This window comes from Caretta caretta, chromosome 11 (assembly GCF_965140235.1).
Source record: "Caretta caretta isolate rCarCar2 chromosome 11, rCarCar1.hap1, whole genome shotgun sequence".
NCBI classification, from domain to species: domain Eukaryota; kingdom Metazoa; phylum Chordata; order Testudines; family Cheloniidae; genus Caretta; species Caretta caretta.
In genome coordinates this window covers 57,955,075-58,027,163 of record NC_134216.1, presented here as the reverse complement: position 1 = coordinate 58,027,163, position 72,089 = coordinate 57,955,075, and the positions used below count along the sequence as shown (strand labels likewise).

The 72,089-nt window shown below is 42.8% G+C and overlaps 1 protein-coding gene across 3 annotated transcripts; it reads right to left on the bottom strand.

The window, feature by feature from the left end:
- Window positions 1-58,478: 58,478 nt before the first annotated feature.
- On the bottom strand, window positions 58,479-69,025 carry LOC142068572 (SUN domain-containing protein 2-like). Of its 3 annotated transcripts, XM_075118050.1 has the most exons (6): window positions 67,621-69,025; window positions 65,480-65,561; window positions 65,088-65,191; window positions 61,230-61,397; window positions 60,936-61,031; window positions 58,479-59,923 (listed from the first exon to the last, which is right to left on the bottom strand). In XM_075118050.1, the coding sequence occupies exons 3-6, from the start codon at window positions 65,136-65,138 to the stop codon at window positions 59,810-59,812; spliced, it is 429 nt and encodes a 142-aa protein (XP_074974151.1). In that variant the 5' UTR covers window positions 65,139-65,191; window positions 65,480-65,561; window positions 67,621-69,025; the 3' UTR covers window positions 58,479-59,809. The 3 variants fall into 3 exon arrangements, with proteins under 3 accessions (XP_074974151.1, XP_074974152.1, XP_074974150.1); XM_075118051.1 differs by lacking the exon at window positions 65,480-65,561; XM_075118049.1 differs by lacking the exon at window positions 67,621-69,025 and having other exon boundaries at window positions 65,480-65,916.
- Between the last annotated feature and the right edge of the window lie 3,064 nt (window positions 69,026-72,089).

Sequence of the window (72,089 nt, the reverse complement as noted above, 5' to 3'; positions counted from 1 at the left end):
CCCTTCTTGTTACTCTTAACATCTCTTGCTAGCTGCAACTCCAGGTGTGATTTGGCCTTCCTGATTTCACTCCTGCATCCCCGAGCAATATTTTTATACTCTTCCCTGGTCATTTGTCCAATCTTCCATTTCTTGTAAGCTTCTTTTTTTGTGTTCAAGATCAGCAAGGATTTCACTGTTAAGCCAAGCTGGTCGCCTGCCGTATTTACTATTCTATTGGCCTAGCTCCACTGACTTCAGCAGAGTTACACCCATGTGAGGATGTATCCAATACCTTTTTTGGTAAATGAAAACTTAGGTCTTTAATCTGTTGACACTTTTTAAAACATCTGTAATCTCAGGGGTCATACTCTATGACCAGAGAATTGCTATATAGTTCTTATTTTTAAGAAAGGGAAAAAAGTGATCCAGGAAACTACAGGTCTGTCAGTTTGACCTCAAAAGTATACAAGATCTTGAAATAAATTTTGAAAAAGAAAGTGGTTACAAATATAGTGGTTTAATGGTTATTGGGATAAAATACGACATGGTTTTATAAAAGGTAGATCGTGCCAGACCAACCTGATCTCCTTCTTTGAAAAGCTATCTGATTTCTTAGACAAAGGAAATGCAGTAAATCTAATCTACCTGGATTTCAGTAAAGCATTTGATGCAGATCCATAAAAGAAGTTATTAGTTAAATTGCAAAAGATGGGAATTAATATGAAATTTGAACGGTGGATAAGGAACTGGTTAAAGGGGAGACAACAACAGCACATACTGAAAGGAGAACTGTCAGGCTGGAGGGAGGCTAATAGTGGAGTTCCTCAGGGATTGGTCTTGGAACCAATCTTATTTATCACTTTTATTACTGACCTTGGCACAAAAAGTGGGAGTGTGCTAATAAAATTTGTGGATGACACAAACTTAGGAGGTATTGCCAATATGGAGGAGGACCAGAATAACATACAAGATGATCTGAACGACCTTGTAAACTGGAGTAATAGAAATGGGATGAAATTTAATAGTGCAAAGTGCAAGGTCATGCATTTAGGAACTAACAACAAGATTTATGCAGCATGGGGCATGGGTCACTTGCACTTTTAAAGTAGTGTAAATGGTTAATTCTCTGTAATTTGAAGTATTTAAATCATGATTTGAGGACTTCAGTAACTCAGCCAGAGGTTATGGGTCTATTACAGAAGTGGGTGGGTGAGGTTTTGTGGCCTGCAATGTGCAGGAGGTCAAACTAGATGATCATTACGGTCCCTTCTGATCTTAAAGTCTATGGGACATCCTGCATTAAACAGGCTACAGTCTGATGTGCCATAGGAACATTATTAAAGAAAACATCAGTAATTTTGGTAAGATGATTTTAATCTGATACAATTTCGTCCCAACACTATGTTTCTGCTGAGAGAATCCAACAAAGTAAGCTTCATCTCTCTACTTCTTTCCATATGTCTCCTACAAAATAGCAACAAAAAAAATTGAGACCTAAATTTGGAATTTTGTTTAGCAGCTCTGTTTTTAGGCTATCCCAATTAGCCATCCCCTTGTCATATTCACTTAAAAATTTAAAGAAGATTTAATCAAATCTACCAAGTTTAGGTCCAATATGACTTGTTGCGGGTGGTGGGGGTGGGAAATCAGGCTTGTCATGAAAATTCAGATGCAGTCTTTGAGATGGAAAGACTACCGAAACCCCGCAAATAATAATAGTAATCCCCAGCAACTATGCTATTGTACTAATGGAGGTAGTATTACATTTTGTATGGAGAATTGCCAAGTTATTTCTGCTCAAGAACAATTCTGACAAAATTTAGAATGAAATAGGGGCAAAATACTGCCAGAGACTTAATAAATGAGCTGTAGACAAACAGATCAACCAGCCAGAGAGAAATAAGAGTAAGACATTAATAAGCCATGTGGAATAACAGGTAAAGTGTTCATTTCAAAGGCTGTCTCACTGTTGAAACTTGTAGCTTGACTCAGGTGCAAGCAAAGGGCTTCATCTCAAGAATGTACTGCTGTCTGTCAAAGTTATTTTATAAAAAATGACACGTTTTCTTTTGGCAGATGGGAACAAGACTTGGAGAACAAATTTTCAGAGGCAGATAAATTGGTTGCTTGGAAATATGGGTACAGAGAGAGACCGAGAACCTGTTGACTACCTTCATCTGCTAGTAGAAAGCAAAGTGAAACCACTGTACAGCCAGCACCTTTCCTCAGGTACATTCACTCCAATCTAGCTCCCTAGGCTACCTCTACTGGGTAAGAGCCAAACAACAATTCTCACCTAAGATTTATTTTAGATACCATTGAAATTGTGTTGTCTCCATCTTATAAAATTTCCCTGGCAGCTGTTTTTCCAGCCATGGGATGTTACCAAAATGGAGGCCTTCACCTCTTTCCTCCTGACTGCTAAAAATTCACTTGCCTGCAAGTGGAAATGATAATGACACTGCAGCCTCCAAGTGATCAAAATCCTAATGTTCTTTACAAAGATGGCCAAATATAATTCTCTCTCGTGTTACAGACGGTAAAATTGAAGTGCAGAGCGGTTAAGTGATTTGCCCAAGGTCACAGATCTCCTCACCTCTAAGTCAGTGCTCTATCCACTGGACAATGTTGCACTCCTTTAGAGCCCTAGTTATTCCTGGTCTGGGTGATGAAGAAAATGCTAGACTCCAGACTCATTTGTGCAGCCAGTTTGGGATTCTAGCCCTGTCAACTCCCGTTCACCCTCAGTCCTCCCTCTCTTCCCCACTCAGAGTAGGCGTGGGACTAGCTAACGATGCACAGTGTGGCATGTAGCACAGTTACTGACACGCTGGAAGGTAAGTGTAACTGCGCCACAAAAACACATTTCCCATGTATTGCTGAAAATCAGTCAGAAATCAAAAGTTGGCAATACGGTTTGACATGGGACATTTTTCACACAGCGCTAGCAGAACATCGTCTCAGAGATCGTGCCCCATTACCTTCACTACTGAAACCGTCAATCGGGGATGAAAAGCAGCAAAACAGTCACTTGCTCCCTTTTATGCCATGCATCAGTTCAGGTCTAGGTCTTGTTATAATTCCAAAGGAGCTGTGAAGCAACACGACACAAAGCGTATTTCCCTGAACTTGTACAAGGGTCCCTGATATCTGCTGTGCGATACATTTTAAAATCCTAGGGTGGTTAACAGCAACTTACAGAAATACGGAGTGGAAGATCTCCTGATACAGGAGTGCTCTGTAGATAACATGTCTGTCTATATACATAAATAGATAAGCTGCCAAGAGACGGAGCTTAAGAATATGTAACATAGTTCCTGGGTTTTGTAGGACCAAAGGCTTCTTGTGCACTGGAAATGTCATCAGCTTTACGTGGAGTTCTTAACACCTTCCTTCATTGTCAAACTAAAGTATCGAACACAAAAATTCTTTATCCTGTCTCCTTTTTTCTCTTAGAATTTTACTTGAGAAATGTCTTCCATTTTTCTTTGCATAAAGAAAGAACATTAATTATAAATATTTTTGAAAAGTCATAGAAAATGAAAGACAAGTGTTAGAAAATATTTGTATGACAGGTTAATATGCCCAAGCTCTCAAATTCCTAATTATGAGTTTGATATAATATTTGCCCTAATTGGAAAATGATAACTGGCAGTATTCCAAAACAAACCTCTAAGAATGGAGCAACGAAACAGGGAAAATGCTAGCGCCGCGTTTAACGAGAGAGGAGACAAAGAGAGAACTGCCACCTGGGATAATAAAGAGTTAACCACAAACCCTTTTTTCTATTAAGCACAAAAAACTCTATTAAAATAACTTAACCCCCTTAAATATTTAAAGAGTTGTATCATGTTTGAGCTATGCCGCTTCCATATGTGTCATTTGAAATCACACTGCTAAAGTCCATTGTAGTCAGCCTTCCAAAATATACCCTGTAATGTAAGAATGTCCCAGCTGGGCTGAGAGTCACAAAGCTTGTCCACTCACAAGCCCTGCAGCAACCACGTATATACATTATTTTACCTGCATAAGTGCAAAGTCCTTTCTTGCGCTGTCAAATTGTGTTGGAAAAGGAAGCAGACACTAGCATGGTCCTGCTCACAGATGAGCATGGAAGGCTTCCCTCTGAATACTCGATGGCCTCAAAGAGGCAAGGTCTGTTTTGGCAAAAACATTTTGAGCACGTATTTCTGCTGCAGTTGGCAGCAAGTGCTAGAGGGTGCTCACCTATCTGTGCTACATACTTGTAATGTGTCTTTCACCACAGTCTCCAGGTGCCATGCCTTTTTTTGTTTTGCTTTGTAGCCCAGCTGGAAAGTGTGTCACACCTCAACCCCCGCAGGAGCCATCCTCCCACACAGCAGTTCTGCTCACCTCCACCCCAGTGTAGCACACAAATGCAAAGGACCTACCTGCCCCCAATTTCACTTTGGAACTGAAAGCCTCACCACGATGGTGTCTGATTGCTCTGACTTGCCAGCTGGAGGAATGTAAAGGAAAAGCTAGCATGCTGAATAGCCAGAGGGTTTGATCTGACACTCACTGAGGTCAGTGGCAAAACTCCCATGACTCTGCTGGTGCGGGATCAGGCCTAAGAGAGTTGGAGTCCCTCCTTTGCAAAACAACCTAAAAAATTAAAGGAAAGTCCTGGCAATTCTCCAGGGGCTGATTTTCAGAGGGGCTGAGTGCCAACAACTTCATTTGAAGTCAGTGGTAGATGCAGGTGATCCCCACTTCTGTAAATTAGGCCTACCGAATCTGAAAAACCACCCAAAGGGTGGGGTGTGTGTAGCATGAGCTAAGGCCCCCGTGTCAAGCTGTTGGTAAGACTGGATGTAAAAATAGGTTTTTGATGAAAACTAATAGTTAACAAACCATTTTCCCCGTATATACAAAGTGCTTTTCCTTCTGTGATGATGTGTAAATAGCTCAACTTTGTTTCTATAAAACCCTGTGGGAATCCTGCACATAGTTAGCCCATAAAGTCTTACATTAGCCCTAAGAATCAATTTATTTTGTAATTTTCTCTTACCTTGTGCCTGCAGTTCAAGCCAATAGGAGGGCAAGAAAGAGCCTAACCGTACTACATAGCATTATAGGGAGATTATCGAGACACATATACACAGGAAATATGGGTTATTTGGTGACAATGTAATTTATTATTTTTCCCTCTAAAAAAGTAAAATACCTAATTTTCCTTTTATGGATAGCTTGTAGGGCTGCAGGAGCTAGTTATGATGTTACACCCCAAATGACTTTCATAAGACAAGAAATTCAGAACACTCTGCCCTCAACTCATCTTCTGAGCCTAGGTATTGCAAGCAATATATATGTGTATGTGTGTGTGTGTGTGTATATATATATATATATTGCTTGCAATACCTAGGCTCCCAAGATTGTTTTGTAAAACAAGCTATTGTTTGTAAAGCATTTTTTTAGAAGCATACTAGGGCTGTTAAGTGATTAAAAAAATTAATCGTGATTAATCGTGCTGTTAAACATAATAGAATACCATTTATTTAAATATTTTTGGATGTTTTCTACATTTTCAAATATATTGATTTCAATTACAACACAGAATACAACGTGTACAGTGCTCACTTTATATTTTTTTTATTACAAATATTTGCACTGTAAAAAACAAAAGAAATAGTATTTTTCAATTCACCTCATACAAGTACTGTAGTGCAATCTCTTTATCATGAACTTACAAATGTAGAATTATGTACAAAAAAACCCCTGCATTCAAAAATAAAACAATGTAAAACTTTAGCGCCTACAAGTCCCATCAGTCCTACTTCTTGTTCAGCCAATCACTCAGACAAACAAGTTGTTTACATTTGCAGGAGATAATGCTGCCTGCTTCTTGTTCACAATATCATCTGAAAGTAAGAACAGGCATTTGCATGGCACTGTTGTAGCTGGTGTCGCAAGATATTTACATGCCAGATGTGCTAAAGATTCATATGTCCCTTGATGCTTCAACCACCAATCCAAAGGACAGGCATCCATGCTGATGACGGGTTCTGCTCGATAATGATCCAAAGCAGTGCAGACCGACACAAGTTCATTTTCATCATTTGAGTCAGATGCCACCAGCAGAAACTTGATTTTCTTTTCTGGTGGTTTGGGGTCTGCAGTTTCTGTACAGAATGTTGCTCTTTTAAGACTTCTGAAAGCGTGCTCCACACCTCGTTCCTCTCAGTTTTTGGAAGGCACTTCAGATTCTTAAATCTCGGGTTGAGTGCTGTAGCTATCTTTAGAAATCTCACATTGGTACCTTCTTTGCATTTTGTCAAATTTGCAGTGAAAGTGTTCTTAAAACGAACAACATGTGCTGGGTCATCATCCGAGACTGCTATAACATGAAATATATGCAGAATGCAAGTAAAACAGAGGAGGAGACATACAATTCTCCCGCAAGGTTGTCAGTCACAAATTTAATTAACACTTTTTTTTAAATGAGTGTCATCAGCATGGAAGCATGTCCTCTAGAATGATGGCGAAAGCATGAAGAGGCATATGAATTTTTAGCGCATCTGACATGTAAATAACTTGCGACACCGACTACAACAGTGCCATGTCTGTTCTCACTTTCAAGTGACATTGTAATTAAGAAATGGGCAGCCTTATCTCCCATAAATGTAAACAAACTTGTTTCTCTTAGCGATTGGCTGAACAAGAAATAGGACTGAGTGGACTTGTAGGCTCTAAAGTTTTACATTGTTTTGGTTTTGAGTGCAGTTATGTAAGAAAAAAACTACATTTGTAAGTTGCACTTTCATGATCAAGAGATTGCCCTACATTACTTGTATGAGGTGAATTGAAAAATACTATTTCTTTTGTTTATCATTTTTACAGCACAAATATTTGCAATAAAAATGATAATATAAAGTGAGCACTGTACACTTTGTACTCTGTGTTGTAATTGAAATCAATATATTTGAAAATGTAGAAAACCTCCAAAAATATTTAATAAATTTCCATTGGCATTCTATTGTTTAACAGTGCAATTAATCATGATTACTTTTTTAAATCATGATTAACCTTTTTGAGCCCATCGTGCGAGTTAACTGTGATTAATTGACAGCCCTAAAACATACATATAAAAAAACCTGTGCTGAGGTGTTTGTTAATATTGTGTGAAATAAAGATCACTCGACTGTGTTGCTTCTTACAATTTTGCAGTCTGTGAGCTATAAAATACATGGAACGGGGTTAATTATTTACATTCGGTTTTATTATGTTTTGTTTTTTATTTTGAAGTTCTAAATTTATATACATAGACACATACAATTTTGTGCATGGTCAAATCATTAAATTCTAAATTTTTATATTGATGTTTATAAGAGCGAAAGAGAGAGTATCATACTGTAATGATGCATTTACTGTAGTTATGTCCTGGTAGCTCAGAGAAGCCTTCTGTTATTTTCCTAATTTATGTTTTGAAATATACCAATGAACACGTTTTTTTAAACCCGGCATTGAAATAGCGGCACATCTGCCCCAACATTTGTAATCTCTACTGCATTCAAGGCAATACTGCTTCAGGTGCAAAGTACGGTCAGAATGGATTCCAGGCTGCCATGAACCTCAGTAGATGATGACATCTACCATATCAATGCATCCTTGGTGATAGTTATCCATGAATCACTGACACAATAAACTGCAAGGCTCTTGGAACCATAACATCTCCTTTGTTATTTCCCATACAGGGAATTAAAGGAACAGAAACTGAATCCAAAGCTGCTGGGAGGGCGGGAACATGATGGGATTCAAAACACAAAACAGGAAGGTTATGGAATCAGGGGACACTTGATATATGCAGCATCAAGCAATGAGACTCTACAGGGATTGTACTGTAATCTTATTAGGAGTCATCAGGGGGTAATACTACAAGACAGTCTTACACATTCTGTTTAACTGAATGTATAGGCAGTTAGACCTTGGAGAAATTCTGGTTGTGAGTCGTGATGCACTTCTTTTGAGTGGATATATTTATCATTAGCGGAAGATTTTTCTCTCTCCCAAAGTTGTCCTGACTGCTATCAAAGTTCAAAGCGGCTACCCTTCAAGACAGGAAATAAAAACACTGCAGGTGTCAAACATATTTCTGAAGTTAATGCTAACTGTGAGGGATTAATTTTGTCTTCATGGCTGAAATAAAAGGTGGGTTTTTTTTACCACGGGATAACTAACATGTATTAGCTACCTTGCTATAAAGTCCTACTGGAGACAAGACATATTTTTTATCATGAGGTAAACTAGGTGAGATCAAGCAGAGGTGGAGGACACAGTGTTGACCTCACATAGCAATCTTCAGGTAAAAGCTACAGGTGCCTTGTCTCCACTGGGATCCTACACTGAGAGAACTTTGTACATTAGTCATCTCACTGTCTTCTTTAAGGCAGTGAATATTTGGACAACCTCTTGCTCTCTGCCATCAGAACATCGTCCATGGGAGAGTGGTAGAACTAGGCACACAAGCTACAGCTGGTACAAGAGTGCTGGTAGCGTGGCTCCCCCATGAACCATGTGGCCAAGGGACACAACGGATGCAGGAAGCTCCCCAGAGGATCTGGGCCCTCATGCAGAAGAACTTGTCTTTCAAGGATGCCTCAAGATCCACATGATTTTTACATGGATTAAAAGGATCAAGCCTTTTGCCCAATTTGTGTGTGACCAAACCCCATCCTCTGAGTTGCATGGTATAACAGAAACTCTGCAGCCTCTTGTACACTGATATTTTCACCTCAATTAAATTGCACATTTCACTATGGCAATGTAAAATCTAAAAAGGAAATCTTAATTCACCAATAGACTGACGTTGCTCCTTTTCTTTATGCCAGTGAGACATTAAATCATTTAAATATATTTAGAAGGCGTTCTGATCTAACTTTGTTCATTAGCACATAGGGAGACATTAATCATTTATACAGAGTAATAAAATGTAACAATTCCTTTGATACCTTCTTATTATCAAGACCTTTAATACTCAGTTTGACAAGATAAATGATAAGAGCTCTGAAGAATCTGTTCTAGGTTTTTGAGTCAGTGCTCATTTGTGAATTAGTAATTCCCAAAGTACCAATCAACATGCTAAACCAGAAAGGTGTCCATCTAGTAAGATAACATAGATATTTAATTTTAAACATGCAATTGTATTTACACATTAGGCCAATCAATCATGCTAATAAGAGCTTATTTTTAAAAATATTCAGTACTATATGTATAATACACTGAGCATGCCCTGTAAGCATGTGACTTATAAATCCTTATGAAAAAAAGCAACTGCAAGTGCAAGTCAGATATGGTACATTTTACACCTAAATTTCTCTGCCCTTTTCAACTTGTCTTAAACATTTTTGAAAATATATACAAAGGGACTCTACTCCACGATGTTATCAATTAACAGCCTGCAAAATCTTCCAGCTAAAATCAAAGCTGCTCTTTGAGCTATGCCAGTGTGAAATAGGTGCGTTAAACACCAGCACCTTTCCTGTGATCTAAATTGAAAAATGCCTGAGCAGAGTTAAACTAAATATTTATAGTTTAAAAAGAACTATTCCAGTGCAAGACCTTCTATGCCATGTACCAGCCCAGATCAATTTTTAAGATGAGTAAAAAAATAAGGATATTTTTAATAAACTATTGTAAGCTATAAGCCCATATCTTTGAAACATGTTGTGAGCAGAGGTAAACTTATATTTGGTTCACACACTCCTAAAACTGTAGTGTCATAAAAGGGGGAGGAGGGAAGCATTCTTCAGTAGGTAAGAATTATTAGTGTTCTAATAGTTATCTTCACATTTAAATCAAATTAAATCCCTGTTCCAGTCAGGTTTATTGCTGAATTATACATTCTGATTTGATTTATTAATCACAGTTTGCATGCATATTAGAAAATATTATTTTTCCCATTATTATTTAAAGTATCTCAAAATACTCTTAAATCTTATCATTCTTACTGATCTTTTCTTTATTATATTTTTGGCAGCAATTTCCCAGTATCATATTTTTCAAGACCTTGCTTCCTAACTGTTATCATGTGTCTCATTTTAGCTTAGAATTAGTACTAGTCTCACAGATGATCAGTAGAGTTGCCCTTGGACCACATAATCATCAAAATTATCCCCCGGGCAGCAATTGTTGTTCCACTGCTTTAGATTGTGCAGATACCTAGAGTAGTTTCCTAATCTGACTTTTTTGTACAGTTGAATGAGTAATTCCCAGTGAATAATTTGATTCATTTTGCAATATTTTTCTCTTCGTGACTTGTCCACAGACAGATCGTCCAGCTCTTGAATTTATGTAATGTCTAAAAATATTCTCAAATTTCTGATATAAATAATTCTTGACCTACGGACGTTTTGTGAAAAGTTAGTTGCAAACACATGCAATTCAAAATTCATGTTGTGTTGGCTAGTTATGCAAATCATCCAATCAGGAGACAAACAATACCACATGACTTGTATAACTAGCCAATGCACTGCAGATTGAAACTTTTTTTTTTTAAACAATGAAAGATATAATGTGGAATAGCTGCTGAGTGCAAACGTGCTTCTCTTGAGTATTTCCAGTCGTGAAGCTCATGTGGTTAAATGTTCAGCTAGATCCAGTTTCTTCACTGAATATGGTCATCAAGGTTTGTAGAACAGTGACAGCATAAGAGGGGAGAGCTGGTCAAAAAATTATTGAATGAATAAGCTGATCAGAAAGTTGATTGAACAAAATACGGTGGGGGGGGATCATATAATTAATATGATCAATAATATTTTACCAGCTCTAATTACAGTTACAAACAATGCTAGCCAGACTCCTCACTCAGTATTGCCAACTGAAACGTTTTCATGTCGACAACATACCAGCTGCAGCCATATTAGCTCTTTTCCCTCCAAACTTCCCATCATTGCTCCCACCCGTTCAGCTCCACTAGCAACTCTGAGAGCTACTGTACACAAGCTTCCTGCAGCTTCCAGCATTTTTACCACTGTGTTTTCTAACCCTTTTCAGAGCAGAACTAGGCAATATGAGAATCAAATCAACAGCAGCTCCCATTGGTGCAGCTGAACAGTTGTAGCAAGGTTAGAAAATTTGAGGGGAAGGGCTAGTGTCAAATCCTGGTCCCATTCAAGTTTTACCATTGATGTTAACAGGTTCAGGGTTTGACCCAGAGGAGGGTAAAAAGGCATGGAAGAGCAAAATGCCAGAGTAGAGGTGTAATCACTTAATGGCTGACTGCCCCTGCCTCTACTGATTCTGTAGAAGACCAGCCTTTAGAATCAGATGTATCAGTACATAAAGCTGCAATGTGTGTGTGTGTGTCATCCTATGCATACAATAGTATAAATGTTACACTAGCCCTGTGCTACCTGGGAAGGTGGGAGAAAAGGGTAAGTTTCCTTTTCTCACAAACACAATTACAGATGACAAAATTTAAATGCATTGAGAAATCAGTCTGTACAAAGAAGCAAAAGCACTGTAACAAGTAGTGTATGTTTCTTTTCGAAAAATGTTCTTTATCTCACAGACAGAATGAAATGTGTGGCATTCAGATGGTAAAATTTTTACACACTTGCATGAAATACTAAAGAGGAAAACGGGGGGGAAAAAGCCCATGTCACTTTTCAACTAGTTTGGTTATGGCTGCTTATGAGCTACCATAACATATGCACTTTCCCTTTTGAAAATGTATCAACGTTGTTATTTTGGAGGTGGGATAAACTCTTATTCATGCATATCTTATGTTTTAAAGCCAAGAATGCCTGAGATTCTACGCTGGATCTGCACATCAGATGCATAAGTGATTAGTGACAAGTGACACAGAAACAGAAAATGTTCTGTGTTATGATGAATAATAAACACATACAATTTATGCAGAAAGAGTCTGGAGATGGCATCATGCACTTTTTCCATCGAAAGCATGTGAATCTCTTCAAAATGACTCCAGGTTGAAAGGGGAGTTCTTGCAGTAAGCAGACTTTAGGAGTTACCAATTATTGGGTTGGGCTTATACTACTGATAAAACTACAAAGCCGAGCTGGGAGCTAATCAGTTATTTATAAACATTCTATCCACCGTTTGGTTCTCTCAGTTTTTGATAGGAAAAAAACTAGTCATGAATCTGCTCCTTTAGATTCAACTAAAACCAGCAGAAAATAGCAATGAGTAGATTGGGTCTGAATTTTTCATTTGAATTTTTTTCCTGACCAAAAGTGCCTATTTTCAAAATGAAAAAAATTACTGAGAATGTTCATTTCTTTCTAAATTTTCTGATGGCTTTGACAAGAAAAACATTTTTTTTAAATTATATTTGGTTTTGGTTTTTCCTTTGATAACTGAAAAATGTCTAGTAACACTTTTATTAAAATTGAAAATGTGTTTTTCAAATTTTTCACAGAAAATACTTACCATTTTCCAACCGGTGCTAATAATGAGATGACAGACATATTACACCAGAGTTCCATGAGCAAGCTCTTACATTTTTAACCCCTTTGGAAATGGTGCTCCTGAAATACCACACTGAGCCAGCCTCTAGCAACAATGGTTAGAGAGGCTCAGAACTTCATTTCCCGGATTGCCTAGGATCCATGACGGAGATAGAACTGGCTGGCAATGCTACCAGGACCAATCATAGCCAGAACTCCGAGACAAAGGGTATGGTTTTACTTTTGGTTTTGGAAGAGAGAGAAGTATCACAGCGAAGGAGGACCCTTCTATCCTCTACATTCCTGCCCAAGGGAAGAGTTTGAGTCATTTCGGGATTTCTGGGACATGGAACGGCGTCATCTCAGCATAGACCAGAAACCCAGGAGACTGAGGAGAGTCACAGTCAGGCTACCAAGAGCCAGTCAAACTGCACATTGGAATCCAGACCAGAAAGCCACAAGGATGAGCCTACCATCATGGTGTGGACACTTTGTAAGAACACCCATTTGTTTATTTTGCTATTTTGTTTTAACCCACTGACTTCAGCAATGCAACACCCATCAAAGACTGAGCCTAAACCCACTATTTGCCTGGGCAGGTGCTGGGAGGGAGCACAGGGTAGTTTGTACTGGCTACAAATGTTGAAAGGGGTAGAGTTCATGTATTGTTGTTTTTGTCCTACTCCCCTTTCCCACTGTCCTTTATCCTGAGTTGCCCATACCTAATAAAGCCCTGTTTGCTGTTTTATTACCTTGAAAATTGTGACAAGCTATTTTATTTCTGTGTGCTCTGACTGACACTCTGCTGTATGAGACTGTGTGATAAATATTTCCCCAAGGGACAAGCCCTCCATGTTCTCTGCACCAGGAGGATTTTCCCTGGGTGTAGGCACCAGGGGCCTTTATAGGTGAACCAGGACCCATAACCCTGAGGAGAAAATGGAGAAGGCTAAAGCCATGCCTCAGGGCTGGGGTTACATGTTTAAAGAACAAGCTTTTAGGCCCAGATCATCAAAGCTATTTCATGGTCCCTTCTGTGAGCAGGTCGTAGGGGAACAACCTCTTTCCCATGTTAGTGTTCTTCCGAGTTTTATTGTCTGAAGGGATTTTTCTAGCACAGACAACCCGCTCTCATTCCCCAGAGCTGAGGAGAAAGTTTTTCTGTGCCATATGCTTGTTATGAGAAATAAATTGATACTTTTGCAAATTCAGGACTAATGAAGCCTACTGAATCTCCCTGAGTCTCGAAGGGAAACTAGAGGTAGTTGCAGTGCTTCCAAATGTCTCTGGAAGCAAATGGCATTAAGGGGAAAGGGATAGCAACTAGTGGAGCCAATCAGGATCATGGTCCTAAGGAGAAAGGCCTGAGAAGAACTGAGGAAGTAGCTCAGAATTATGCTCTATTAAATATAATCTATGTAGCGAGTTTTATGTTGGTATATTAATTTTCCATAGATAATCCATTACGTTCAATGTAACAAATGTACTCTTAAAAAAAAGCCATGATTTAAGTTCAGTAAACTTCTGCACCTACCCCATTCTCCTGATTCTAAGCAATTTTTTCACCCATTTCTTACAGCACCTAGACTGTACGCAATTCAAAGAGAGGCATTTCAAGAAACCGACACATCTGAATAAAAGTTGAACTAAGAGAGAAAAATGCATATGCTGTAAAAAAGAGTTTGTGAAGTGTCTAAAAGATGGATGTATAAAACAACCAAACTCCTACTTTAAATCCTTCTCCAAGCTATATAACTTGTACTGTGACAATTACCGACAGCCACAAGATTAATAAACAATTACCATAGTAACTGCACCATCATTTGAAAACTGTGCTCATACATTTTTAAAGGATAAATGGAAATACAGGAGGATTGAAAAAGTCTCCTACTTGTTTTATTCCTAGAAGACAAGAGAGATAGATCCATTAAAGAATCCCTTGAAGTAATGTTTTTCCTTCACCAGTTTCCACAACTATACTTACAGTACATAATATATGTAAGTTGTCCAAACTAGTAAGGTCCATTATTTAAAGTGCGGTTCTACTGTAGAAAATATCTGTGCAAAAATCGCACCTTTTTACCCATCCGCTCTGCTGCCTGTGTGCATTCCGAGTCATACCACTTTACTGTTGTGACAATTTTTTCAACTCCTTTTTCTTCCAGCAAGCATTGCAGAGCCACAGTGAGTGAGAGTCTATCTCTTGAAGTGAGCTGTAGCTCACGAAAGCTTATGCTCAAATAAATTGGTTAGTAAACAGGTCTGTTGAGGATGCACAAGGAGATATAAAAAGAAAAGGAGGACTTGTGGCACCTTAGAAACTAAGTTCTAATTAGCTATACTGTGCAAACCCTTTGAAGACAATGTTGTGGGTGGAGAGGTACTGAATTTGGCTGGTAGACCATTTTTATTGGCCACAAGGTGTGAGAAAAGCCCCCCAGGATGCATTTACATGATTATCAGTTGGGGAGTTGGAGGAAGTCTTATTTGTGTTCTCGCTACATCTGAGAGCAAAAGTGGAACCCTATCATGCCATTTTAACTTGCCACAGTATTATTCTGAAAATTTTTACTTCAAAATGTACAGTAGATTCCTGTACTGCTAAAAAACATTACAGTTCACACTGCAACACATTTTCGACAAGCATTGACTTGGCTTTACCAATGAGTTCCCTTCAGGTATCTTCATGTCCTTTCCCTTTCCATTTTCCATAAACATTAAAGTGACGCACTTGTAGTTATACCAATGACCTCCCTTTCCAAGAGTCACTCGTGATTTTGGGTGACTTGTTTCTAGTAGGCCAACCTTAGACCCCCTTAAAAGGACCTGATTATCTGAAAGTACGGAGCACCTGCCCTCTAAAGATCAGGTTCCTTTAAAGTGGATCAGTGTGGACATCACAAGCATTAGTCATTTCTGCAAATCTGATTGTAAAGCAAATGTTAATTTCCAGCCTGCTTGAGTATTCACGCTAAACATGATGAAAGAGATGGGAAGTTGATTTAACCCAGGAGAGGGCAAAACCCTTTGGGCCCTGACACTGAGGTACTTAAGTGAGACAGACAAGGGTCTGGCTGCCTTTTTACAGCTAGGATGACACATGCCTATGCAGTTAGTGTTTGTCAACAGCTGTAGGGATGGCAACTATTAGTAAACAATCGATGCCCTTCATACATTCATAAACTGTAAATGCAGAAGGGACTAGTGTAATTATCTACGCTGACTTCCCACATCAGATTTCCCTGAATTATTTCCTGTTTGAGGTAGAGTATGTCTTTTAGAAAAACATCCAATCTTGATTTGAGAATTGATCACAACACTTGGTAAGTTGTTTTGATGGTTAATTATCCTCACTGCTGAAAGTCTGCACCTTATTTTGAGTCGTAAGCTTCTGCTTACCACAATTATATCTTATTATACCTTTGTCTGCTAAATTGAAGAGCCCTCTATTATCAAATTTTTGTTCCCCATGTAGATACTTACAGAGTTTGAGCAAGTCTCCCCTTAATCTTCTCTTTGTTAAGGTAAATAGATTGAGCTTATAAGGCATGTTTTCTAATCCTTTAATCGTTCTCATGGTTCTTCTCTGAACCTCCTCGATTTTTCAACATCCGTCTTTAATTCTGCACACCAGACTGGACACAGAATTCCAGTCACTGTTGCAATGCGTTTGGTGGGTTCTACATGCTCAGTTCAATTTGAATTTGCCAACTTCTTACGCTGACCTCCAACAACCTTGTCAGAAAAAAACAAGTTTCTTTAGTTATTCCCACAAAAGTGTACAGTGAACATAATCTTGGAGCAATATTTCTGTTCTGCACACCAAACTTATCTAGCCCATTCATGCGGTACATACCAAAACATGCCATTACTTGTTCTCAAAAGACATCATCTATTAAGTGTAATGTACAGAGATACACTCCAAACTCATCACACAAGAGATGGGAAACCTGTGCATTTCCTCCCTGCCTCCCGCCCAGTCACCATCAGCTCACATATTTTACTCTCGCGGTTGAAGATCTTGATTGAAAGCTGCAGCCTTAATTTTAAATCTTAATCTAGATCAGGACTGCATTTACCGCATCTTGCAATTGCTCCTAATTTAAAAAAAAAATCAAAATTCAAACAACTTTATTATATATCAACCTGTTGATAATTTTGACAAGAAAATTACTCAAAAAAGGCACAAAGTTAAAAAAATAAAGTAACATCTAATATTTGGGGCAATATTCTAAAACATCAGGTGAGCCCTCTAACTTTAAGTGGGAGCCACTAACTTTTAATAATTGTCATGATCTGAAGTAATATTCCCTCTTACACTGAAGCATTCCTTAAGCACTCTAATACTTAGGAAAGCCATTAAGTGCTTGTAGATTGAAGGTAGAAAAATAATGTTTTTGTATTTTAGATCTTGAATGATCTTTCTATACCAATTTTAGGGGGGAAAAACTATGAAGAATTCTGCAATTTTAATCTCCTCAGTAGATTCCTATTACTAGACAAGCAGAATGCCACGGTACAAATGTAGATGTTACATGTCATCTTGATCTGCTGCTTTTTTCTTTCATTAAAGCTTTAATGCAGCAATTATGGCTACGTTGCCCTATAAAAAAAGGAAGAGGCAGTTTACTTTAAAAAGTGAAATTGCATAGCCTACTATTTAATTATATACAAATGTAAATGGCCTATTTTTCCATAACTGGTTATTACAGCACTGTTTTACTTTCTGAGTTTTCACAATCTCTAAAACCTACAACGCTTCCTGCTATATAATTGTTTTGCTACATTATTGTTTTCATCTTATTTTTTCTTTTAATGTGAGTTCAGCGGGATAAATCTTGGTTTTAAGCCAGCCAGTACTTCATCTACTTAAGCTTTTATAGATGAAGATTGCTGTAATTATCAGAATACCCGCTTATTTCTGAAGTATTATCTTGGCAACCTGCTGGCATTTACAACCAATTAACAAGCTTTGCCCATTAGTTGCATAAGGGGTATCACAGAGTAAACCCATTGTGTGCTAATTTTCTATTTTAGATAATCAGTTTGGCCATCCAAAATGGAAAAGGGAAGAAAAGAAAGGTTGACACTCAGTGGCAGACATGTAGAAATTATTACATGCCTCTTAGAGACAAAGGTATCCAGCAACTGCATGATTGCTTCACTGTCATCACCACTGGGCCTTAAGTATTTATTCCTTTTGTCTCTTTGGAAAGATAAAATATGAAGTACAGCTTCAGCAAAGTAATCATGTCTTCTTTTTATTTTTTAAACAGACCAGCTTCTCCTCTTGTGCCTGTAATTTCACCAAATTGTACAAGTGTTACACATGATTAAAAAAAAAGAACACTGCCCACTAGTAGAAAAGGTAGCTTTCAATGACCTCCTTTTGTAATTAAAGGGAATTAATGGGCTGGGGCCCCTCAAAATGTAGCCCCTTTAAGTTATCCCATACATGCTGCGTTTGGTTAAAGGAATATGTTTTGTGGAGTTTTATTTTTCACGTCAGTATTTTTAACCGGTCTCTGATATTCATATATAGGTTTTCTGATTCTATTCTATTCTATTCTATTCAGGGTCTTAGGCCATGCCCATCACCATGATATATGATCACCTTCCAGAAGTGTCTTCAGTGATACAATTAGCATCTTTCACGTGTGGTTCTTTCCTTTCTCCAATCCTCATCCCAGGGGGAAAGTGTGAGAACAATATTGTTACAAATCCTGTATTGTATTTTATTTATTTATTGTATTTTATCTCAAGGTGGTTCGGAGTTTTCCATCAGCATTATTTTCCAATGGTAAATTTACTTTTTGTAAAATAAAAATTTTTGGTGGGAAAATTTCAACCTCCTGTTGGAAAATCACTTCCAGCTCAACAGCTCCACCACTCCACGGCAGTTGCTGGTGTTCTCAGGGCTCTACGACTCTTGGCAGCTCATAAATCCTGATACCCAGGCTTCTTGGCTCTCAGCAGCCCAGAAAACCTGACTCCTAGGCTACCTTTGCTGCCTGGTTCCCTGCCTGATGGCTACTGGGGCTCCAGGCAGCTTGGGGAGCCTTGTAGATGTTTTGAAAAGGTTGGTATGAAAATGTCATGACAACTTTTTCAGAATTCCCATTTGGTGGGAAAGATGGGGTGCATAGTGAGGAAGAAGGCTCCACAGAAGATAGCAGCATGCCTCAGGAAACACCAGGTGAGAAGGTTCTGACTCGTATTCTGTGGAATGATATTCTTTGTTCCAGAGATGATTCCCCAAGGAGAAGGGTGGATGCTCGGACAGCACAGAGAGAGGAGAGGTTTATGGTTTGCTGGTGGGACTCATGGGTGCTGCATGCCCTGGAGCTACAGGTGATGGCCTATGACAGGTGGATTCCAGGGATATTGCATACATTCTGAATGAGTCCCCAGGGTTATGGAAGCTGCTAGAGCTTTTCCTAGGTTTTGCCAACTATTGCTTCCACGGGCAGGCTCCAACCTGCCACCTACATGCACTGGTCTGGGTCCTAGGAATGGCTGCTCTAAAATAACCCTTTTTAGTTAACTAAATTTCCATTCCCTTTTATTGGGGGCAGAGGGAGAAAGTTACAACATTTTAGTCTCAGTCCACAATTAAGGAGGAAATATCTTACTGTGATATTACATGAAATGTTTCTGTTCCTTCATTTTCTGCCTTGGAATAGTCTCTTGTGCCAGATTTTCTTACATTGCTTACAAGACTATTCTTTTCTCAGAGCAGGGCAAGGGGTTGTGACAATACGTGTGTTATTTCCTTACTGCAAAAAATACTCAGAGCCTACACATTTGGCTTTATCAATTGCATGTCCATTCTTTCCCACTGTACCACCTCAAACATGTCCTTGGTGGCATAGCCCCCTGCACCACCCCAACTGATCACTCAGCACCCATTCACCGCAGTGACGGAATCCCTTCTTTAATCTCACTCCACCTCATCATCCACCCTGCCCCAAATAAGAGGGCATCACACAGCCATTCCTCTCCCCTTCTCAAACACAACCATCCACAGCTCCATCAGTATGGCCAAGTGGACAGGGCACCAGACAGGGAGTCAAGAGCCTTGTGACCTATTCTCTCCTCCAACAAGCTGCTGTGTGACCCTGCGTGAGTCACCTTGCCTCTCTTCCCACCTTTTTCTAGTTAGACTGTAAACTCTCTGTGCCACAGATGGTCTCTCGTGCATGGGTGTGTAGCGCTGAACAAAATGAGCACCTCTACATAAATAACAGCAAAATGATTGTGCCAGAAACAGCGGGGTTTGCAAACTTACATGTAAATAGAATTAGATGTTAGACCTGACTACACACTCCTCTGTTCTGTAATCTTGATAGAACCTAATCAGTTTAGGTTCAGACTTCAGCACAACCCTTAAAGCCTGGTTAGATCCCATCTATGCTACAGATTGGAATGGTTGAATGGTTCCAGCTGTAAAAGGATAGGAAATGTATTTTATACAATGTAGCAAACTGTACAATGACGTGTTTTATTTTCCTCCTGTGGTTTAGATTCATATTTTGCCTTAGCATAAATTAAACAAAATTAAGACTATGATTATTCTTATAGGATGCAGCCATTAAAGGAAAAGACAGAAAATGCTGAACTCCTTAAAGTCATAAAGAATTATCAACTGTGCAATTAGTAAAGACAGAGCATGCACACTGAAGTCTATTAAGTCATAAATGAAGGAGAAAAATGTTGTGCTTGGCAATTTGATGTGTATATTTGGGTTAATTATTTTAAATTAATTGCCATTGGCTACAATCATTAGAAAATTAAAGATTTAAGGTATGGCAATAAACACGCTCCTATAAAACAAATCTGATTGTACGGCCAAAGCATTTGTTTATTTATTTAGATTGAATACTAAAAAGGAAGACATAATAAGGGTTGCCTAGCCGAGCAGTTCCGGCGTGTGAAGACTGATCCAGCCACACTGTGGCTCCCTTGATTCAGAATCAGCGCTTGACTACTTTGAGGAATGTTAATTCTCTGCAGGGAACATTAGCCATATCAGAACAATTCTCAGTCCCACCAGGAAAACACTGGCAGGCTTGGAGGGCGCAAACTTTCCTTCAATAAACCCAGTGCAGTGCTGGGTACCTTAACTCCCATAGATTGCGAGGCATTGCTTCTCCCTTCTTCCCCCATTTCAAACTACACAAGTGGATCATTGTGCTATGGCATCAGTATTTATAATACATATTCAAGAACAAACAAAACATTTCCAGTGAAGCCCCCTCAATATAAGGCCCGTGGCTCCTTCCTTCATTATGGCTAGGAGAAAATTATTGTTGAAATGAGAAACCACATGATAAGATTCCTCAGTTCCTCACCCCTCCTGGGCAGCACCTGCGCCCTTGGGAGACAGTGTGTTATCAGAAGGAGAACATTTTTTTGTGAGAGTCCCTTATAAAGTATTGGCAGCTCACCAATGCATCTGTTCAACTAAGTGCTGGCCAGAGAGTTCTGTAAGTACCTGTGCACACAACGGCTGAAGCAGCCTGGGAAAACCTGCCCTCGCTCCTATTGCTATTGTAGACATCTTCGGGCCCTTAATTACTCTTTCTTCCTCTGTTTGGCTGACTTCTGGAATGGGGCTGCTTACTGCAGAAGATCAACATCATGCTGCATTAGGACATCTCTGAGCACGGACAGTGTGGTGCTTCCCAATGCTGTTACCAAAACCCTATTAGTGGTAACTGGAGTTGGGGCACAAAGAGTCTTTAATCTTGGGAGGAAAGCAGTGCAGGAGGGTCCATTACACATCCTACAGCTACTAAAGAGGAGACACTTTCCTCCAGGACTCTAAGCTCCATGACTATTATTATTGTTGTTATTAAATATTCACATATCCCATAATTTTGTTTGCCACTTTGCAGAGGATAAAAGACAATGTCCCTGCACCAAAAAAAAACAACCAAAAAACAAAAGCTTACAACCTGCATTCGACCAACAAAGAAATGCAAGATATCAGAGAGAAGGAAGGACCAAGGCTTAAAACATTTGTATATTGCTGACAATGCTGAAGCCCTGATAATATTGAAAATTGAGCATCAGGTAGGGCTAGAGCAGAACAAGGCTAGTGGGAAAACATTTCTGAAAGACCAGGCCTTCGATTTGCTGTAATGGTGTTTTAGCCACCCAACTGCCTTTCACAATCAGAATGTTCTTTTGTGCAAGTCCCCCTTCAACTTTCATCAAGTACAAAGGAAACAGCAGAGTAATGGATATTCCTTTGGGAAAAAAAAAGACTTTTTAAAAGAATCTGTTGCTGCAGGGACAATGCTAATACTGCACTTTTCCATACTAGACAGACATGAGAAAGGACATCCTAATGCACCAGAGGGACAGAAATGGAAGGCATTGCTATATCTTTCCATTTGGGTTAGCTCCACTTTGCTCAACTGCTTAGTTTCATTTACATTCCTGACAGTACAAGTAAGGACCCTTGATTTTCTAATCTAAAATACACCCCGTCAGGGTATCTTCTACCTTTGAATTTGCTTTGGATATTGGCAATCTTGGCAGATGACTGACGGCACAGAGGCAGACAGAGAAGAGTGGGGAAATGAAAAGAACTAACACAAACCAACAAGTTTCAAGTAAACAGAGTATGCCACTCTCGCGACCTGCCAGAATCTACCAAAAAATTGAGGAACGTGTTAAAGCATCCCACAAAGAGCAACAGCTTGCTTGGCTGGATCTTTTTGCAGCAGATCCCATTTGCTGGTGATTAGGCAGGTCTCGTGGATCCTGGCATACATCACTAAGTATTGTTGGTCAATATTTGTAGGTAAATTAACAATTTAATAATTATTTCAAATTCTCTATTCAAATTCTCTATTCTAGTGTCCAGTCCTGCAAATACTTAATCACATGATTAACTTTCCGCAGGTGCTTATGATTTATAAGTTTGGGCCTATAGATATTGACTCTTGGCAAACTAGCTGGTTCCTCCAGAAATTGGCTAATTTCCTAAAGGACTGGGGGCTAGCTAACAGCTGCTATGGCACGAAGGGAAGAAGGCTTCTTGCTATCCTTTATGGAAAAATCCCTATAGAAATATAAAGTTTCAGTAGAAATTACTCTAAAACCCTATATAATTCCACAGAGAATGAGAATAATACCCCTTCTGCAGAATTTTTAAACCAATTGTTTAATATAGAACTACATCCCTGCTTTAGGATTCCATAGGCTGGCATTATAACTCTTGAGAAAAAAGTTCTCGTTCTGTATTCTGCTCTAGCGGAGTTTCCCTAAGGAAATGGAAGGGACATCCAGCTTAGGAGTTGGCGTGAGACCCAGTGGGCTTGCCTTTCTCCCACTGGAATGGTCTCCTCTTACCTACCCTGCACTGCTAACATGACCTGCCTTTATATACTGTCCGTTCCTGTACCCTTTCTCAAATGGCAGAGCAGGAGGATGGCAGGGGAACTGGCAGGCAAGGAGGAGCACAGTGACAGGGAATGTTAAGGTAGGGGAGATCCTAGCAGTGTCACTAGGTTCGGGACTGAGGGTCATTGGGCAGGATGAGGGACACTTTTTCATTTTGCGAGAAGGTATTGTGGGGATTGGCAGATGGGCTAGGCTGGTGGAAGTATAATCATCCCACTTGCTCAAAAGTTAAAGACTCTAGGTTGATCTTCTAGTTCCACCTTTTCTTTTTTATTCACAAACACAGGTAGGGTGAAGAATATAAGGAAAAACTTGTTTTTGTGGTTCTTTTAAAAATAATCTTAAAAGTAATGAATGACCTTGAACCATCACAGCAAATAACGATTTGCCAGGCCCAAACAATAAACACCTTTATATACAAAACTCTAAAAGATTATGGTGACACAAACAATTAAACATAATCTTCCTTAGATATTTGTACAGATCTCCCATATCATGGAAGCAGCATGAGTGGTGGACAGAGGGCAATATATGGCTTATATATATGGCAATTCAGTTAAATTAATTCGCCATGGATAGCCTATAATTTTACTACAGACCTCTTATAGTACTTACGTACAAGGATCAGGTTAAGCATTCTACATTAGCTACACAAATACTTACCTCAACTTGGGTGTTGCGAGATTTAATTAATGTTTGTAAAGTCCTTTCAGATCCACAGAAGAAAGGTGCTATAGAAGCACAAAGTACAGGTATTTCACGGCATACAAAAGAGGAGAAAAGAAACGTCTCTTCCTTACACATGAAACTACTGACCCCAAAATCTGTATTAAAATAAAAACAAAATGTTAAGAAAGAAAAGAATTCTGACCATGAACCTACTTTGGTCTTCCTCTGTATCTTTTTCCTCTGATTTCTGGTTGAGTGAAATAATAAACTATTGCATTGCTGTAAACTGTTGGTAAGTAGATTTGACTAAGACAACTGAGTTCAGTGCCAGCAGCTACTCCAATCATTCTTTTAAATGGAAATTTACCGTCTGCTGCTTCACATGGAAACTACAGAGAACTATTTTTCACAGCTTGTTCACTGAACAGATTATCAGAGGGGGAAAAAAATAAAAAGGCTTCATTTTCTACAGATCCCAAAATTTCAGTGAAGAAAATCTTGGCAATTTTCTTTTGAAGTGAGACAGATTTTACTTTCACATTGATATAGGTCATTTCGCAATGGTATCATCTTCCAAACTAAGGGCCCAATTCTGCAAACAGTTCTGCACATAAGTAGTTTAACTCACATGGGTAGCTGCATTTGATACAAGGGACTTATCCATGTGAGTAAAGCACAAGGGTTTATGGGATTTGCTCCTAATATAGAAACACTACCTCTTTGATTTAATACAATTTTTAAAGCCTCTCAACCATTTAAGTTTTATTTAGCATGTCCTCCAAAAGCTACAGGTAAAAGCTCATCAGTCTAAACTTATACAAACATGAATGAAAAAAATACAATTATGCCTTTTTTGCTAAATATTACCTTGATGGAATTTGTATATGGATTTTTAACTCAGAACTCCTGCACCCTATTATATTACTAGGGACCTGTAAAATATTCCGGTAAAGTTGCCTCCGTGCAATATAAAACAAGAAAGAAAGAAAGAATGTGTTGGATAAGCTAGGTCTTTTCCATACGTCTCTTCAGACAGCCCCTCCTCCTTGACCTTGCATCAGTCCTCAAGTCGAGATGCTACTTAGTTCTCCTAAAATACAAGAAACATCACATCTCTATCTTACCTCCTAATCCAGGCACTGTCATGGAACACAGAGGGAAAAATCAGAGTTCAGGATCCTGGAGTATTTTGAGACCAAAGGGAAGTAAAAAACGAAGAAAATGGTGGTGTACCTAATTCTCCAGCTAACTTGTTTAGGGCTAGGATGGTGCAATGAGGCACAATCCTGTGCTGGAGGTGCTGAAGAGCTTACTACCCATGTACCCGAGAAGGTCCACAGGCTGACATTTAGAGGAGAACAGAGCTATGGTCCTGCCCCCATCCCACCCTCAGGGGTCTTGAAAAGGCAGCAAAGGGGAGGGATAGTGGAGAAGCAATGCCTTTGCTGATTATACTTCCACCATACTTGACTATGCCTTTTTTGAAGGTCCAAGACTGGAGTTCCCAGGTGTAGAACAGGTGGGAACCTGCCAAAGCATAGGGACTTAAACTGAAGCAACTGCTGTATGACATCACAGCCTTCCAAGCCTATCCAAAAACACAAACATGTTGGAGAAAAGGCTATTCTGAAACACAGGGCTTCTTGTAACTATACTTTTGCTTTATTTAGGCATCTTAGGGCAATTTTTGGACTTCATATTCTTTGAGCCAAAGTCTGCACCAGATTCTGAAATCAATGGGATTACATGGGATTTAAGTCAGTACAAAATTTGTCAATCTGTACTTGGGCATATTGGGCAAATTTTGCTATCCACACCAAACAGAATGTAGGCAATTGCTGTTAGCTTTCATTTCCCCCAGTTCCCTCCACCCCCATAAAATAGTATAGCCAGAATAGGACTTATATTCAACAAAGGATGTATCTGTGTATTTACTGTGATTGTTGCTAACGTCTTCATATGTGGTGAAGCTCTATATTCTAGTCAGTGGGTCAGACAACACAGGCACTAGGCTCCTCAGAGCCGAGGGTATTAATCATATTGCGTCCTTTGATCCCTATTTGTCAACACACTGAGTTTGAAATTCTCCTTCTTAAAGGGTATATAAAGTTTTCCATGGTTTTACATTATCTTATATGTTTATGCTTCTCAAGATATATTCTCTAGACAACTCTTTACATTCTTACATTAGTCCCTGAGCCCAGATATCAATTGGTTGCTGATCAGGGCTTTTCACATGATGCTGCTTTTATCAGGAATGCTGTTTTAGATGCTTTCAGGGAAATGCTTTCTTGGTAGTTTTAAGAATGTGGGGTTTTTTTTTTTCTCATTGAAGATGGCACTTGAGCTCTGCTTTTCTTTAAATGTATTGCTTTTATTCTAAGATCTTAGCTTGTAATTTGCCTTATAAATGCTAATGTGTTGTGGGGAAAAAATCCTGATTTGCCCCTTTGTCCTTGGATACCTTATGAGACGCAGCGGGGTCCTGCAAGGCAGATTGATTTTCTCTTTATTGTCCACAATAAAAAGTTTCTTCAAAGGGGAAGAAAGAGGTGCAGAAAGAAGTCATGCATGCTTAAGGCTGAAGAAAAACCTGCTTGCACTTGATACACTGGAGAAATGTTTCAAGAACACTTCATCCTCATGTAGCCATTGCCTGCACTTCTGCCAAGGTTAGGGAGACCTTGGGTTAGCTGCTCTTTGAATACTATGTATTGGTGCCAGTTTTAACATGGTCAGCTGACTGCTTAGAAGTTTTTTCCTTTATTATTTCTTTTTTCCTCTTGTGAATATGATGCATCTTATGGGTTTGGGGCCTGATTCTGGAACTGCTCAGTAAATAGCTCTCCCATATCACACACACAATGCAGAGCGCTTGTAGAACTGGGACCTTTGATTGTACCCTTCCCCAAGTCTGTCTTCTGGAGTTCCACATTATTGTTATTAATTTACTAGCACAGAACCCAAACATTAGACTCTTTACAGGATACAGAGTGACAGAGGTGGCCCTGCCCCGCAGGGCTAACAATCTAAGCTAAAATTGACATCCAGGTGAGGGTGACTGCAAAAGATAAGGTCCAGTTCTCCAACCATACTCACTTTGAGTAGTCCCTTCAATTATGAATAATCCTGTTGATTGCAAAAGGGCTACTTGCAATTTAAGGTATTGCTCAACATGAGCAGTGAGAGCGGACTATGGCCTTTTTTATGCTGGGGGTTTGACAAGAGCCAAAAGCGTAGGTAGTTTTTAAGAGAGATGCACAAGCTACATCACATTTTTAAAAGGAAAAAATGGGATATGTCTAGAATGCATGGTAAAAAAAATCCATTGGGCCAGATCCTCAGATGGTGTAAATTAGTGTCATTCCATGGACTTTGGGAGAGCAGTAACTGTTTACATCAGTGGAGGATCTGGTCCGCGTATAATTGCTGAGGAAATAATACCAGTCTGGAGCGTGTTAAATATATTGACTGAGAAAGCCAATGATGCAAATGTCTCCTCCGCTGGATGGAACCCTTGTAATAAGGATATCACACACAGAGAAGGGCTGTCAGGAAAATGGACACAATTTCCTGGCCTCAGTCATATGACCCAGGTCACAGTTCCAAAGGCAAATGCTCCAGTCACATGACAGGTATCAGTATCAACTAGGTTGATCAATTAGTATCAACTAATCCCCTCCTCCTTCGTACAGAGACGGGATGAAGACAATGCAGGGAAGGGCGGGGGGGGGGGACTTGAGAGCCCCAGCAGATGAGGGAGTAGGGTCCACCTCCAGCCAGGAGCTCCAGCAAGGAAACAAGCAGGAGGTGGCTCAAAAATTACTGTCCTGACTACCTGTGCCATTTGTCCAGACAGACCTTTCCTAGGGGGAACGTCACATGAGCTGGTGGGACACTAGGGAGTTCCTTCTCCAGGTGGGCAAAGAGAAGACTCTGACCCCCATTGAGGTCCAGGCCGAGGCGGGGCTATTCAACCAACAACCAATGCCAGACAGCCTCTCCAATGCTTTCCTTTCCCCCCGACCACACACACGCACACAACCTAGTCTTACCTTTACTGTTGAGTGCTACCACCACCCCGCCCTCCAGTACCCTGGCCCTTTGCCTTGAACCTCCCCTCCCCAGCAAATCTTTCCTCAGGCCTAAGTGCAGCCAAATCATGAAGTCAGATGGGCCGAGTCCCCATTCCCATAGGAGCCCTGGCTTCTCTCCGCTGAGTTGGAGAAATAGCAGAGAAACCAGAAGACACACACTGAGTTCAATCCCAAGGAAACTTTAATGGCACTTGAACATTAAACAGAAAAAAATATGAGGCCCAGTCTCTCCTGCTCCGGTAATAACTAGCACCATAACCAAACACCCAATGTAGTAACACACCTTACCACAGCTAGGCCAGCATCTCTGGCCTGGCGCGTGTTTTAATGCTCTGGGAGGAGCTGCTGCTGCAGCAATTCTCATGATGACAGAACATAAAAGGAAAAGCGGAAATAAAATAACCCCCCAAGAATGTTACCAATTCACTAACGCTGCAAATTCATCCCTGCCCCCCCTCCAAATAAACATTAAACCTCCAAGCTACTGTCCTCTGGTGCCCCTACCACCAGCCCATTCCCACAGGGGACCGCTCCCACAAGCGTGTGATGGCAGATGGAGTGGGGAGCTGGCTGACCTGGAAAGCCATACCCCAGAGACTCACAACCCTCATCTGTGTCCCTGACCACTCCATGCCCATCCTACAGCCATGTACTTTTGACCTCTCCCCTCATCTCTCTGTACTCCCTAGTGCTGGGATTGGAACCAGGGAGGAAGGCTGGCCACCCCCACCTCTCCTGCTTCCCCAACCCCAACCCCTGAAGCATTGAGGTAGGCAGGAATAGGAGAGGGGTGCTGTTCAGCACAAGGGGGGGGGGGCAGATGAGAAGCCAGCTAACAGCTCATTCTGACCCCCTTTTTAATTCCTGCTGGTGGACTGGTCTCTGCTCTGCAGGGCGGAGGAGCTTGTGTAGTGTGATAAGAGTCAGCCACAGGGCCCCAACCATTGTCCTCTGTAGCCACTGCTCGTGGGAGGCAAATATAAGCACGGTCAGTCCTGGAAGCTTGTCCAGGACTCTGCAGACTGAGTTTCCAAACCTTAAACAATCTTGGGCAACAACCAAGAGCTGGCAAGTGATGGAGATAGCCCGGAATTGCCATTGACCCTTTGCAGTCTCACAAGTCTGAAACACGAGGACAAAGTCTGTGAACCAGCCTCCTCTTCATTAGTTGCCAACTCCTGTGATTCTTGCTAGTGTTAGGGTGTTTATTAAAGCCCCATACAATGGAATCAAAAGATTACAAGAGAATACCATCGTTCATTTGAAAAAAAGAGAAAAAACAGCAAATTGCTGGCCTCCATGATTATGGAGAAAAGCTTGAAAACATGAAAGGAGTGTGACTAAAGGCTCAGAAAGCAGAAGGCAAATAGAAAGAACCCAAATTTATGATTTTTTTTTTAAATCATGATTTTTTTAATCCTTGAGGTAGCAATACTGTCATTAACAATAACAAAGGGCTTAGGAAACTTTGTGGTTTCTCACAAGGAGTTTTTCCTGATGCCTTCCTTAGAAGGGAAAGAGTTTCGGAGGGTCATGGAGGGGACAGGCGGTGTGACACCCACACGCAAACTCAGTGAACTACATGGACTTTAGTTCCCACCTCCAGGGTTCTTTTCCAGCAGTTCGAAGGTCCTGTCTCCACTAAAAGCACAGCTCCAAAACCAGGACTGCTTCAGGAGAGGCCATGGAGAGGGCTTGCAGCAGGAGCTAATCTGATTTGGAATTCTGGAATTCATGGCTTTATCAGGGGAGCTTGTTTTGGGGCGCCATGGTTCCCAGACTTCATTTTTCCCATCTCTGGCACAACAATGCAACCCCACAAATGGAAGCAGACGGGTCTAGCTGGGGTCAAGGAGGGTAGCACGGGGTCAACATTTTTTCATGCAAGGTTCCTAAAGATAGGCACTTAATTCTGTATCGTACTGTATTGCTAATCTACAAAGCAGCACCCAAGAGCTCTGAAAAAGTGAGTTGTCTATAGCTTCCCTTCAGAAAAAGACTGCACCTTGTGCCAAATGAAGAAAAATCTCCATGGGTTACAACCAAAATACCAGTCATTTCTGTTCAGATGAAGCACACTACCTCTGGCCTACTCGCACGTATTCATCAACATTCACTTCAGGAAAGGTCCACTTTTAATTTAGGAAATATTTTAATATTGCTCAGTTCCCTGTAAATTCCTAACTTGAATGTTGTTAAACTTTACCACAAATACACAGCAGTAGCTGCTGGACAGGCATTCCAATAATTGGACAGTTTTAAAAAATTCCTTTGGGAAAGCAGGGTTTCCCCCCTTCATAAGACTCCTGTTTGAGAGCACAAAAGCTAAGGGCTTGATCCAGAGCCCACTGAAATCAATGGAAAGACTCGTGTTAACTCAGTGGACTTTGGATCAGACCCTAAAACAATAATTCGTTTTATCTTATTAAACACATGCAAGTTATTTTTAAGCCCTCTCTATTTTAAATTTTGTCATTCCCAAATGTTTTTGTTTAACTAGGAGGGGGGAAAAAAGTGCAGAGAAAGGGAAACTATTCTATCATAAGCAGCTTATATGGCAACCAACAATATAACAAGAATTAAAAAAAAACTAACTTTTTCACATTTTAGCAAACTTTTCAATTAGGATTTCTTCCTGGCTATTTAAATATGTCTAAAGTAATGGTTTTCTGTAATTTGTACTTTTCCTTTGGAAACATACCATGCTATTGTCAGCTTTAAAAAAGAAGCAATTTTCTGACTTTTGAGATTGAGTAGGTCAGGGAAAAATTACTACTGTGGGAACCCTATAATTAAATAGAAGAATGCAGCTGCACTTATGAGAAACTAAAATTAAGTTTATTCTATTAATACTTGATTCTGGAATGGTCTTTGACATTTTCAGGCAGAGGCTTCATTTAAAGCCACACCTCACCTGCAACATGTTACCAGCTGCATAACTATTTTCCAAAGCAACAACACGGATGCATGATATGGTGCATAAAAATATATTGCTAATTGCTTCTGCCCAAAAACTAGATTCACTGCAACAGGATATGTGTTTACATATATACCTCTCTTTTTTTGTCCCCGTATTGGTATTTTCACTTCTTTTTTGTACATTTTTTAAAGAAAAAAACTTGAACAGGAATAAGATTGAAAAAGAAATACCCATGAATCTAGCAATATTTATAATAAGTGAACAGGAATAAAGTATTGTCATACACTTTTGAACAAAATTAGACTGTACATCTGAATTAGATGAAGATTGTTTTCCAGCATTCAACAAAACTTGACATGTTGACAAAATTTTATATCATACTACAACCCAAAAATGTTCAGGATGTATATAAAACAATCATCTAAATCTGTTTGCATGTTTTCAGATTAACAGAAACAGATTTTGAACAAAATCCCATTTGAAAGGTCTAAGGAATATTTTCCTGCACCCCAAGTTAGATTCAATTAAAAAATCTAAAATATTTAGAATGAACAAAAGTATCATAAACAGAATGGATCCACTTTGAGCAATTTGTGAAGCCACAATACTGACTAGTCATTTTAATGAGATATTTTCCAAAAATGGAGATGTCTCCTAGAAAATACATGCCTACAAATTTATATAAGATGTATCTAAAATTATAAAGAATTGAAAAGGGTCAAAACAGTTTTTAAAATGCAATATTTATCTTATTTTAAACACAGTAATAATTCACTGTCTTATTTTTAAAATTGTAGCTGGATAATGGGAATTCAGGACTTTAGCTCTTCAAGTCTTTCTCAGTTTTGCGGAGGAAATAATGCAATATTCCACAACTTTTTCTACTGCATGATATCACAGAAATTATTTAATACAAATAAACCTTAATATGTTGTACAGTAATTTGAAAATTTATATTTTCTCTAAAATTTCACAAATTCCCAAAGCAGCTTTTTTTTTTTTTTTTTTAAAAAGGGAACTGGATTTTTTGATCTCCTTTTCGTGGTCAGGTTTAGCTTCTTATCTACTATGGAGAAAGTAAGTAAGCACACACATTATATAAATATGTATATACATTATGTGTTATACATAAAGAAACTGAATCCTGGCTTTAAGTGCAAACTCAACTCAACCTTAATTAATTGTTTGTGCATGTATCTGTATATATATATAGAGAGAGAAATATATATATACACATATATATAGTTTGCAGGTGTGTATATAATATGTCCACATACAATATGATGAGGTTCATGCAGAAACTTTGCATACAAGATGCGGAAAGGGTTTTTCTTCCAGAAATGAATCGTGGGCTATGATACAGGTGGAGAAAAAGACCACTGAAATTGTATCGTTGGGTGCGTATCTTGACTGATAAGACAAGTGAGCGGAAAAACTCATGGCATCATTATTTTGAATTCACGTATACATCTTGCTTTCTCTTCCGCTTGTTTGGTCAGTGGGATGCTTGTGTTTTGCTGCGTGCCGTGGTGCTAGAATTCTATTTTCCAGCTACATTTATGACACGGAGAAAGGAAAACTGATCCATGAAGTTCCTATTTGCATAAAATGCCGGAACATCTGTCACAAGCTCCTGGTTGGGGAAGTTAGGCATCAGGAGATCTTCTAGTCGATCATCTGCTCTTAATACTATCAGATTCTGTTGCTGTCAGTAGGAACCTATAGTGGGTGTCTGGGGAGACCCAGGGATACATTTCCTCAAAGAAGAAATATTTACTATTGTTATTTTTAAATGGGAGATTACTTACCTTGCACTGCCATCCACACAAAAAATCAGTTCTACCCCTCAATTAGCAAATGCACTATTCTGTCTGATGCCACTTTCTTTGTAGATATGGTTCTTATGAAAATAATAATGATCAAGCCTCTGGTAGGTAGCAGAATTTGCTAAACTTCAGTTAATGGATAATCGGCGGCACTGGAGCTAATGTTAAGAAACATGCCTCTGCATTGCTAGGTCAAGTTTTAATTTCAATTGCGGATCAAAGCAAAATGGTAAGACTGGTTTATCTGTTTAGAATCAGGAAAACCTTTGTTCTGTTTCTGTGTATATTACATATGTCTATAATCATCAGTGTCAGGTAGAGCAGCAATCATTTACATGGAGAGAATATAAACTCAGTGAAATGTAACTTCAAAACCAGAATATTTTAAAACCAGAATAATTATGTGAGCTCAAGTAAGTGCTATTTTCAGAACCACTAAGTAATACACAAGATTCATATTTCTGCATAATACTTTGCTCCTTGTTTATATACTACTTCTTTAATGACCTAACTTTGTATGATTTTAAAAATGTAGAGCCTGGGCTGAATTCTGTTCTTATTCGCACCACTGTAAATCAGAAGTAATTCCTCAGAAATCAAGCCAATCTGTCAAGCTACAGTGTGTATGTCTAACAAGGCTCTTGTCTAATCTATACGATGTAATGAAATTATATGAGTGTATGCCCCGTGTAAGTGAAAGGAGAATCAGGATCTATGTATTTAATTGTCATCTAATTATGTCACAAATATCTTTGAGATGATCAGCTTGGCAAGATCCTTTCTACAACCAGCATCTACAAGAGTTCAGGTTTAATATAATTAATATCTCATTTAGTATTGTCCTGAAATGTACACTGTGCTGACAGCTAACCTGTGGAACCATGCGTGCCTATCTGTTACTTTCCCCATCTCTTCTCCACTCCCGCCATTTGTTGATTTCACACAGTTCGGGTGTCTGCCATAATTCAGGGAATGTCTTACTGTGTGTTTGTACAGTGTCTCAGTGAGACCCCAATCCAATTAGGGCCTCTGGGTGGTTCTGTGACACAAATACAAAACAATAAGAGCAACAGAGCCGCTCAAGAAAGTGAAGTTGTATAAAAAGTTTCTCTGGCACTGGTTCATCAGCAAGCAGTAATCAACTAAGATACTACTTTGTAATTTTTCTGTTTCATAAATAATATAGGAGTTTACTAACAGGAAGTTTGTGGGATGCAGCAGTAAACAGTCTAGTGATCCATCTGTTATTATGGAATCCAAGAAAGCTGAATCAGGATCTTTCCAAGTGGACTATTTTAGTTGTTTATGAAATCAAGGATGTTTGGGAAATGACTATTTAAATCATTATTAACAAAAAAATAAAAGAGGCCTTTATTTCCTTGACTCAATTGGACCATTGTCTGTGATTTTACTCATCAGTCTGAGTGTTTCAGTGGCTACAGAGGGTTTGTAATTAAAGCAAACACAAAAGGCAGTGCAGTTTTAGCAAATATGAAATGTTCAGATTACGATCAAAAAGAGACTCTTCCTTCTTAAACATTAACACTGTAAAGAACTGCTCCTAAATAAAAAAAACTAACCCACATCTGTTAGCATATTTGTCAGGGACTTGAAGGTGGGTTTTTTGGAAGAAAGAGCGTGATGGGGAGAGGTTATACTGACAGTGCTTCTGTGCCAAAGCTAGAATAGACTCAGGGGAGGTTGAAAAAGAAATATCTTTTCCAGGGACAGACTGTTGTATTGGCATTCTTCTCAAATGCCTTTCTTTCACCCTCGATAGGTTGCTTAGAACAGAAGCCTAAAAAGAGAATGGAGGCATGTGTGTAAGTTAGTCACCATTATTACAAAAGCAAGCTTTCTTTTGGGGAGGGAGAACAATTCGATTTTGTAACAAATTTTACTTATTTGTAGCAGTAAAGGTGCAGAAAATTGTTCAAAGAAGTTAACTTTTCGAAAGCCCAATATGTGGTTGTATCCTTCATCGAGGGGAAATCGTTGTGTTTTGAACATTCTAAGAAGAAAATGCAGTTCTGTTATTTTTCAGCCTGGTCTAAGTATTGTTAAAACCTACCCAAGACTTGGTTCAGGAAAACTCTTACGATTTTATTGAAATACTCTATCAAAAACAGAGCAAGTAGAAAAATGACCTGTGATTAAGAAAAATGAGATCACTTTTAATAGGGTATAATAGCTGTGTAGTACAGTGAATAGAACCATAGCCTGTAACGAAAAGAAGTCCTGCTATAACAAATAACATATAGATCTGTTACTCTTTTCTTTCCATTTCGCAGTCCTACTTAAAGTCTTTACAATAAATAACAGCATCCACCCAGATGAGTTTTGAATACATTTTGAAGAGCAGAAAAATACTCATGTGGGGATTTATACCAAGATACTTATGCACATGAGTTGCTTTGGCTTCAGTGAGTCTACTCCTGTGAGTAAGGTGACTCTATTTACATCCGCAGGGCAGGGCTCACAGCGAGTGGGGACGATGTTATTGCAGTTCAACCTTCTCCCCAGTGTTTGTGCTCGAACTTTGAATGCTTGTCCCCTAAGCCTTACAAGAGTGCCATCTTCTGGCTGTCCATAGTAACAACAGCCTTACATTTAACTGAAATCTTTGTTTTACAAGCGTAAAAGTGAAAAACAATAAATCAAAATATGCTCGTAAGGAAAAAAAATCAATAAAACATTCAATAATAGACTAATAAACCCCAAAGCAGGAAAACATCCCCATTCAGGATAGCACTGAAGCACAGATTTGAGTGCTTTCCTGAAGCGGGACCCTCGGTCGAATTGTTGCAAGGTTTTTTCTGCAGCCACAGGACTAACATGCCATGACTTGTAGTTATGACAATGCTCCGAGGGCATATGCTTCACTGTCTCCAAGACTACAAAAAATTACTGTGGAAAACAACAAGAAAGTTCTCTACTTTATGCAACTTTCAGAGAGCAAATGAGTAAAAAATGGGCTTGCACCTCCCCAGAACTACCTTTAACAGGACCATAAATGAGTGCCATTATGGAAACATTAAAACCATGAAGCTTAAAGTAAATGTAATACCAGTATCTCAGGTTTACAGGTCTCAGGTTTCCATTTCTGAAAACTGGTCTCAATAGAAAGGAAACACACCTTAATGCCATGGAAAGCTGAATGCTATACATTGGTGTGCAAAATGTGGATGCCATGGCAATAAAACAAGAGACAGGACTGTGGCAAATTAAATAATCTTTAAAGTCATATGCAGATGGGATCCTGGTTATCTTTTTATTCCTGATATCTCAGCTGTGGCGATCAGTGGAGATCTTCCAGCTATTATTCCCCTGGTTTAGCTGGGCCGTTGGCTTGGCATTTTCAAGAAGGGGCCCTTGTATCTAGTACTTTCCCTCCTCCTAGGTCCAGCAAAGCTGGAGTATGTTGATCTTTCTGGCACACTAAACGGCCTATCTGGTAGGGGAAATGGTCATGAGAGTGGGGGAGGATTCATAAATCCTGCCTCCTAGATGGAGTGAAAATCCAGATTTGTAATTGGTTTATATTTTGATGGGTTTGGTTTTTAATGTACATGCACATGGGGCAAAAGACTAAGTGCATGTTTTAAGAATGGAAACATTCTGCAGAAATCAACAGGCTATATTGCATTAAGATTCGTGGGTTTAATCCAAGCCAGGGCATATGCCAAAATGGTAATCGTACCAAGGGACCCTCACACATCCCCACCTGCATGTTCCTCACTACATCCTGCCACTGTGCCACCAACCCTGCTAGTAAAGTTTGGCTGTCAAGACTGACGATACCAGAGTGATGATTCCCATCATTTGCAAGGAGGCTGGCACAATTGTATGGCAGATCACACGTCCATGAATCCCTAAAAGAAATTTAGTCATTTCTACCGCAGTCCATTTTAAAAAGCCAAACAAGTTTGCTACAGGCACATTCTTTGAATAAACGTGAAGTACTTCGCAAAGAGATTTGGTGCTCTCTGGTGGCTATCTGCAGATATTACCGATCTTGTTGGAATTTATACCATAACGTACCTCTCACAAAAGATTCCACCAAACAGAAAAAGCCACTGAGAAAGAGATAAATCAGTAGCCTAGAAATGCCTCCCCCTGTTTTTAAAATATTAGAAAAAACACAACTATTTTAAATTTCCACAAGGAGGTTTGAAAGATCTATATGACATCCCATTCTCCAGCTTCATCTTCTTTCTAAAGCAACATAGGACACTGGATGACCCTCCTCCTTAAGTTTCTATTTGTGGGAGAGACTTCTTTGGAAGGCATTATACTAACCAAAGGATGAAATGTGTTTTTATTATTATATCCTATGATAATTTGTCACTCTTTAACATATTACCACAGAGAGAAAAAGACACAGACACTAAAAGATCTGCCACAAAAGTGACAATAAGATCTCACATATGAGCCTTTGTGGTTTTCCTAATTTTTTCATAAATGAAATGAAGAATATATATGACCATTCTTAAGAACACATCAAAGTAGCATAACATAATATTACTTTATGTAAGTACTTCCAAACCTATACATTTTTATAGGACAACAAGATGTTAGTGACCAGATGCTTATAAGATTTAGGGTATGCCTACACTATGAAATTAGGTCAATTTTATAGACGTCGGTTTTTAGAAATCGATTTTATACAGTCGATTGCGTATGTCCACACTAAGTGCATTAAGTCAGCGGAGTGCATCCTCACTATCATGGCTAGCATCGACTTACGGAGCGGTGCACTGTAGGTAGCTATCCCACAGTTCCCGTAGTCTCCGCCACCCATTGGAATTCTGGGTTAAGCTCCCAGTGCCTGATGGGGCAAAATCATTGTCGCAGGTGGTTTTGGGTACATGTCGTCAGTCGCCCCTCCCTCAGTGAAAGCAATGGCAGACAATTGTTTCGTGCCTTTTTTCCGTGCAGACGCCATACCAAGGCAAGCATTGAGCCCGCTCAGCTCAGCTCACTGTCACCGGGGCTGTTGTGTCCTGGGTGCTGCTGTCAGCAGATGGTGCAGCAGGTCTGCTAACCATCATCATCCACCGCTTCCACTGCAACTCTGCTCTCCTGAAGCTCGGGGGATCTATTCTGGTCCTCCTGGATGCTGATAACCATTGTCATCCACCGCTTCCACTGCAACTCTGCTCTCCTGCAGACACCATACCATGGCAAGCATGGAGCCCGCTCAGCTCATCGTCACCGCTGCTGTTGTGAGCATTGTAAACACCTCGTGCATTATCCTGGAGTATATGCAGAACGGGGCAAAGAGACGCCAGCATGAGGAGGATTTTGATGAGGACATGGACAGAGACATTCCTGAAAGCACTGGCTGTAGCAATTGGGACATCATGGCGGCAGTGAGGCTGGTTGATACAGTGGAATGCCGATTCTGGGCCAGGCAAACAAGCACAGACTGGTGGGACCGCATAGTGTTGCAGGTATGGGATGAGTCACAGTGGCTGCAAAACTTTTGCATGTGTAAGACCACTTTCCTGGAACTCTGGAAAAGAGTTGCTTTCCCCCACCCTGAAGCACAGGAATACCAAGATGAGAGCTGCCCTGACAGTTGAGAAGCAAGTGGTGATAGTCCTGTGGAAGCTTGCAATGCCCGACTGCTACCGGTCAGTCGGGAATCAATTTGGAGTGGGCAAGTCTACTGTGGGGGCTGCTGTGATCGAAGTAGCCAATGCAATCATTGACGTTCTGTTATCAAGGGTTGTGACTCTGGAAAATATGCAGGTCATAGTGGATGGCTTTGCTGCAATGGGGTTCCCTAACTGTGGTGGGGCAATTGACGGAATGCATATCCCCATCTTGGCACCGGACCACCTTGCCAACCAGTACATAAACCACAAGGGGTACTTCTCAATGGTGCTGCAAGCACTGGTGGATCACAAGGGATGTTTCACCAACATCAACGTGGGACGGCCGGGAAAGGTGCATGATGCTCACATATTTAGGAACTCCGGGCTGTTCGAGCAGCTGCAAGAAGGGAGTTACTTCTCAGACTACAAAATTACCATTGGGGATGTTGAAATGCCAATAGTTATTCTTGGGGACCCTGCCTACCCCTTGCTCCCATGGCTCATGAAGCCTTACACAGGCAGCCTGGACAGTAGTAAGGAGCAGTTCAACTATAGGCTGAGCAAGTGCAGAATGGTGGTAGAATGTGCCTTTGGACGTTTAAAAGCTCGCTGGCGCTGTTTGCTGACTAGGTCAGACCTCAGTGCAACCAACATTCCCATTGTTATTGCTGCTTGCTGTGTGCTCCATAATATTTGTGAGAATAAGGGGGAGATGTTTATGGCGGGGTGGGAGGTTGAGGAAAATCGTCTGGCGTCCGATTTCGAGCAGCCAGACACCAGGGTGATTAGAAGAGCACAGCTAGGTGCGCTGCGCATCAGAGAGGCTTTGAAAACCAGTTTCATGACTGGCCAGGCTACGGTGTGACCATTGTATGTGTTTCTCCTTGATGCAAACCCGCCGACCTTGGTTGATTTTAATTCCCTGTAACCAAACTACCCTCTCTCCCCCTTCAAAATAAAGTAACTGTTGTTTTGAAACCATGCATTCTTTCTTTATTAATTAAAAAAAAGTGAGATAACTGACAAGGTAGCCCGTGTGGGGTGGGGTGAGGGAGGAGGGAAGGACAAGGTCACATTGCTTTTTGTAGCCACACTACAAATCAAACTGTTTGAATGACAGCCTTCTGTTGCTTGGGCCATCCTCTGGAGTGCAGTGGCTGGGTGCCCGGAGGTCTGGGTGAGGAGGATATGGAACTTGGGGAGCAGGTCAGGTGGTTATACAATGGATGCATCAGGGGTCTGTGCTCCTGTTGGCTTTCCTGCAGCTCCACCAGACACTTCATCATGTCCATTTGCTCCCCCATTAGCCTCAGCATCACCTCCTGCCTCCGCTCTTCACGTTCCTGCCTCTGCTCTTCGCGCTTAATGTTTTCCTGGCCTCTAACACTGAATGCCTCCATGCATTAAGCTGTGCCCTATCAGTGTGGGAGGACTGCATGAGCTCGGAAAACATGTCATTGCGAGTGTGTTTTTTTCACCTTCTAATCTGCGATAACATCAGGGATGGAGATGATAGGGGAAGCATAGAAACTTTTGCACCTGGGGGTGGCGGGGGGGGATAAAAAGGGAGAGTAAAATTTAAGATGATACATTTCTGAGAACAAAAGGGATACTCTTTCACAGTGAATCAAGCAATTCACAGCAGACAGCACGTGTGCTTTAGGTACAAGGTGGCATTTTGCCTTTTATATTCAGTGCCTGCCAGTATGGTGACACATCACACATGGCTGGGTGTGGCGGGGTGAAGGCCTTGAAGGGCTTAAAACAGCCCTATGAGAGGGCTGTAGTTGGAGGAAAGCTAGACTGATTGGGGGAAGTAGCCACAGGTGGGGCCATGTCCCAATCAGGCCACAGCTGGCCCTATAAGAGGGCTGTTAGCCAGTAGCTGAGAGACACACACTCTCTCTAGCTACATGGAGAGAGGAGGACCTGGTTGCCTGGGAAGCTGAGGAGGGTACCTACGGCAGAGCAGTGCTGGGGAAGGGCAGAAGGAGCTAGGGAGCTCCAGCCAAGCAGGGCCCCAGACTGCAGGCCAAGGTAAAGGCCCATGAAAGGGTACTAAGACTGCAGAGGAGCAGCCTAGACCTAGACAGAGGCAGCTGGTCCGACCCCTCCCTTGCTGACGATGAGTGGTACAGACTGTAGTCTGCCCCAGGGAGCGGGAGCTAGACGATGACTGACAGTAGCCACTGAGACAAGGGAGGGATGGGGGTTGGGGAGTCCCCTGGGAGGGGAGACCCAGACTGAGGGGGTACTACCAGGGGGAAGAACCTTCATCTAGAAGGGCACTGGGGTCCAGGAGGGGCATGGGGCCAGCGGCAGGTGCGACAACGACCAGCAGAGAGCGCTCCTGGCTGAAAAGAGCTAATTCCCTGGACAACCAGCAGGAGGTGTCGCAGCAGTGAGTCATCGCCCCATGACACTGGGCAGCAGAATTCGGTTTTCAGGCAGCCACGGTAAGGCACAGGGTATGTGGGGTTGGCTACTTATGCATAACATGTGGGAATGGTTTCAAACTGCAGCGCCATCCTTTCCCATAGCAAGGAATGGGTTGGGTTTCACATTTAAAAGGAGGGGCTGTGGTTTTCGGGTGGATGTGCAGCGTACACCTCCCCCTTCCCCCCCCACCCCACTGCGTGGCTATTCTCTGGGATGATCCCTTCACCCCTCCCCCCACCGCAAGGCTATTCTCCAGGATGATCCCTTTTAGCTAAGTGCAAACAGCCCAGCATGAACAGGGTAAATCAAACATTAAACACTATTGCTTTTAAACCCTGTACTGTAGTTACAAATGTGCACTCACCAGAGGTGCCTTCTCCAGTTTCAGGGGTCAGGGATCCTGCCTTCAGAGGGTATTGGGTCCAGGAAGATGAAAAGGTCCTGGCTGTCAGGGAAAACAGATTCACCACTTGCTGGCTGCGCATTCTCCTCCTCCTCCTCTTCCTCATCCACAAAATCCTCCTCCCTGTTGTTCCCCTGCTGGAGCCTTTCCCCACTGCCTGCCCCCTGCCAGAGCCTTTCCCTGCTGCCAGATCTTTCCCTGCAGGAGAAAGACACCAGAGCAGCTCCCTGCAAGGGGGAAAGACTCCGGCAGCGGGACACTACACTAGCAGCATAGACGGGAAGGCACTGCTTGGGTGTCTAGAGAGCCATGTAGGGTACATATCCTAAGTTTCTGGCATGTCTTGTACTTTATTCCCTTAAGCACCTTCTACACTGCTATTTATACCTGTGCTGTGGGGCATGCAGTGAAAGTACTTGACACACCGCCATAAGGAGTGGGCAGTGTAGATATACCCTAAATGATAATAACTGATCATGGCTTAATCAAGGCATGGAAGGTTCTGCATCCTGGCTGAACTCCACTGGAGTCAGGGGTGTTTACACCAGGGATAAATTTAGCCCTGCAACACTGTAGACTGCAAGGCACCATATGTGTTCCTCATATGCACCTCCTCTTTTTAATAAGGCATCTTCTAACTCTAGTTTAAAAAGGCACCACTGAGCAGATTCATTCTCTGACCCTGCTCCTGTTGCTATTATTTTTTGTGAGACCCAGCCTAAGGCAGGACAGTTTGGATTCTTTATTTACACTCTGCCTTTAGATTTCTTGAGTCTAGGGGATTTCATGAAAGCAGCAAATGGAGGCAAATCCAGAGGTGTAGCATGAAAAAAATCAAACAAAATATTATATTAGAAAAACTCTGACAACTTAAAATTCCAGCCAAAAAGGGACTCAGGGAATCTGTACAAACCATCGCTGAGGAGCTGTGTATACAGGAAATCACACAAGGGAAAGGTTGATTAGTACCCATGAAACCTTTACAATTGCACAATGGCTCAGATCTCTTAATACATTTTGTGTGTGAGGAAAAATTACAGCAGCATGACCTGTGGGTCCCCTTTCCCCCAAATTAATTAGGCCCAAAGCTGCAGCTTTGCGAGCTTTTCTCATCCCCTCAGCCGAGACGCCCTTCTCGCCCTGAGCTGGGAGAGAGTGAACAATGAACGAACTACTCACCCATAAAACAAAAGGAAATAGCCCCCTTCTTCCAGGAGGCTAAAGGGGTTAAGTCAGTATCAGCACATTAAGAAATCAGATGTAAAATTCAGCTGGGCTACATGGTTGCAGTTCAGTCCAATAGCCGGGGGGTCAGGGAAACCAGCAGCTCACCTCAAAAACATGAGCTCGAAAACACCAGCTGAGCTATTCCAACATGGAGCAAGCCCCTGGGCCTTAGATGAGAGAGCCCCAAACACCAACTAAAGTTAGCTAATTCCAGGTATCCTAAGATATAAACTGTCATGGTCCTTGGAGCCACTCATCTGATAGTGGTTAAGAACCCAGACTCTGGGAAGGAATCCCATGTTTAGGGCCAAATACATCATTAGCTGGTGACAAGCTCAGTTCCAAGTTGTTGTGTGGACGGGATCTTAGGAAGTGCTGCATCTCTGGCCAGAATTTCAACCGAATTCGCCTGGGGACCTGGGATCTTCGCTGTCTCCTAAACCTTGTTCATTATACACACACTAATCACACACACACACCTGCCCCTTTGCACACATATACAGTATCAGTTACCCTGGGTTTGGTGTCCATTCTCTTTACTTGACTCTTGCCAATTTATTGTCTTGTGTCCTCGGTGACTAAAATCATTTTAGAAAAGGAAAGAAGATTTATTTCATGAACTGGAAATTCAAATAAAAATGTGTTTTTAAAAAAAATCTCAGACAAGGAAGCGGGCTGGAAGATTTATGATCTCATTCTTTTCTAAAAGTCAAAATGATGAGAAGGAGGCAGCAACGGGAAACCTCTGATGAATCATTAGGACAAACAGGTGCCAACATGGCATGGGCAGGACATCTGCAGGAGGCACAGTCCCCCTTAGCACTGTCTAACCCATTGAATGAGTCTAGAAATTGACAGCCAGACTGATTCAGTGTTAGAAAGATCACTCACTACATGAAGTAGAAGATCTTCCATGTTACCCTAGCCCCCCTAGATCCATGCCTCCAACAGGGATTTCAGCCTAAATAAAAGATGAGGAGAGTTATTGGTGCACAGCTCCCTAGAGCAAATAACGTGCTAGCCCTTGGTGGGGGCCAGGGAGAGGCAGACAGCACTGTGCTGGGAGCCAGACACAGGGACATAAAGGGGGCACAGGCAGCCTTAGGACATGGGAGTGATCCTACAAGGTTCTCGGTGCCCTCACAGCTCGGTGAGGGTTGAGGACACACCGCACGTCATAGGAGCAGGCCCTGCGGGAGCTGTGTCTGCAGCTAATGCCAGATATGAGGGAGCAGTGTCTCACACCAAGCAGACAGTGTCTGATTGTGAAGCCCGAGAAATACCTGGGGAGAGGCGCAGTCCCTCTTGGACACACTGGAACCCTTAGGAAAGAGAACCTGCCACTCGGATATTCAAAATATTGACACCTGAGGGCAAGAGGAGAAAACATGAGTGAGCTTCTCCAAACCCTAATCAGAGATACTCCATGATGACAAGAGCTGCCTCCAACTCTGTTAGGCTTTGCAGGGACGGCACAGGGAAGCAGCGCAGCACGTCCCTGGTAAATACCCCACCCATGGGACTGCAACAGGCACCATGCCCGTCTACACTCGCCCCTCATAGGGGGGTTTACAGCCACCGACAAGGCCCCATCCCTGCCCTTAGCCACTTTCTTCCACTGGGCAAGCCACAGCATGCACATAGCCCATCTCTGCAGCCCAGAGACCCCTGCGTGGGCTAGCCACATCCAGCTGCACCACGCATGCCTGGCTTCTGTTGTGTGTCAGGGTCACCTGACCTAGAAAGAGACCTGATTTTCTCCCTGCCCCAAACTCCTGCAATTTCTGTCTAATGTGTTGGGTAAAACTGCTGTTCTTGGACTGGAAGTGGTGGGGATTTATAAGTGTGTTCTGTGCCCTGAGGAATTTCTCCTCCCTCTGATCCCACCTCCAGATCCTCATCTTCCAGTTGCACCTTTACATACTCATCTCCCACCTAATATGGCCTCCTCAAATTATTAGCAGACATTATGAGCTGATAAAATCTAAAAGCTGCACTATGCAAAACCAGACGCACTTTGGGATACTCACACTAGGGATTGTCACTGGGTTCTGATCTCGAATGATGCCTCAGGTAGTCTGGCACTTCTCTCTAATAGTTAAAAAGAAACAAATATAATAAGTGATCCTGGCCTAATTGGTGCATGATAATTGTAGGGATTACAGGTCAAGTTCAACTCCACCAGAGGCTTGCAAGGCTTAATTAATGAGTGTCTGCAAAGTTCTCCAAGCCCCTGGGAGGTGCTTCAGAAGGCAAAGGACTATTATAAAGTGGGGCTGATGGAGGGATTTGAAGAGAGGGTGGGTCTGGGCAGATAAGAAGCTGGACACAGGTGCAGGGTGCATGAAAGTGAGAAGGCATCGAGGTGAGAGCAGGAGACGGAGCGTGGAGGCTTAGGTGGAGTGTAAGGAACAATGGGGAAGAGGGGAGGAGGAAAGAAGAGCAGAGAGGGAGGCGGGGGAGTCTGTGAGGAGCCTAGGAAAGGATAGTTAATGTCTCCTTACATCCCATCCTGTGGTTCAGTACCTGGAAGAAGTGGTGGCTCTTCATCTCCTCATCCTCCTGCTCCCACCACCCCAGGGCTGCTGCACGGCTCTGGTAAACATTGTGGAGACGGTCAGGACAAGCATTTCCCCCTGCACAAAGGATCCATCTACAGGCAGTCCTTGACTTTACAATGTTCGGCTTACGACATTTCTGAATTGACACCCTGATTCGACTTATGCCATTGGTTTCAACTTTATGATGCTTGGTCCCGCAATGGAGTGGATTGCGGTTCCGAGTTACGAAGTTTTGCCCTACAAAGCAATTTTCAGGAACCAATTGTGTCATAAGTCCAAGGACTGCCTGGCTCTCAGGCATGTCCCAAACTCAACAGCCTGGATCTCAGGGGCGGGGGGCCCAGAGACAGACAAAAAGGCCTGATTTGAGTTGGAGAAGAAGGTGCCGTGTGGCCTGCAGAGTCACACACACCCCAGCCTCAGTCGCTGCCCTCTTATCACGCATTGTGGCTGCAGGGTTTGAACCCAGCACCAGCAACACCAGTCTCCCACCCCTCCCCCAAAAGAAAGGAGTGACCCCTTCAGCAGTCAGCTAGTAGTAGGATATTTGAGTCACTGGGTCTCTCAGAGGGAGACAGGGGCACATGCCCCAAGGCAGCCTATTAAATTCACTTAGAAACAGCATGTTCTACACCCATACTGGCTGGCTCCTGCTCCTCTATTTCCCCCTCCCCATCCCATTGTACTCCCCCACCTTCTCCTCCTGGCCCGTGTTTCACAACAACCATCCTCTGGCCAAGGAAGGGGGCTGGACGCCAGCCCACAGAAGCCCCAGAGAAGATGCATCCAATTCCTGGAGTTCAAGGTCCCAAACTCTCATCCCCCTGACCTGACAGTTCACTCCCCTGCCAGTAGATGGCCCCAGATGGAGCTAGACCAGAGTCACTCACCTTTCTAAGGGCACCAGACATGAGCTTTCCCTCTCCTCTCACCCTGGTCCTTATGGAGGTTGCCTCTCCTGAGAGGGACTTGGGGCATCGGACCTCTGCCTACTCTCCACCATGATCTCAATGTCGTCTCCAGAGAAGGGGTCCTGGGATCAAGGAGAAACCAAAGACACAGCTCAGATTTGGAAGGGAATGAGGTTATTTCACCAACATATTCCAAACAGATGAGATGCATTTTCAAGCCTGACCCGGCTATGTCCCCACTGAAAAACAAATAAACCAGCTGGCTACTTCACATTTTGCTGGGCTTGGCTGGCTTGTAAATGTCTCCAAACACCAAAGAAAGAGATGGCCCCAGAATATGTGAAACATGGTGCAATTAATGTGTAAAATACTCTGTTACTAAGCAGAAAAGCGCCAAACCTCCTGGACCCTTGCTGTGGAGGTTGCTGGTTTACCTGTGTTTAAACCCCCGAGTGATGATTGCTAGTTAGCAAACCCTCAGGAATCTCCTCTGAATCCAGGAATCTTTTAAAAAAGAGTCTTAAGGATTCACTGCTCAGGTTCTTGCTCAGTTTGTTTAAACCTCAAGCTGTAGTTTCGATGTGGTGGTTTCAAGACAATCAGGGCCGAAGCCTGGTAACTTCAGTCAATGGGAGTTCTGCCTCTGACTTCAGTGGGCTCATTGCTTTCCAGATGCATCTATCAGTTTCTTTCCCTAACCAACTCTCATGCTTGCACTACAGTCCCCAGCTCGGCTATTTGTGGCCTGTTGCCCAGAAAAGCTCCCACTGGCTGCAATGGGCTTTGGATCAGGCCCTTAATCCCTAGATAAATGATGCCTGCCTTGGTGAATCACTAAAGACTGAGGCAAGGTGTCCTGGCAGCACTTGTCCCCAGTGAGCTACCACGGCCATTCCTAGGGGGTCCCATCATTTTGACTCTCTCTCATCCACATATCTCTTTACGCTTGTATTGCTCTTTGTGCGACCATCGGGGCAAGAAGGGGGTTCAGTCTCTGTGTCCCATTCAGTCCTTGGCCTCTCTGCTGACACTGCCGAAGAGGGGAACAATTAGTGTCGATGATGGTGGGTTTGTGCTGTGGACACTTCTCTGCTAGGACATTTTTCATTGTAACGAACGCCGCCACTTCTTCACTGACAATAGCGGGAAGATGAAGATGAAGCATCAGCTCCACGAATCTCTGGCCATAATTAACCTACTTTCCCAGGTTCATTTGGAAAGTGAAGAATATGTGGTAAAGAAAGAGTAAAGCTCTAGCCAAGCAATCAAAGTTCCAGGAGCTCCTCACGTACTTTGCAAATGTAACCCCAAGGAGCTTACCTTGGAGTCCTGTGCCTCTGTATGCTTGTAATGCTGCCCCTAGAAGGAATGGGGGCCCAACAGAGACTCTGAGTGCGCTAGGCAACCCAGACAGAGAGAGGAAAGACACTATTTGAAGGCATAGGGCGCGTGTTGGCTCACGGGGGTGAAAGCTGGATGGTCACCAGCATGCCTGCTCAGAGGAGGAGCAGTGTTTGAGAGAAAGGAGGGGTTAGAGTTAACTGACTGATAAGTAAAAGCCCAGGGAGAAGAGCCAGTCTGACCACTAATGAAGATCCTTAGGGAGACATCTGCCCCCAGGAGCACTATGAGAGGGGAAAAGCAATTTTGGAGGAGTCTGGAGCAAGCCACTGAAAAGGTAGGACTAGCTGTGGTGAGTTTAAGAGTCCCAGCCCTGCATGCAGGGTCCCCCTGAGAACTGGCCTCTGTGTAGCTGGAAGAAAGATCCCTCAGCTTGGTCCTTTCCCTGCTCAAGGTGACTCCCAGTTTGCAGAGTTTTGTTGGGAAAACTCCCTGCCCTGTCAGGCTGAGTTAATCCTTCAGCTCTCTAGATAAATCAGTCACCAAATGGCATGTACTGCTCTGGCTGCTAGTCCAGGGCTGCCCGCCTGCTGTGACTGATCTGAGCTCTCAGGAAGGAGGGTCAGAGTTTTAGGATAGTTATTGTAATTTGTACCTGATCCCTGCAATCCTTTATGGTGAGGGGTCACCTTGGGAGCAGAATCAGCCTGATTCCTGTGTGAAGAGGACACCTGCCAACTGAGATGGTCAGCCCCTCTGCAGCCCCTCTCCAGATTCATCTCTGAACCTGTCAATCACTCACAGAGTGTGAGTGCCCCACCTTTTAGATAGTCATGGGAATCGTTTGGGAGACCTCCAAGTCCACGAACTGTGTCCTCAGACCAGGGGGTAAGGGCTTGGGGATTAATGTTACATACTGTCTATTAAACCTGTGGAAGGTCTTAGCATCTTATCCTATGTGAGAGACTTTTTGACTGTACTGAACCAAGTCAGCCAAGTTGCTAACTGCTGCACAGAAGATATAGTCGTCACAGATCTTCAAGAGGTACGAAGTACATGTACCAATGGGACTCCACATTTTACCCTTGCTATATCAGGTCGCATGAATGGGGAAATTCATGGGTATTATCAGTGTGGGGTCCTGAAGAGCTCTTTTTACCCTATTATATTATATTTACTTCCTGTTTAATAAAATTACTCTGTTGAATATATTGTGTGTTTGTGTTATTCCTTAGTCATCTCCAACTCTCTGGCAAATAATGCGGGGTTACCCTGTGTTTAGAATCTTCTTTCCAAGGCGCCCTGGTGATTCTGCCAGGAAGGAGTGAGGGGATTGGAGGAACTGCCCGAGTAAATTCATATAGGAAGAGAATAAGGAAGTTACACCCTCCTGAACTGGAGGTGAGAGCCAGACGAACTCAGGCCTCTCCTTTAAAATCCATAAGGAGATTGGCACTGGAGGAGGTAACCGGCAGAATATGGGCACTACACAGAGGTTAAAAGCTGGGAAACAGAGCTCAGTAAAATGCTCTAAGGGGATTTCCAAAGCGCTGAAGTGATTGAGGAGCAGAAGTGCAACTGAAAATCATTGGAGTTGTAGTGCGGAGATGACTTCTCTTGGGCCACGTCAGTGCATCTGAAAATCTCACTCTTACCCCAGCCCCTGGAAAAGCCCTTTCTGAATTCAATACGCACGGTCAAGGCACCAGAAAAACTCCATGTAACAGAAATTTGCACCTGATCTGAAATTTAATATACTCACTTCCTGTACGAGTCTGTATTGTAGAGAAGGATCAAATCCCACACACAAAGCTAGTGCACCCCCAAGTCAGATTCAAAGTTCACTCTCTTTTTTCCACCTGAAAAAGAATAGCATGTGTTCCTGAACTTACCGTTCCAACCACGAGCTAGTCGAGAATTATTTCAAGGCCCCACCAGTCTGTGGCCCTGGAGCATGGTTCCCCTCTGAGGGCCTCTAGACTAATAGTGTCATGGGATGCCACAGATGCTGTCCACAATGGTCCCAAAACCAACACCTGCAAGAACGAGAACATCCATGACACCAGGCAGTGACCCCCTAGTCCGTCCTCTCCCCAGTGAACTATGCTCTGGGGCAACGCTAAATATTGGAGTGCCAGCTACCAGATTTGAGGCTGTGAGAAATACACAAAGTTCCATATTGTGTAGCTGGAGTCCTCTGATCTGTAACAAAGCAACAGAACCACTCGACCCCATTACAGAGGTTGGGCACACTGGTGAGATGGAAGCAAGGGGAGGCAAAGCTGATACACAAAGACATCTTCAGAGGCAATGCACAACTGTAGGCAAACATGACACTGTATCTGACTCAGAGCAGCGTTGGCAAACCCCACCCTGACACCTTCACTGTTTGAAGGCCAGTAGACCTGGGCACTGCAATGTCTAATACAAAGCAGGTGTGAGCCCAGGGATGAATTTAAATTGCAACAAAGCACAGTTCCTTAGTAAACGGTAATTCACTGTGTACAAGCTACTGGGTGCTTTAGCAGTATTAGAATGACAGGGGAGATGGGGAGGAGTAGTCCACTGAAGTGGCTGCATTTCAGCCACCTGTTATTCCAGCCTCCTATAATCATGCCTTTGGAACACACCAAAGAGTGAGTATTTTCCAGAATGGTCGCCGAGGGGAAGAGGATACCCCCAGCAGCCTCTGGACAGGCGCTGCTCTCTGGGGTATGCCTCACAGTGTGACTTTAAATGTCCTTTTTATCAATCAGTTAGTGTTGCTCAGTGGTGAGCTGGAGCTGGTTCGCACCGGTTTGCTAGAACCGGTTGTTAAATTTAGAAGCCCTTTTAGAACTGGTTGTTCTGTGAGGGACAACCGGTTCTAAAAGGGCTTCTAAATTTAACTGGCCAAAAGTGGCACCTTAGGCACCGACTCCACGGGTGCTCCAGCCCTGGAGCACCCAAGGGGGAAAATTTGGTGGGTGCAGATCACCCACCGGCAGCTCCCCGCCCCACCCCCGGCCCCAACTCACCTCCACTCCGCCTCTTCCCCTGAACACGCCGCCCCCTTCTGCTTCTTCGCCCCCCCCGCCCCCTCCGGCTTCCCACGAATCAGCTGTTCACACGGGAAGCCGGGGCATGCTGAGAAGCAGGAGACGGCTTCCCGCTCAGGCCCAGGGAGGTGGAGGTGAGCTGGGTGGGGGTGCGTGAGGAGGGCCGCCCGCACCACAGCAGGTAACCCGGGGCGGGGGGGTTCAGGGAACCGCTCCCCGCCCCAGCTCACCTCCGCCACCCTCGGCCTGAGTGTGAAGCTGCGGCCTGCTTCTCAGCGCTCCGCGGCTTCCCGCCGAACAGCTGATCCGTGGAAGCGGGGGGCGGGCGGGGCACGGAGAAGCAGAGCGGGGCGGCGCATTCAGGGGAGGAGGCAGAGGCAGAGCGGAGGTGAGCTGGGGCCGGGCGCGGGGTGAGGAGCTGCCGGTGGGGGCTCTGCACCCACCAATTTTCCCCATGGGTGCTCCAGCCCCGGAGCACCCAGGGAGTCGGCGGCTAAGGCGCCACTTTTGATGTGATCAGTGGGGGGAGTGGCCGCTCCCCCTGTACTCCCCCAGCTACGCTCCCCTGCCCCTAGGAGCCAGAGGGACCTGCCGGATGCTTCCTGGGAGCTGCCCCAGGTAAGCACCGCCGGGACTCCCCACCTCGGCCCCCGGCAGGTCCCTCTGGCTCTTAGGGGTGGGGTGGGCACCCATTACGGTGGCCCACGAGACCCTCCTGCCCGGTTCTGGGGGCAGTCAGGGGACAGGGGAGGGGGGTGGATGGGGCAGGGGTCCGGGGGGGTGGGGGTGGGCAACGACCCCCTCGTGGGGTGAGGAGGGAACCCATTGTTAAGATTTTGGCAGCTCATCACTAGTGTTGCTTTTGCCTCTATTCTGGCTGAAAACCCAGTTGGTCATTGGCCATTGCCTGTGGCACCAAGGGAAGAGTGTTTAAAAATACCAATTAAAGCAGGACAACTAAACAAGCTTTCGAGTTGACACGGCTCTTCCGCAGGTCTCAAAGACAGTGTGATGTTTCCACGCAGTTGTGCATTGGCTCTGAAGATGCCTCTGTGTATCAGCTTTGCCTCTTGCTTACACTTTACCAGCCTACGCAACCTCTGTAATGCAGTAGTGTTTATGTTGCTTTGTCAGATTGTAGGACTCCAGCTAAACACCATGGAAAATGCATCTGCAAAGTGCCCAAGCTCTGAGAAGGCAGCAGGGTGACAAATGTGAATAGTCAGATCCCTTCTTTGCAGAGGCCAAAATTGGTTACCTTCACAAACCCATCTGTTCCCAGCAGTGGGCTGATAATTTGAGGTCCCTGAAAACAAAGTGAAATGGAAAAGGATCAAGTGGGAGGTCTGCAGGGGGATCATGTAGGAGCCCAGTCGCAAAATAGAAAGATGTTGCTAAAACTGGTAGGGGACCAGCTCAAGGTCCCACCCTCAGATGGGATTTTCTCTTGTAAGTTTGCTCCCTGACTGCTCCCATGCCTCCTGCTTCCCACCAGGATTCCCTCTGGGCAGCACAGGCTTTCCTGATGCCACAGCAAGAAGAAAGGAATCTGAAGCCTCCTCCTCCTCCTCCCCAAATTCCTCCCCTCTGATGGTGTCATACTAGGAAATTTGCATCAGAATCCCACACTCTCTCTGACCCTCTCTCAGGACTCCCAACCTAGCTAGAGCACCGTATGCCCCAGCAGCGACCAGAGGGATCAGTCAAAATTCAGTAGGAAAGGGACCCAGGAATTGTTTTCCCCATTTTTCATGTTCTTTTAAAGTCCCCCTCCCCAGGCCAGAGGATAGGGAGAGGGATAACTCAGGGGTTGGAGCATTGGCCTGCTAAACCCAGGGTTGTGAGTTCAATACTTGAGAGGGCCCTTTAGGGATCTGGGGCAAAAATTGGGGATTGGTCCTGCTTTGAGCAGGAGGTTGGACTAGATGACCTCCTGAGGTCCCTTCCAACCCTGATATTCTACAGGTCAGCCCCACACTCTGCACCTATAGACGATCCAGTGCTTGTGAAGGCATTGGTGGCCCAGGACCATGCATGCTGCACAAAACCTGTGCAACAGAAAACAGACTCATTTCAGTGACTTCAGCTCTAGCTTTGCAGCCTTTTAAAAATGTCTTTCTAGACCCCTTTCTGCTTCCACTGCTGTCAATGGCCCTGCAATGGGGGGACTGCTCAATGGTATTCCAGCAGAAGCAGGATCAGCTCCTACAGCTTACACAGAGGAAAAGTTTGTGACTGTGTCAAAGCCTCTCATCCTTTCACTGAACTGGACATTGCCCATGGCTCACTGATGGGGATTTCATCTAATAAATTGTATCTAAAGACACCCACAAGCAACTTTATATTTTAAAGAAATTCACATGAGCCCACGAGTGACAAATCCTGTCCACACACATAGGTAAATCTCCCTTTGACGTTAATGGGGACTATGTGAGCAGAACAATTGCACTATGCTGGTATTATGGTACAGTCACAAATCGCATTCTGGCCTGTAAAGGTAAATGTATTACCTTCAAACCACAACTGAGCCCATCTAGTTCCACACATTGGTGGTATTACATGCCCATCCTTTGAACAGAACAAGGCATATGGAGTGTCAGCTCACGTGCTCTAAGGGTCAAAGCCGCAGAGGAAACACAGCTCTGAAGGAACACTTTTCCCTGGAGAAAGCTAATACCCACCCATGGGTTTGTTTCAATCAGAACTTGTGAATCTTTAGTAGTCCCAGGGACTAGATCAATGGAAGGATCTGGGCTCTTTTGGTCCTATTTCTACATCCCTACTGTAGTTATAGTCCCTTCCCTGACAATCCATGTCTCTGTGACACTCTGCACCTGGCAGAAGGTAAACAGATCCCCACCAGGAGCACACTCTAGAGAAAGCACACATGCTCTATGGAAGCCCCCAACAAGCTGGACCAAATTCAGGTACCTTCTCCTGACTGACAGCCTCCAGTACCTGCTTCTTCCCCATCAGGCTGCCAACACCAGACAAGATCAGAGCCAGGGTTATAGTCAAGAGGATTAAATTCTCTCCAGCATTTGTCTACTCTACAAATGGCGAAGCCCAGAGGAATGCATTCAAGTAGGGGCTGGATCACCCTGAAGTACTGGGGCATCAGGAGCCACTTGAAACTTCTGTTATACCTTGTAAAATTAGCCCTGGAAATGCCAGGCTTGGTCCTTCTGCGGTACTCACCCAACAGGGCAATGTCAAGCATGCAGCCTGTCATAAATATAAAGGGAAGGGTAAACCCCTTTAAAATCCCTCCTGGCCAGAGGAAAAATCCTCTTACCTGTAAAGGGTTAAGAAGCTAAAGGTAACCTCGGTGACACCTGATCAAAATGACCAATGAAGAGACAAGATACTTTCAAAAGCTGGGAGGAGGGAGAAAAACAAAGGGTCTGTGTCTGTCTGTATGATGCTTTGGCCGGGGACAGAACAGGAATGGAGCCTTAGAACTTTTAGTAAGTAATCTAGCTAGGTATGTGTTAGATTATGATTTCTTTAAATGGCTGAGAAAATAGCTGTGCTGAATAGAATGAATATTCCTGTCTGTGTGTCTTTTTTGTAACTTAAGGTTTTGCCTAGAGGGATTCTCTATGTTTTGAATCTAATTACCCTGTAAGGTATTCACCATCCTGATTTTACAGAGGTGATTCCTTTACTTCTATTAAAAGTCTTCTTGTAAGAAAACTGAATGCTTTTTCATTGTTCTAAGATCCAAGGGTTTGGGTCTGTGGTCACCTAAGCACATTGGTGAGGATTTTTACCAAACCTTCCCCAGGAAGTGGGGTGCAAGGGTTGGGAGGATTTTGGGGGGACAGACATGTCCAAACTACATTTCCCAGTAAACCCAGATAAAGTTTGGTGGTGGCAGTGGAAATCCAAGGGTAAAATAATTTTGTACCTTGGGGAAGTTTTAACCTAAGCTGGTAAAAGTAAGCTTAGGAGGTTTTCATGCAGGTCCCCACATCTGTACCCTAGAGTTCAGAGTGGGGAAGGAACCTTGACACAGCCTCTTTCATTAGCCAGGTCTGAGAAATCTGTAACATTGGGCCCTATCCTCTGCTTCTTTAACATCTAGAAATGGCATTTCCCTGCAGCCCCTGGGAAACGGCAGCACTTTTGTGCATCACAACCACAGATTTATTTCCCATTCACCTTTCTATGAGGTCTCCATCCAGTAGCTCTGACTTCTTCATGGTTTTCAGAGCTACCATTTTCCTCAGAGGCTTGTATTGCACCAGGAACACCTGAAAGAAGGCATGGGTGGGGGAGTTAGTCCCACAGCTGAGTGTCTGCTTTTTAATGGCCACTCTAGTAAGTCTTCAGGGAAATGGACCTTTCTAAACCAGCCTTTCCCCTGAACAGCAGAGAAGCAGAAGTGCCAGAGCTGCAGGGAGACTCTCTGAGATCTGCAACATACAGAGTTTATGATGAAAGGTTTAGAGTGTCCCAGCAAACTGCAAATTGGGGAAAGAAACCATAGAGGTGGCCAGATAATGCTGCAGTTCTTGTCACCTTCCCTGCTGCTCAGATTCCTGGCCTCATGCTGGGGATGCTGGCTGCTTCAGTGCTGCAGGAGCTGAGACAGCAAATCACTTTGGTTCCTTACTGCCTAGGAGTTTCTCTGATGTCTTACAGCTGCTGGTTTGGCTCACATGGAATCATCTCCACTCTCACGGTGCAGTAGGAGGGGAAAACTGGCTGCAACCATTTCCTTATGAGACAGATCTGGTTTGATTTATCCAATGATAATGATAGATGAAACAGTTCTTTCGTTCTGTACATTTTAATTGGAACATGGTTAACATCCCCAAGTAAGCCTAGGACTCAATTCTAATTTGATTCAGTGCAGCAGTTCCACCTCCAGGGGGCAGGAGAGACACTTCTGACATTGCCTCCAAAACAAAGTGCAATTGCATGTTAAAGGTGAAAGAAATAATTCGAAGAAAAATAACCTGTCTACTGACTCAAAAACAGACTACTGTGCTTTTAAATACCGGGCTCCAATCCTGCAAAGATTTATGCATGAACTTAACTTTGAACTCAAATGGACTATTTAAATGCATAAAGCTAGGAATGTAAGTAACTCTTTGCAGGATCATGACATATATGGGACAAAGCATTTAATTTCAAGCCAAGAAAATACAGCTGGCATTACATCTTTTCCCTGCTATAGTTGATTATATTAGTATAAAATAGTAAAAGGAGACCAGCTCTCTCGCCAAAGGAGCAGAACTGAGAACAGTTTGTACTTTATCATCATGATATTTAAACAGCGGATTAACGGGTAAAATTGCTAATAGCAATGACTAATAATACCCAAGTATTTGATTGGCAGAAGCAGGGAGGTTTGGTTTGGTTTGTTGTGGTTTTGGTCTCCATCTCTCTATCCCTTCCCCCCAAAAGATCACTTGTGAGCAGGAAAATGTAGGAAAACATGAATGGGTAAAAAATGAATAAGATATTCTAATCATTTTGTTACTATAAATAAGATAAAATGTTCACAAATAATGAATTGCCTCATTGCTATAGAATCTTTAACCCTGCTGTTAATGTTGGCACACAGGTGCCAGAGAATTCAGAAGGGCCCATTTAATAGGAATATTGGATCTAAAGTAATGGAGTAGGTTGGTTACCTTTTCAGCAGAAAGTGAGAGAAGAAATTCCCAATGAAAGAGCAGGTTGGGGGTCTGTACCGGTGCTCCTTAATTTATTAACTCCGTCGAGACTGGAAATAGAGACTCTTTTGCCTGAACTGCCGTAATACAGGCCCCACAAGGAGTCATTATAACATCACAGCAGGACTACTGAGAATTCTGAGGCTTGCTGGCCTGAATCTGCAAAAATGACTTGTGATTTTGAGTATTCAATGTTCAGAGGGTGAGTGCTTACTTTCTGAAAACCTGGGCCCTTTAAGATGCCTCATGTTGAGCACCTAAAATTGAAGCAGCCAAAATCACTATAACTTTCGAGAAATGTAGGTCAGTCTTGACTATATATCTATGAACTTATTTTAAACTTTTCATTTATCATTAATTGCAATTTACACTCTCAGTCTACCTACACATTTTAGTTCATATAAATATATGTATTCCAACTAAGAAGTATATGTATAAGTATATGTATCCCAACTAAGCCTCCAGGCCTCTTAAATTTAAATATATATTACATTCTGTCAAAATGGACAGCAAGAAATATTTTGTAGCATACATTTATCAGGGTATACATTTCCCTTTTCCACACACACCAACTCGATAAAGAGACTAAAGAATTCTCTAACAGAAAGCAGTGCTGGGCATAGACTTTGTCAAAGCAATATATCACATACATCTAATTAGTCCTGTTTATCACAAGGGACTTGGGAACTTTTAGCCCATTGCAAAATGCCAGTTTTCAATATGTAAGATCTTTGCCATGGCAACCAGTTCATTAGTGAGCCGTACACTCGTGTATAATATTAGAAATAAGTTCTGGGAGCCTAGGACACATAAAACCATTTGAATCAGAGATTCTGTTGCTCATAATGTTTTGTTTTGCTCGTAACAGTATTTCTGGTGTAATTGCTCAGTTTTCAATACAGCAATAATGATGCACATTTTCTTGATAGACAGAACATGCAGAGTCAGGCTTTCCTCATTTCATGGTTTAACAGAACAAACCATATTTTCTTATGCACTACAGGTTTTCAAGGAGTCAACATAAAATTGCATCTCCTGGCAAGAAGATCATTTAAGATAGAGCCATACAGAATGATTATCCCTGGACCAATACATCTGTGGCCCAATCAAGGGAAAACGGTTGGTATGCTGGAGTTAGTCATACAGTCTAACAGGAAGAGAGCCAGACTGCCTAAAGAATGCAGAGGATTTCCCATTCATTGTTGTCCATGGGGCTACTAATTACATCAGTGATGGAAGATTTGATATGATCATGAAATAACTTGAGTGACCTAGTAATAGAATATAAAATGGGAGTGACACATGTCAACTTCTTAGAGAGCTTCTGAGGAATTTTCACAGATTTTAAAAGGCCAGAAGGGACCATTATGATCATCTAGTCTGACCTCGCCCTGCATAGCGCAGGCCACAGAATTCCAACTAGTGATTCTTGCCGTGGAGGGTGGTGTTCTCTCCTGCTACATAAAAGATAGAGACTGTAGACCAGTTCTAATTATCCATTATAATCTCCTGTTTTCTGTAGCTTTGGGGATGAATCAGGTTGTGGAGTGAATGAGGCTGTTGCCTGTAGGGTCTCCAGATTATCAGTTGCAGAAGCTGGAAGCTGTCTAGTTCTTTTTTGAACCCTGTTTAACAAAAAGCTGTGAACTGCACTGAAATTTGTGAGTTAAGAAAAACACAGGCTAAAGCTCTGAACCTGCAAGCTGAAGAACCCCATACCTGCATGGAGCCCCAATGGCATTTAAATCAGGATGGCGAACAGTGGTTCCGGGGCACTGCCCACCAACAGCAAACTCCGTCAGGCCAGGGCAATCCTCAGGAGGTGAAAAACCCTCAGTTTCTATCCCCTTTGGGCCTCCAGACCCATGTAAAGGGGGATGGGGGGGGGGAAGAGAGAAGAGCACCTGCCCACAGAGTTTAACACACACACAGCTGCTTGCAGAAAACTTATATCATCAGGGTATATTAAAATAATCACAAATATCCATCATTTTCTTTGGGCTTTTCCTTCCACAGGCATTAACCATTGGCATTTTGCCATTCAGATGAAATTACTATTATTTATAGAGAAAATATATTCTTTTAAACAGAATGCTAGTTATCATTACAGCATATACCGTGTAATTTTAGGGTGTCTTATTGATTGGTGATAACTTTGCTGTCAGACAGAGTGAGATGAATTTGGCTTTACTAATAAAAGCAGCAAAAATTTCTTTTATTTTCACTTTCTGAAGAAAATAGTCTGGATTATTTTTTTTAAAAAAGCACAGTTTTAGGTGGAAGATGTTTAAATCCCTAAAATACAGCAGATTTAGCTCTGTCCATTTTGATCATCTCAGGACATCTCTTACCTGGCATAATGTGAAATCAAAATTGAAACCAGAAGCAGTTACAAACGTTTTCCCTACCAGTATTATTAGAACAGTGTAAACTCTCTTGAAGAGGAAAGCACCAGTATAAAGTAACCAATATCCTATTAGAGTTTCAAAGCACTCAGAATCATGGCAGCTGTATGATACCAGTAGTTGACATGTGCCATGTTCAATGAAAAAATATTTATTTCCCCTTCAAACAGCTAGATTTGCTTTGTACTTTATTTTTTCCAGTAGGAGGCCACAGACATCAGGGCATGGCAAAAACTGCCAAAGGACCTATTATGAAATGCTGTCATCTGAGATAGTGAGAAGTCTTCCATTACAAGGAGTTACAGAGACACTGCTATGCCAGTAACAAGTTGTCTCTACTCAGCAAGAGTTTAAAAGGACACAAGTTAAATTTGTGCCAATAAAAAATAAATTTAGAAAACCATAAAACCAGTAGGAATGTTGACACCATTTTTTTTAACATTGCAGGGAAGACTGTTAGTTGTTAAATCAACATCCCTCTGTAGTGTTTGAAACCCAAACATTGCAGCACTAGTAACCTAAAAGCATAACTGACTATAAACATGTCCAAAACTTTTATTTTAATTTCTGTCTGCTTTGACACTAACAAAAACAAACAAACAGCAATGAGTGGATTTCTGAAATTCTTGCACGTATAATAATCTAATGCACTATTAGGAAAGAGGTGTTTACAATATATGGGACTAGATCCCCACCTGGTGTAAAGTGATGGAGCTATGCTGATTTTTACACCAAGGATCTGTCCTATGATTTGTTAAAGGGTCCCTTTAGGTCTTTTTTTAGATTGTAAATTGTTCAGGGCAGGGACCTTGAATGAAATCCTGACTCCACTGAAGTCAATAATAAAGCTCCTATTGACTTCAGTGGAACCAGGATTTCACCCCTTTTCTTCCTGTCTGGAAAATGACTAGCACGCTTTGGGTTATACTGTATATAAAATGACACCTAGTGAGGTGACTGTTCTTTCCAAACATGCAGAGCTGCATTTTAATAGTAGATGACTGAGAGTTTCCTTAAGAAGGAGGATCTCTTGGGTAGGGTGACCAGATGTCCCGATTTTATAGGGACAGTCCTGATTTTGGGGTGTTTTTCTCAAATAGGCTCCTATTACCGCCCCACCCCCATCCCGATTTTTCACACTTGCTGTCTGGTCATCCTGCTTTTGGGTAGCCAAGACTTGGCTGCCTCAGCCCAGCATGGGTGCTTGCTCATTTTGAAAGACACCAGAATCACATAGACTGCCTAAGAATGTCTTGAATAGGGCTTAAAACATGGTTCTGCTCTGAAAAGTGACACTAAAAATACTATTGTGGGCTCCAGTCTTGTTGTGGCTCCCCTTTCCAGATCAAAATGACAAGTAGAATTATATTTCTATACTAATTGCCAGCCCCTTGGAATTTGAAAGTCCAGCTGGGTTCTTTCTGATTAATGCATCAGCAACAGTAAAATCCATTCTACAAATGAAGCCTTGTTAACAATTCTGTTGATGGTATACAAGCTGGAACAGAATCAAGCTCAGTCTCTCCTAAAAGTACTGACTCAGCAGTATTAAATCGGACTTGTTAAAACGTACTCTGACCAACTAAATCGGCAAATAGGATTCAGATAATACTCTGGGAGCAGATCAGTGGAGTACGGAGGTGTCATTTTTACAGTGTCACTTTCTGCCCGTAGCCACAAGTCGGATTTTAGGAATCGGGTTACATTTCATTAACCATCTTCTCCAATCTGGAGTGAGTCAAAAGTAATACAGAGAAACAGGGCTGCTTCCATTTGCTGTTACTGGCCAGACCAACACTATCAAAGCAAACATGTTACCCAGAAGTAATTATTTATTGCATGGATTCTTGCTGGCAGGTTCATCAGAGTGCTGGGTCCCCATGCACACGAAGCCCATAAATGCATGTATAGTTTTGGTGGCCCCAGTTGCTCAGGACTCTCAGCTGTAGGTATCCAAATCGATCTGCGTTTGCATCCTGAGGGAGGGAAAAGAACCAGAGGTGTAGAAACTCACTGGTTTATGCCTTAAGGAGATGTTTCACTGCATCCACTCCCTCTGCCATGCACTCATGTAAATAAGTGCAGGGCATAATGGGTTTGGCTGGAGGGGAGGTTGAAGAAGTATCCCCCCTCTGCTGCTTTCCCCCTTTGCCCCATCAAACTGCCTCCAACCCCATTCTACCACACATGTGACGAGAACATAGTGACGAATATGGAGCCGTCCTGTAATCATTCGTTGGTACTGTATGTTGGCTTGGTTACTGGGATATTTTTTGAATGACTAGCTTGGGTTGACTCATCCAGGCAGGAAGGAGAAGAATGACTCCAGCACCCGCTCACCAGACACTTATGAGTTGTTAAGGGACAATGCCAGATTCTGGCTCTGGTGTCCTGCCAACCTATGAAATGGTTTGACTAGAAGTGGCCAAGGCCCATAAACACAAGAGAATAAAAAAAAATAGCAGGGTTGAAAGAGGGCCACTCTCAAGGAGAGGGAGAACCCACAGGGAAAGCAGACCCAGACCCAGAAGCCCCCTGGGAAGTTTGAAGAAGTGAGACCTGTGTCTAGGTTGCCATCATGGGATGGTAGGAGTCATGGAAAGATAGATGTGTGTGGGCTGGGGTTTTAAACCTTTTCCCTCTCATGCTTTGTTCCTATTACTAAATAAATACTACGTTTGTTTTAAGAATGTTGTTTGGTTATTATGTACCTCTGGTCACTGGTTCCCAAAGGCAAGAACCTCAGTCAGCCCTTCAGGGTAATAATAGTTGATCCACTGGGTACTATAGCATGGGATACTTGCAAAATCCCACTCTGGGCTAGGTAAAGGGACAATGGCCTGACACCAGAGGGGGTGCACTCGGAGAGAGACTAGAGAGGGGACTGAGGGGCTGCTAGCCCTATCACTGTGACAAATATTTTTCAGCATCATGGTTGGATCAAATGAAGCAATACATTCTTCTTCCAGTTTCCACTCCAAAGCATACCTCCAGCTTGAATGTTTGGACGGGGAACCCTTCCTGATCATAGATAAACTCCCCTAAGAAGGCACCTTCCTTCTCTCCAAAGCCGTCTTTCAGCCCCTGAAAGAAGAAACAGGAAGGGGGAGGAATTTCAACAATTCCAGGGCCAGAGGCAAACAACATGCTGATCAAAGGCTACTGCAGCGTGCCACAAATCCCACTGTGTGATCGGCCCTCAGTACCAACCAGCTCTGACATGTGAGCGAGCAGGAAGCATGCAGAGGTCAGTTTCTTTACAAAGGTAAGAAAGTTACTCACATAGATGGCAAAGTTCTTTGGGGCACTGGATATTTCTTCTGTCTGAGAGTCTTCCTTGGCAATATGATCCAGCGTGACAGCAAACGGATGGATGATTCTGGATAATTTAATCACGACATAGCCACGAGATCCATGCAGGGCCCAGCAGTTCCCTGGGGTGTTATCCCGCTGGAACCCATACAGAATATAAAATAGTGAATTGCATTTCAGACATGTCTAGATGACCTGGCGGTCCCTTCAGGCATTACAGTTTGTGACTCTCTAGCTACATGATCCCATATCATGAGCAAAATATTCCGGTGGCAAAGAAATTCCAGGTTGTCAGTGTCACTAGCAAATATTAAAATGGGGAACAAAAAGATTTTTTGTTGTTGTGAATGTCACAAATCAGAGTAGATGGACTGCTGACATTTTTAGTAATCAAGTCAATTAGAGCTTTTCTGGGAGTGCAATGGGATGGTGTTGAAAATGCCATTGATGGACCTGTGTATATATACACCCCAGACCAACAATGTAAACACACACACACACACACACACAAATGAAGCAAGGCACGCAGGTAGGTTGTCAATCAAAACATGTAATAACCATGAACTGGTTAGCTCAAATCATGGTAACAGTCCAAACAGCAGATATTTAGTAGCAGGCCCCGAGTAGCTGCACACACCCAATGCTTTGCACACCTACAGAGCCTTAACCAGGAAAAGAACCACAGCACTGAGTTCAGGGAGAAGGATCCAGGAATAGGAACAAGGAGCAGGCTGCGGGAAGCAGGAAGGCAACACACACATCAGTCATCACAATTTCTTTCCCTTCTCCCCAAAAGCTCAGCAGTACCTGGGCAGAGGCACCAGCCGTAGCTTATGTCTCTGATGCACAACTTCTCCAATTGGTCACGTGACATCATCATACACAGAAAATCTTCCCAATCTGTTCCCCTGGCAGCAGGCAGTATGTCTTGGTGATTAACACCACGTTCTCCCCAGGGTAAAAGTACTTATTGCATTCTGTATCCTGCAGCCACGTCACGAATATCAAAAATGCTGCCAGACCCTAGCCTAACGGACACTGCTTGTCCAGGATAGAAAGGCTGGAATCTTTCATGGATACGCTTGTTGAAAACTCATATTTCCTCATCTCAAAAGTCAGCTTCAAGAATGGAGAAAGGGTGGGCTGTACCTTTCCCATCAGCATAGACAACTTGGTCCTCAGAGGCTGGCTGAAGAGCCAGTAGAATGGGGTTTTCTCAACACTTTCATGAGAGGTACTCCGAATATCATATAAAGCATGAGTTAATGCAGTATCCAGTACGCAGGTAACGTACTTCTTCAGACTCCCATGCAGTCTCTCCACTGCCCTATTTCCTTGGGAATGGTACACAGCTGAATAATAATGTGTTGTACCAATACCCATCAGAAAGCATTCAAATGCTCTTGATATGAAAGGCATCCCCTTAACTGAAAGGCGGCTTTCTGGCAGGTCAAACACAGCAAGACAAGGGGTTAGGCAAGAAATGAGTTCTGTTAATGCCTTGTGAAATTATGAATGCAAAGGCATAACATGAGTAATATTCTATAACAATCAATAGTGTGTAACCATGCAGTGCAATTGAGAGGCCACTAACATCCACTGCAATTCTCTGCCATGGTCTGTCTATGACTGCTGGTTGCAAAGGGGATGAAGGAACAGTAGTTCTGTGCTGATCCAATGCCTATTCTGGGTACATCAGAGCATAAAAACCTGACCCACTATTAGCAATGCTGGGAATTTTTAAAGCCATTTCCTTAGTGCAGACAGGGCCTAAAAGAATAGATCCGTATTTTAGAATCATAGAATATCAGGGTTGGAAGGGACCTCAGGAGGTCATCTAGTCCAACCTCCTGCTCAAAGCAGGACCAATCCCCAATTAAGTCATCCCAGCCTGGGCTTTGTCAAGCCTGACCTTAAAAACTTCTAAGGAAGGAGATTCTACCACCTCCCTAGGTAACGCATTCCAGTGTTTCACCACCCTCCTAAAATTTTAAGCCCCAATTTTTGCCCCAGATCCCTAAATGGCCCCCGCAAGGATTGAACTCACAACCCTGGGTTTAGCAGGCCAATGCTCAAACCACTGAGCTATCCCTCACCCCCTCCCAGACTATTATACAAACTGCCTCAAATACTCTGCAACTAGATAGGTCCACTATAAAATGGGAATAATAATAATGCTTATCCATATTGGTGAATTGCTTTGAGATCTGCAGATCGAAATGCACTAAGTATATTGGCCACATTCTCAGAGGGATTAACCAAGGCAGAATGACATTTAGTGATTTGGCTGGGGCAATTTAAGACTTGGGTTCCACTCTTGGGTCTGATACTTAACTTTCTATGACTGTCAATACTTTTTTACTACTCTTCATCGTAAAGGTAGGCTGTGGTACCTGTAAATTTGTGGTTAACTCAACTACTAGACTGAATCTGCAGGTCTTGTGTAATGTGAATTGATTGGGACCAGTCCATGCCAGAGCCATTATTAACTTGACCTCAGTCACTCACTGCTTCAATTGAATAATATGGATGCCCACTCATCCATTTATTTAAAAAAACCAAAGTCATTTAATTGCACAAAATAGAACATGAAATATTTATTTAAATAAGTGATACCCAGCTCAGTTCTCAAAACAAGACACTTCATTTACAAAACCCATTAAGGTTGTTAAGTAACAACAATATAGGTTCCATCACTTTTCAAAACTTAAATCATCTAAAAAGCCAGGAAATGTATAGTTAAGGACATTGCTGCCCACATAACTATCACAGTCTTACCAAACAAAGAAATATATACTGCATTAATTCATATCCACAATAATGGACGGGTGCCTACATCATTTTATAATGTCAGTCTTAAAAACTTTTCTTGTTATGCTACATATACAAAGTTATAACCGTGCATTTCTTTGTTCTGGATTAGAATGTGTCCCTATGTGTTTTCTCAGCAGAAGATTTATGGCCTGAACTAGAAATTAGCTTGCTTTTTAACAACTGAGTTTTGTAATTGATGTGATAGGCGACCATATCATCACTTTAACAACTTTACCATTTTTTTTTAAATGCAGGATTTGTATGTGTGTGTTTTGGAACAAACTGAAATAGTCTTCTAAATTATTCTGGCTCTGTTTTGATTCAATCCTAGTCTAGGGTTTAAATTTCAGAATTATTTTGATCCCTATAAAGCAAAATATTTGAAAAGGGCCTCAACTGCTCTTCCCTTCCCTCCTTTCTCCTCTGCCTTACTTCCAAGACCCCAGTTTGAGAATTCTGTGTTTCCTTGGCAACTGGGAATGACATCAAACACCCAGAGTGGTACAGGGAGATGCTATATTCAGTGCGGTAGTAATATTCTAGGATAGGGAAGCCAGTCTACTTCCCTATTACAAAAGCCTCTCTCTTCCTAGAGCATCAATTTGTTAGGACTCATGCCTTCTTAACTGTGGGTAGAGGGAGTTTCTGTCTTTTTTCTAGTGTCCCAATCTTGAGACAGTTGTGATCCTGGTCTCTTGAGAACTTTTTGTTTTTTAGAGTAATATCCCCATCTGAAATGTCATCCATTAGCTTTGCATTTGGCACTGTGATAGCTGACACCCTGTTTAGATCTCTTAGCAGGTCCTGCTTCCACTCACATTGCTCTTGCTAATGAAGACAGCTGATCTAATCTGCAGGGGTCAATTCGCTCAGCTGGAGACTTATGTTTTGTCTCTTACTGGACAGGGGACTCTGCCTTCACAATATCATCTGAGGGCTGGTTGAGGTGGTGGGGGAAGGGAGGATTAAGCCACGAAAAGAGAAAAAACAGGTGGAGTTCCATGGCATTCCTACCTGTAGAATCACATCTGGAGATCGTGAATATTCCCAGCAGAGTCCAAACATACAGATATGCGCACCTGTCTTGTAGCTTTCACTGTATTTCACAACAGAGGCACCTGCAGATATTACAGCATGTGTGAGAAAGTTTCACATCCAGACATACTAGAAGACATAAGGAACAGCTCCAGAATAAGTTACATTTGGACAGTACCATATGTGCACCAGACAGATATGCAATTCCCTAGTGTATACAGGGAATAGACTTTGAAGTCTATTCTTGTGATCTAACTCTTGGCTATGCTAATAGGAACTAGGCTTGGGCATTTATCTTCCATTCACCCCCAATTAAGAGCATCCTTCGCTGTGGAAGAGGAGAGAGCCCATTTTACTTAAGTTTGGCTTACCCAATGACTTCAGAGCAAAGTCCTCCCTCTGGATGTGGTCACTGTTGCCCTGTACCCAACCATCCACTGACCTGACTGGATGCTGTAAAGGAGACACCAAGTGAGGGAACGCTACACAGAATAACACCTAGAGGTACCTGAATGGACACATCCCATCTGGGCTTAGACAGTTATTTTCCAGGATCTCTGCTCAACAAGTCAGCAATGATGCCTGCATTCCACACACCGCAGCACAAATGTGGTATCCATCAGCCATCCCCATAAAAGGATTCTTTGCCTTAGTCCTAGTGGACAGATCTCCAAGACTATCAGCATAATTGGTGATAATTAGCCTCCTTGTGAAGAGCTTGAGCTTGGATTGGACTTTCTCTGTCCTGTGCTGATCAGCGGTTTGTTCCAACCCTCTTCTTCCCCTTCCCTCAATCTCTTCACCTCAGCTTCACTCCACTCCTGTCCCTCTTACCCCAGCCCTGGCCCCCTGCCTCCTTTTCCTTCCATGTCCCCTCTCCCTTTCCTTGGTTTTCCATTTAGCTTATCTCCTCCTAACTAAACCCACCTCCCACAAAATAAAACACAATATGGCACTATCACCATGTTTGCCACCATCCTGTCATTCACTCTGATTGTGTTCTCCCCCTTCACCCACATTGTGGCTGTCTTCTCTCTATATATTGTAAACTCTTCAAGGAACGGACTGATATTACTCTGTTTGTATAGAACCTAGCACCATGGGGCCCTATCTTGGGTGGCCCTAAGGCACCACCGTAACAAACATGATTACTAATTAACAATAACAAACAGGACTGAATGAGTCACATGAACTGGACTCCTCTGTCCAACACAACGTGTTCTCCAATAGAAGGGCGAGATGGAAGGGTATGTGGGGGTGGATAGCACTGTCATTGTCCAGGCTATTCCTCCTCTGTGGATAAATAGAACTTCAGCCTCCAGGACCTGCCCTCGTGCAAAGACCCTCTAGAATTTAACCAAGATTAAACCAGTATGGTTCTATAGAAGTTATTCTAAAAATCTATAACATTTCATAGAAAGTTATACCCTTTCTATTGTTTTGTGTGAGCCCCCTACAGAATTCAGTAGCAGGGCTATCCTTTACTATTCAATTCTATAGTATGGCTCAAAAAAGCCATCCATTCTGATGGTTTTCTAGAGGAATTATTCATCAGGGTGGGTTTGGTACCTTCACTTTTAAAATAAATGTAACATAGTGTTACAGGGTTGGGCCAGATGGCTAGAGGAGAGTGATCAAAGGGAGATATATTAGCCCCAGATTAAGCAGGTCCCTTTTCCCTGGGTAAGGTAACAGGGGCAGTTCCAGAACAATCAGGAACTTGCTGGAACCAATTAAGGCAGGCAGGCTAATCAGGGCACCTGGTTTAAAAAGGACCTCACTTCAGTCAGTCAGTGAGGGATGCGCAAGGAGCTGAGAGTGAGAGGGTGTGCTACTGGAGGACTGAGGAGTACAAATGTCATCTGGTATCAGGAGGAAGGTCCTGTAGTGAGGATAAAGAAGGTGTTGGGAGGAGTACCCTGGGGAAGTAGTCCAGGGAGTTGTAGCTGTCACACAACTGTGATCCACAGGGCCCTGGGCTGGAACCCAGAGTAGAGGGTGGGCCCGGGTTCCCCTCATCCTTCTCTCCCCTATTGGATATAAGAGGAGTTGACCTAGACTGTGGGTCCCACCAGAGGGAAAGGTCTCTGGCCTGTCCCCTGACCCACTAGGTGGATCAGCAGAGACAGTGGGGATTGTTCTCCTTCCTTTTCTCCATGCTGGCCAGTGACGAGGTTAGCTGAGTGAACAGCGGGTTTGAGCCACAAGCAAGGGCTTCCGTGAATCTCTGAGGCGAGCAAATCCGCCAATAAGCACAGGACCCACCAAGGCCGAGGAGGAACTTTGTCACAGTAGATGAAAGCCATCGTGTAGCAGTAGGTGAAGTTATGACACTAATACAAAGAAGCTCAAAGCAGTGGCATTTGGGCTGACATGGATGGGCCATGGCTGTCCCCAGACAGTTTCCACATGCCTGAAAGGCCCTCAAAGCCATGTAAACTTATTACCCATCTGAACTTAGGTCCATTTTCCAAGACTAAAATAAAAAACAACTACACATTCTGGTCCTCACTTTCTTTGTCCTCCGATGCTGCTGACCATGGGTCTTTGCTAGAGTTGCTACTTGGGTCTGCAGCTCAGCGATCTGCCCTCGGAGGTTGTCAATTTCCCACTGAAGGTGTTGCTGAAGAATCTCATTCTGGTGTCTTTATAAACAACAATGAGCAGACATCAGGAAATGCCATTTCAGACTAAGCTGTCACACGTGTGCGCGAGCTACTGTAGCCAGACAGCCAGCCGCCCCCCTTTCCCCCCTCAGACCAGCATTGCTGGAAACACAGGAGGAAGCCGGAACAGGGCACTTAACATATATTCCAGCACAGCCTTTGAAGCTGTGAAAAGCACAGGTGTGCTGCTACAATGTGCCTCTGGGAACATATACAACGATTAAGCTCACAGCAGGCAGAGGCCCTGTGACAGACATGGCTCTTAGCCCCTACTAAATAGCGTGATGCACACACCCCAACATCCTAGGTGGGAAAATATTTACCCTGATAAAAGAAATGTCCAGTAGTCGAAACTTATTGTTTCTCTCCCTTGCAAGTGTAAACTACTCTTGCGAAAGCTGGCGTCACCCAGATAGACCAGCCTCAATTTGGCATAAGAAAGGAGAAAGAGAATAAAGGAGTACAGAGGTATAAGTAGGGGACCTACAGCACCATGATTTTTGAGTGCTTTTCACTATCTATCTGCTGGTCAGATAAGTGACAGCCTCCCAAGGCTTCTGCAGCTAAGAGGGTCCCTAAGCCTTGTCCCTTATTCGTCTTTCCGCGGAATTGAGTGACCGATCCTGGTTTGGCACCGCTGGAATCGAGAGATGCAAGGAGGGTAAGAAGCACCCACACCTGATCTCCTACCTTTAGTGTACACATATTTTGAAATAGAGCTCTATACTTTGTTTTCTTTCTTTGGGATTGTGGCTTCAGTTTTGTAACTTGTTTGTGTGTGTAACATCTCTACATTTAAATAAGTAGGCACTAGCAATTTTGTAACCACATGATTAGAATCTAGCTTAATAAATTTTGGTAACCATTTATGCATAAGCCTGACTTGTTTTCTCTGGTTTACTGTAAAGCAGCCAACACAATTAAAGAACCTCAGCCGTTTTGGCTCTAAAGCCTGGCCATTAGGTGAAGAGTACTAAGAGCCTAGCGTTGAGTTGTGCCGCCTCCACGGGGCAAACTCTTGGGGCACCTGTCAGTCAGTATTGACTGCCCGCTGCGAAGGAGCTCTGAGCTCTAGCAGTTAAAGTCACAGGTGGTTAGGACCTTGGGGCATCCGTCAGCCTAGCCCGGGCTGCCCGCCGCGAAGGGACAGTGCGTCCTAGCGGTTAAAGTCACGGATGGTATAAACGGGCATAGCTGGCACCTCACCAAACATCCTTGGCCGTCGGCTAACAGCTACCCCCACCAGTGGTACAGAGAGGGGGCAGGAAGCAGACTCCTTAGCACACAGGTGGAGACAGAGAGAGAAGGTGAGCCACAAAGGTCAGGATTTCAGGCCTTCCACACCTCTGTGCCCCTCCCAGGCCATTTTCTTCAATGTAGACTTATGGGAAGAGCTGCCTCCAGTGAGGGTGCTTTCTCCAGGGCTCTCATTCTGGTCCCTGAAGTAAGGGGCACTAGGGTAATGACCTCAGTGTGCCCCAATGGCAGGCAGCAGATGTGATAGAGTTTCCCTTTCCCATATGCGTGTTAGTATTTCCCTTTCCCCTACATATGGAGCACATCCTGCATGTTACCACAACCATACCTTGAAGCAGGAAGCTCATGGTCTCTCAAGGCAGCAACTGCACAAGGTGAGCCAACAGAGAAGAGAAGAGGAGTTGGGCTCAGCTAGAGCTCACCTCTCCTAGTTCTCAGCCAGTACATACAGCTCCCCCACTACAAAGCTTCCAGCCCACATGCCACAGGTTAAGCATTTGAGAATTCAGAAGAGAAAACTTGAACTAGGGTCTGTTGTGTCAACCCCACCACAGCACAAGCTGCCAGGAGACCAGTCAGAGCTCCTGGGACTGTAATAATCACATTGGTGCTTCACCCTTTTCCACGTAACCCCAGGTTATGGTGAGCAAAGCTCTCTTCAAAGAATCCTTTTTACCTGAGCTTCAATTTCATCTGCTGCTTGCAGGTCTCAGAGGGTAAGAGAAAGCCACGCACAAATGCTAGAGAGGAAATAGCTAGGTTAACAGTTTTCTGCATGCATCAGCAGCTGTATATATATATATATATATATATACATATATATATATGGTGCAGGATTATATAACTGTACATAACGCTGTTCACATTCTAATCACCACCACAACACAAAGAATGTAATTTTTTTGGTTTATATTGATAAAAGTGACCTGAAAAGTTGAACACACAAATTTTACCTGACAGGTTTTTTGCTTTCCTGGAAAAGAAGAGTAGGCGAAAAACTCCCCAAATAACAGCAACTCCTAGAGTCAATATATTTATCTATTAAAGCAGGACTAAAGGATTTTAAGTCAGAAGTAAATGCCAGAGCTGCCCAGCCCAAGCACTTTTGGGATGATGTTGAGCAGAAGGGGAACATTCATAGTTTCTACATCCAGAAGAAACAAGGCTGATCATCTAACCCTGCATAAACACAGGCCGTAGAATTTCATCCCGTCATCAAGCTCTTACCTTGTGGCTGAGGTACAGCATATTTTTTTAGAAAGGCATCCAGTCTTGATTTAAAGACCTCAAGTGATGGATATGACAAAACAGCCCTTGCTTAATCGTTCCAGTGATTTATGACCCTCACTGTTAAAAATCTGTACCTTATTCCTAGCTTGAATTTATCTGGCTTCAGCTTCCAGCCACTAGATCTTCTTATGCCTTTGTCTGCTAAGTTAAAGAGCCTTCTACTCTCAGAAATCTTTCCCCTGCGATGGCACTTACAGACGGTGACCAAGTCACCTCTTAACCCTTCACTTTTGATAAACTAAATAGATTGAGAGTCCTAAATCCCACACTGAAAAGCAGGTTTCTAAACCCTGAATCATGCTTAATGCTCTTTTCTGAACCCTTTCCCACATCCTTTTTGAAGTGTGGGCATCAGAATTAGGCACAGTATTCCAGTAATGGTCTCCCCGGTACTGTATAGAGGTAGTGTTGTATTTTCTGTTTATAAATTCTAGGGTTGCGTTTGCTTTTTTAACCAAAGCAATATGCTGTGCACTCGTGTTCAGTTGGTTATCCACCACCACAACACCCGAGTCCTCCTCAGATTCTCTTCTTTCCAGGATACATGGTCCATTGTGCTCCTTAGACAGAGGACAGAAGTGTCACCGCTGCCCCTCATGAGTCAGATACAAAATTTACAGAAGAAGGAAAGAGAACTGGATTGGTAGTGGGATTATGAGAGTCTTTCACTACTAGTTTGCTCATTTACACCTAGGTTTGGTCTAGCAGTGACTCAATATCATTACCATCTATCAACTATGCCATGGTAGGCCAGCTTCTAGCAGATAAACATGGACATCACAAATAGCACTCTCAACAAGGAGCCAAGAACTGAACTGGCCCAGGAGACAAAGTACTCTCTCACTTACAGAGGCAGTTCTTTGGGGTAGGGAGTAACGCATTTTGAAAGGACAAGCTACATTACAGCTGCTGATGCTACTTTCCCTGTGGGTGAGGGGGAAGAAGGAAGAGTTCATTTTCCAGGTCTTTCGTCAGCACCAAATATAATATAATAAAAATATTTCGAAAGGTGAGGACCCAAAGGACTCCAATTTTAAATGGCCTTAACCAAGGGCTAGGTTTTGGCATGAAACTAAAACAATTCCTTGACAGATAAGAGGAATTCCTAGTATAGCAAGAAAGTTTAACCCTGACCGCAAATCCTTTCAAGCACTCACCAGAAAAGATGCCCAACAGGAATATTATTGCCAGAAAAGCAACCATCTTCATCACTCTCCTGGACTGGTCCTCTGTGTGGGGGGGAAAACAGTCCCACATGGAAATTGGTGCAATGCATTCTTTATTCATCTTTGTCATTAGAACTGGGCCAACAATAGAAGATTGTAATCAGAGTGATCCTGCAGGACACTATGCCACTTGCTTTGGTGCAGGAGACCCATCCCTGGCATCAGTGAGGAGCATGGGGATTCTTTCGGCTTTGCTTTGGTAGCTGGGGCTGGAAGAATGGATTTCACAGTGGCTAGTGGTTGCACAGTAGTATCTGAACAGCGGAGTGCAGAACAGAATCTCAGAGTCCAGTTGCCTTAGCAGCTACAGAGCAGATTGTCATGTTGGTAGTGGGACAGATGCAGCCAGACACAAAGGGTAGCTATTATTCCTTGCTGTTATGAGGGAAGGACAGTGTGAGGTGTTAGGGCAAGGCTATGAAGAGTATAGGGAGAAATGCAGCTTCTAAAGGAAGCCAGTAGGTTTAATATTGAAGCTTTACTTCTCAGACTGGTTAACTCTGCAATCCTGAATAGTCAGTGATTGTGTGACTGTCCCCTTG

What these genes read in the sequence shown, in the direction of transcription:
- LOC142068572 (XM_075118050.1), bottom strand. Translation starts at nt 65,138, where the DNA reads ATGTTTGGACTCTGCTGGGAATATTCACGATCTCCAGATGTGATTCTA. An exon ending in CAAAGAACTTTGCCATCTAT is followed by an intron (nt 61,032 to 61,229) that starts GTGAGTAACTTT and finishes TTCTTCTTTCAG; the next exon opens with GGGCTGAAAGACGGCTTTGG. An exon ending in TCCAAACATTCAAGCTGGAG is followed by an intron (nt 59,924 to 60,935) that starts GTATGCTTTGGA and finishes TCCCTCCCTCAG; the next exon opens with GATGCAAACGCAGATCGATT.